General features: G+C 40.5%; 1 protein-coding gene across 1 annotated transcript; it reads right to left on the reverse strand.

Annotated features, from left to right (window-relative positions):
- Nucleotides 1-11,190: 11,190 nt before the first annotated feature.
- Ndnf (neuron derived neurotrophic factor) lies at nt 11,191-48,319 on the reverse strand. Its single transcript, XM_032906372.1, has 4 exons — nt 48,028-48,319; nt 20,370-20,558; nt 15,388-15,512; nt 11,191-13,952 (listed from the first exon to the last, which is right to left on the reverse strand). The coding sequence occupies exons 2-4, from the start codon at nt 20,555-20,557 to the stop codon at nt 12,559-12,561; spliced, it is 1,707 nt and encodes a 568-aa protein (XP_032762263.1). The 5' UTR covers nt 20,558; nt 48,028-48,319; the 3' UTR covers nt 11,191-12,558.
- Between the last annotated feature and the right edge of the window lie 3,426 nt (nt 48,320-51,745).

The following is a 51,745-nucleotide window of genomic DNA, read 5'->3' on the forward strand; positions in this document are numbered from 1 at the left end:
TGTTCAGGGGCCTGGACAGGAAGCTAGCCTGAAATGACCACCAGTCTTGCAGACCCAGACAGGATTCAGGATTCAGGATCCTGAGATTAAAGAATCCCTCCAAAGACAGAAAACCCTTTCTTGAGGCAACGTGAGCAGTCCAAGTGAGGAGCGAGCCTGAGATGACCACCAGTTGAGCATCAAGCAAGCCTGAGTGAGGGGACTGCAGATGATGCCCGAGATGACTACTGCCTGGTTCCATAATGCATGAGTGGGACATAGTACTCCTAAAACCATTCCTGAGGTGACACCAGACACTCACAGACCCAGAGTGCCACTAAGAGGAACAAGTAAGTGGTAAATAAATGAAAAAGAAAGAGAAACGGAAGGATGTGTGCACACAATGAAGAGGGACAGAACTGGACACTTGAAGGTAGTGAGGAACAATCCTATGTGAGTACCTGGTGATGTTTGAGAGCATGGAGTCCTAGCTTTTGATGCTACTGGGGTCTACATCTGAGTCTCAGGGACTTGTTACCACCAAAGGCCGGGTAGATGTGCCTAGTCAGGGTTGCCACCCAGGAACATGTTGATGTCTGAGGGCTGTGCAAAACTTTTCCCACCCATTACCTGGGCATGTGGGAAAGCTTGTCATGGGGGTGTGAGCCAGCCCAGAAGGCATGAGCATGGGAGAGAAGGCCTTGCCATTGGTCTCCTGTATGGTGGCATGAACAAGGGAGAGATACCCTCCTCCCATCACTACTGACCTGGTGCTGAGATCATGGGAGCAGGAGAGCTGGTCCTGCTCCTTGACAGCTACAGCACTCCAGAGTGGGGTGGCAAGGACATGGTGGGAAAGCTGACCTCACCACTTATCTGCCATGTGGTGACATGGGTGAGGGGAGGATGCCCCTCTTTGCTCCTTGCCACTTCAAGCAGGCCCTGAGGTTACCAAAGAGGGAGAGCTGGCCCTGCCTGTCACCTTCTTCAGAACTCAGGAAGTTCTGCACCTAGCCTGGGCAGCACAATAGAAATGGACATGAAGGTATAGGCTGAGGGGGAGACTACCCCTGAGGACATGAGCATAGGAGAGCCAGCCCTGCCTCTTTTCTGGTGTGTGGTGGCTTAGAGGAGGGAGAGATGAGAGTGGGAGAACTGGCCCTGTACCTCACAAGCTGCAACATTTGGGAGAGCAAGTCCTGCAATGGCATGGAGAGCAGACTAGAGCTGACTCTGGTGGCAGGGTTACTGGTGAGCCAACCTGGAAAGCAGGAGAGCCAGTAGGCTGACCAGCTCAAATTCCTCTCAGTCCCACATCCAGGGTTTTGAATTGACCACTTCAATATCTATCCAGTTGATGAACCACTGGAGTGCATGAAGAGACTTGTCCAATAATCTAACTCCATAACACAGGGCAACAACAGGATGTCCAAGAGGAGTCCGAGTGAGGTTCCAGTATTGATTGGGTAGCAGAAGCCAGAGGCTTCCTAACAGACCAAGGAATCATTGAAATGAACATAAACAAGCAAACAGCGTGGATAAAAGAGTGTACTGTGGAACACAGTGTGACACACGACAGCTTCCACAGACAGAACTTTTTTCTCTTTTGTTAGGGGGAAGAATATAAGGGTGGAGGTTAGGTAAAAGGAGAAGGGGAGATGAGAGGGATTGAGGTGCATGATGTGAAATTCACAAAGAACCAATACTAAGCTTTAAAGAAGACAGAAAGCAATACAAGAAAAAGGTCATGAATAGAGAACACACATAAAGACTAGAGCATGATAAGAATAACTTCTGAAAAATGAATTTGAAAGTAACAAAATTTAAAGAAAATATAAATTAAAATTTTAAGCTAAAAATGGAAAACTAGTATAAAAAAGAATCAAAATAATGGAATAATGGAGCCATAACATCTCAAATAATAAAAATAATATTAATAAAAATAGTGATAATATCTCAAAGTATGAGAAGATAAGCCATTTCAAAACTTAATTTAGTAAAACTAAGGCATTCTTAGGAGACTGGTTTCCACTCATTTTCTCTAACAAGAGTGTTTTAAAAACAGTAAAAGCACTATCAGGAATAAAATCCAACAGACATCATAGTCTTGGACCAGGAAAATACAATTCCAAGTCAAGGATATTGTGACTATCATATTCCACGTGAGATTTTATGACTGAATTTTTACCTTCTGCTTATGTAAAAAGTATTTTTTATAAACTTGTTAACAGGACTAGATGTTCTAGATGTTAGTATTAACATCTAGTACTTTATCTTACTCAAAATGAATGAAGTGCTTACATTAAATACGCTTTATGCAACTGTTCAGGTTTCTCTGAGTTTTTCTCAAGAGCACATTTGCTTACTATGTCATTGTCCCTTTACATAACCCAACTTTAGTAGGACCATAAAATGGGAAGTTTAAAGGCCTTTGCTCTATTGGTTGTTTATCAACTTGGCACAAAGTTGTCTCCATCGGATTGGCCAGTAGGCAACTCTGCCTTGTGTTTCCTTGCTTAATGATTAATGTGTTAAAGTCCAGCTCACTGGGGCAGTGTCACCTCTGGACAAGTAGTCTTGGGTAGCATAAGAAAAGCAAGCTGAACAGGCCATGACAAGCAAAAACCAAGCAGTGTTTCTATGTGGGATCTGCTTTAGTTCCTGCCTTGAGTTTTCGACCTTAATATCCCTTTGTAGTAGACCGGTAGCTGTAAGGCGAACTAAACTCTTTCCTTCCCAAGTTGCTTTGGTCATGGTGTGCAGCAATAGAAAGCAGTGTAGGCCAGCATTTCATGTACGCTCTTGACAGAGGTAGAAGTCATGAGATATATGTCATTAACATCCAAAACGTGTGAGGCTGCATTTCTACACACATCAGCTCCTCATCTGAACAGTCCAGAAACTAGCATGCAGAGGATAGCCTTTAAAGGATGTTAGAGGAAGGGAGATTCCTATCAAGCTTGGTGACCTGAGTTTGATCCTTGAGTTTACCACATGGTAGAAGGAAAGAACTAACTTCTGGCTTTGTCCTCTGGCTTCAACAGACCTAACATGGCATTATCTCCCAATGAATAAATGTAATTTTACATTTACAAAAGGAAAGACAGTATGTTAATGAGACTATCATCTCTGGTCATTTAGGATGCTAAAACAGCGGAGCCACTGAGACAACCCGAGCATCAATGAAGATAAGCATGATGTAGCAAGTCTGTGTCAGGGAGCGTGATGCAAACTTGGGAAAACAAGTAAATTCTTCAATATAGAGCCACATGAGTGAACTTTATGAAAATTTTGTTAAGTTAAAAAAAGCCAGGCTTCCCCCTCAAAAAATAATTATGTGATTGATTGTACTTATAAGATCGCTAAACTAGGAGTATTCACAAAAGGCAGAGCATAAGGAGGGACACCGGGGACTGTGGAGAAGGGACACTGAGAGACACTCGTCAGTGGTCAAGTCCAGTTAACCAAGATGGATGCAATTCTAGAGGTTTGCTACTCAAAACTGTACAAATAGTTAACAACAGTACATGGTGAGCCTCAAAAAATCACTAAGAATCTAGATCTCACATTGAGTGTTTTCCTACAGTGAAATAAAATGGAGAGAGAAAAAGCGTGGTTTTGCCCTTATTGGAATGTATTTGGGTGCAACGTAGAAGCTTTGTGGATGTTGAACGAGAAGCCAGGGGATGGCCTGCTTTTACCTCAGCATCTAAGTCACAGGCATACAGGAGATAATGGAACCAAAAGTGTCAGCTTTACATGCCAACTTGATTAGTATGAACCAGAGACACAGGATCACTGCAGGCAATAATGTAATTTAATGTTAAAGTAAAAATCGCTGAACTGGGGCCTTCAAGTAATTTTCTTAGGTTTGGCATCTGAGCACAGAAGTCTGATTTTAAGAATCATATTGTCAGGGAAGTATTCCCACCAATATGCTAAAAGACTGAAAATGAATGCACTTTCTGGAAGTAGTTTAATTCTCTGCAGAAGAAGGTTCTGTTACCAAACATAGGAGAGGTTGGTTAGAAATGTGACTGATTCAGGCCTCCACCATGTGGTCATAAAACACACATGGTGTGAATGAATGAGAATAATGGGCAGGGAAAAAGAGACTGCTTAAAAATGAAATCAAACTGGAATAGAATATGGGTCAAAATATCATGTAAAACTGGAAAATTCAGAAGAACTGTCTATTTAGTATAATTTTATATGTGCTAAAATTGCAATGCGTGTGTATGTGTTTGTGTGTGCATAGAAGGGAAAGTGTCAGATTTCAAGTTGAACTGCTAAAATAACTGTCTTTGTGGAGAAGAATTAAAGTGAAGAATCAAGTTTTCTGACACTAGTGGCATGACATAGTTTGTACATATCTACTACATACACTTCAGCAATAAAAATGGTTTCCAATTGTGGAGAGCAAGAAAGGCAGCCATGTGTCAGCATTCTGTGTTTATCGTTTCCCAGAAAAAGTAACCCATTAAACCACAGTGACGGATTCAAAAGCTGCAAAGGCTGTGCTTAAATCCTGTCTCTGGCCTTCTTCTTTTCCATGCAAGCCAGAGTTAAGCCTAGATCAAAGGCAGTGTTTGTGTGTGAGCTCCTTAAATCAAGCATGGTCAAACATGGAAGAGTGTGGGGACACAGGCACAATGAAGCAAATGAGAATGTCTCCAGCAAGCTCAGGATAGGTCATCTGAGGTAGTCTTACAGAAAAGGAAGTGGCCTAACAAACTTAGAGCTAGTGAGCTTCATGGAAGACAGTTGGATGATCATTCCCCAAGGAAGCAAATCAAAACCAATCCGTCCAGTGTTGACTTTGTAACCAGTCCTATGACCCACCCTCTTATGAGCAGCAGGCAGGGCAGAAGTGACTCAACCTCTCTGATCTCAGTTTCTTTAGCAGCAAAATATAAAAGCCAATGCAATCAACTTCAGAAGTTGGTTACATGAATCAACGATACAATCTTCAGCTCAAGATAAAGCTCTCAACACAAGGCTTGGCAGCTATGTAGTGAAAAATCCCCAAATACCTTCTATTAAAGAAAACAATGACAGAGAATAGCAATATACACACAGCAGGACAGAAATGACAACCACAGATAACTGCTTGTGTACTGAACCGGAGCATTAAAGAAACCTTTATTAATTCATATCACAGACATTCATACCATATATGAGTATCACAGCGAAGTCTAGAGACTAATAGATGGAATCAAGTACCAACCAGTTTATTGTGGTGGCATATAACACAGTATAAGATAGAAAAATTCTATACATTATAAAGAACTCAGCAACCATTTGCCAATGGTTTCTTTTCTGTTTTAGGTTGCCCACACTTATTCATCTCACTGATGTTTTGTCAATGTCCAGGCAAGCTTCAAGCATGCTAATTTATCCTTCTTTCTTTACATGACTTCTCAGTATCCTATCCTAATGAAATTCTGGTTCATGAATAAGTATCACCACTCATAATCATGTGGTTATGCACATGTTAAGAGTCAGAAAAATCTCACACATCCTGGTCCTACTGTGGCCTTAACTGTTCTCGTTATCCTGTGGCCTTGGGCACATTGTATCATTTCTTTGTTCATCCCTTTTGGTAAACAAGAATGCAACCCTGGCCTCATTTGATCATCTGATCGTTGCTATGAGTGTTTCACATGTTCAGCATTCAGGGTGAACTTTGTTTCCGATGCTTTTCCCAGAAGGAAACCATCACTCTCCTCATTTCGCAAATAAAGAAGTTTGATTCCCAGAATTTAAAAAAAAAAACACCCAAAATTTCATTTCTACCACTCTCCTTTCTCCTATTAAAAAGCACATAACTTTAGCAGAAAAAAGAAAGCTTAGCTGAATAAAGGAATATTTTCCTTTTTTTCACATGAATAAGCCATGGAGACTTTGAAAGTTGGCATGAGCATCATGAAGGACAATCACAATCTAAGAACTCTAAAAAACAGTAGTTCTGCTCTTCCAATATCGCCACAACAGAACATGAACATTCTGTATGCTTTGGTACCCAAATCTTTAGAACACAGTACACATCTGCCCACTTTAAGTTGGGCCTCCTGGAATGACTGCCCATGGGAGCTGCTAACTAACTGGCATCTGATACTGAGAGCAGCCACATATGTCCAGCACACCGCTGTACTGACCCTCCAGTGTCTATCATTAGTCACTCAGACCTGTACGACAATGAATTGTTTGTGTTGTGACTCAGTACCTTTCTTTCAGATTCCAGTCATTTCTCTGTACCCGAGCATTGAGTTTTATGTTGGTGAAAGGCTGAGGAATTCGACAACCTGTACCTTATAGCTGGGAGACAGAAATGGTAAGCTCCCGTAAGGAGATAGAAAGTTTATGCTACTAATTAAAATGCCTTATAAAACACTCGTCACAATAAAATGGCTGGGATGTTATTTTTGTATTTAAGTGAATGTATGTGTGCTTGTTTGTCCCACTTAAAGCACTTACCATATCCAGAAAATGCAGAAAGCATGAAATGTTCTAAGGCTTAGCCATTGCTGACCCACACGGAAACCAAGCATTGGACTACAGAGGTGCTATTAACTGCTTGGAGCCATCTGTGCCTATTATCATTACTGTGGGTATGGGTAAATTATAGTCTGGTTATTTTGCATTCAGACAAGTTTTAAAGTAATATATTTATTTTATGTGTATGGATGTTTTGTCTGCATGATGTCTGTGTACCACATTTGTGCCTGGTGACTGCAAAGACAGGAAAAAGGTGTTAGATATGAGACCGAAGTTACAAATGGTTGTGAATTGCCATGTAGGTGCTAGGATTTAGACTAGATACTCTAGAAGAACAGCCGGTGTTTTAGCCTCAGAGCCACTTCCCCAAACTCAGGAACAGAGAATATTCAGAGCAGACCTTCTTCTGTGCTTCTTTGGGTGTCTGACTAGCACTGTATGACTATTCCAGACAGTGTGATAAAAGCACTCCTATACTAAATCTTCCTTGACAGTCCAGGGTGCATTTTCTAGAACACCCCAATCAATCTTCTGTGTTCCAAGTACTATATGCTTGGTTCTGCTTAGTATAAATGAATTTTTTCAGAAGGAATACCTTGTTATAATAATGATTAATTATGTATACCTTGGGATTTTGTAAGGTTCACCCTGAAAACTGCTTATATTATCCGGTGCTACCATGTTTTCACAGTCGAGAGATTATACCAAGAGGCAATTATATAAAAGAACTACATATTTTGCTTATGTCCAAATCATGATAATTTGAATGGGAACTAATTTTAGGCAGTTTGTGAGAAGGTGGAGTGAGGGGGAGAAGGATAAAAGAGAGGAGCAGAAGGGTTTAGAGAGATAAAAGGAGGGAGAGAGAAAGGGGGGAAGGAAGAAGAGAAGGAGGTAGAGAGTGCAAAGCTCAAGTCCAAGTAGATCAAGGAGCTCAATATAAAACCAGATACACTGAATCTAATAGAAGAAAAAGTGGGAAGTAGCCTTGAATGAATTGGCTCAGGGAAATTTTTCCTGAACAGAAAACCAATGGCTTAGGCTCTAAAATCAACAATTGATAAATGAGACCTCATGAAACTGAAAGCATCTGTAAGGATGAGACAAAATGGCAACCTACAGATTGGGAAAAAAAGAAAAATCTCTACATCCGATAGGGGGCTAGCATCCAAAATTTATAAAGAACTCAAGAAGTTAGACACCAATAACCCAAATACCCTAATTAAAGAATGGGGTACAGGGCTAATCAGAAAATTGTCAACAGAGGAATCTGGAATGGTAGAGAAGCTCTTACAGAAATGTTCAACATCCTTATTCATCAGGAAAATGCAAATCAAAATGACGAGAGACTATGATTTGAAACTGCTGCTTAAATAGCCCAGTTTTATGCTAGGGCCAGCCTCATACAGCAGGCCCATTCCAGTTGCATTTTCAATTTGCTCTTGTTTTTCAGACTGCAATATCTGCATCCTGTCACCCTCAATCAGCCCTGATCTCCTCCAATCCCTCTGATTTACACCTTTGTGTTTACTCAAACATAATTCCCTTACCTAATCTCTTAGGGCAAAACACTGTTCTGGGAAGTTGCCTTATTATGTCTGCCCTTGGTTTAGTCTAAATACATTTCTAGCAAGTTTCAAGAGCAGCTCTTTTCCCAGAAAGTTCTCCTGAGCAGCATAGTGAGTAGTGGCTACATTCCAGTAACATCCTTGGTCTGTAATACCTCTGGATGTAATCCCTACAACTATGAAACATGGTAATGCAGAATAGTATAAACATCCTTGGATTTGACTAGGACCCAGGGCACCTTCCCACACCAAAACTGGTCCCTTCCTATCTGTATGGAGACCTGCACAGGGACAGTGAAGCAGTGTTGGTATGCCTACGACTCAGCTCTTCAATTGTGGGCCAATTCTTTTTTCAGGCAGTGCATCAACAACCTTTCTTTCTTATTTGCAAGTGAGAAGAATATTACAAAACTATCTGTGAAAGAAATATGGGCAGGCTCTGAAAGACTGTAATTCAAATCAATCACGTTTACACACACGGTGGGCACACCTAGGAAATTAAGTTTCTGTCAGTGGGATACAATTTTAACATAGGATGGTGATTTGGGTCAGAATTTCCAGGGTGAGTTGCATGTAGGACAGCATACAAAATCTTAATAAAATAGAATTGTCTTACAACTCTCACTTCTCTTCATCTCCTGGGTCTCTGAGAGAAGCAAATTGGATAAACCTGTCCTTCCTGCTCTACTCTATTGTTTGGGCTGCTCTTCTCTTTGGTACTTCCTGTTTTCAAACCAATAACAAAGGCTGAGGTAGCAGAGTACTGTATACTCTTCTGAGTCAAGCTCCCTGGGTGACCTGATGTCTCCCAGACCACCCAGAAAAACGACAAATAGATGACAGCTGACACCTTCATGGAACCCTATCAGCTTGGTCTGGGAAGAGAAGCTGAAAGCAGGATTTTATCTCTATGACCTTATTAAGGTGGGAAAGGCAGCGACCACGGTGATTTCCCAATGAGCTGGTTCAAGTTAGCCAGTGGGTTTCCTTTGTTTTGTTCTGCTGATCAGGCAGCTGGTCTGTAAAAACAAACTGGGTAAGCTGTTAGGGTATGCTTCCTAAAGTAAAGCAAACTCATGCTTAAAACCAAGTCCTGAGAAAGCAGTAAGTTGGGAATAAAGGAAGCTGTGTTCCAGTCCTAGGGAGACATCACTTTCCTCCTTGTAAAGTGGGATGTTATCACCAGGTGATCTGTTGAACTGTTGACAAGGTGTTAAGAAACATGGGTTGGTGTCCTGAGTAGACCCCCATTGTAAGGCAGATGGCAGGGTTAGTTTACCTATGCAAAGGGGTGGCAAAGTACTGAAGGGATTCTGGATTAAAGTCCACCTAATCAGCAAACTGTATGCCAAAATGTGTTTGTGTCTGATTTCACTGAGTGCACCCACCCCCAACCTCACAAAGTAAGCAATGAACACTAGGTTATCAGGTTGGTGAGATGGCTCAGTGGATCAGAGCACTGGCTGCTCTTCCAGGAGACCCAGGTTCAACGCCCCACATCCTCATGTCAGGTCACAACCGCCTGTAACTCCAGTTCTAAGGGAGCCAATGCCCCCTTCAGTCTTCTGCAGATACAAGAAACATGTATGCACAGAGAGCCTCTATACATACACAAACATATTTTTAAACTTTTAAAAGAAGAATTAACTGTACCTTGAATTCTGTAATTTGTCAGTTTAAACTGAACTCATCATTTCACTAGACTATTGAGGACATAGAAATATTAGCTACTTCAGATGTGTTTTGGGCAACAAAATCAAACATTGCATATGTCCTTTTAGTTCTAATCTTTGAATACATGTGTAAAATTGACTGAGGGTCTGGATAGATGGCTCAGTGATTAAGAGCACTGGCTCCTCTTCCAGAGAACTGAGGTTCACTTCCCAGTACCCACATGGTGGCTCACAATTGTCTGTACCTACATCCTCAGAGATTCACACTCAATTCTAGCCTGCATAGGCACCAGGCACACACTTGGTACAGAGATATGCATGCAGACAAAATATTCTGCAGGCTGATTAATCGACATACTGATTATAAATTAATTCTTAAAGTTCTGTTATGTGTTTTGGAGATGAAGAATGCATGTTTGCATACATGTTAATTAATGGACTAATAAACTTCTGATCTTAACTTTGTACATGCAAACATATTAGAAATACTCCAATCTTCAAAATTCTTTTCTTAGAATTTTGAAGTGATCACTTACAGTCATCAGTTCTTAAGACACTTAAGAAATTATTGCAGTAAAAGACTACTTTTTAAACACTAACCTATAAATGAATGTTTCGTTTCAACCAAAAATTGATGACTTGTATTTGGAAAACATTTTCAGTCTGCATAGTAATGTGCTTACCTCTTTCAACTCTAAAACCATTTGTTTGTCTTGCTTTGTTTTATTTTTCTACATTACCATGTAGCTCATTAAATAGGCCAGGCTGAACTCAAACTCACAAAACTCTGTCTGTCTCCGTTTCCTGGTACACATTTGTGTACCACCACACTTGGGCGAAACTTTCCTATGTTTTTCTCTCATTTTAAATATATTCTGTTCTTTCTCTGGCATTGCACTTGAAAGGGAAAGATCATGAGCTAAATATCTCAAAACCTTCTCTGTTCAATGTCTACACACGGCATTGGGCATCATCTCCCTCAGTAGCTATTGCTCACTCAGACGTCAGCGTAGGCCAGGTTTTGCTTTCATATTAGCATATTGTAGTTCTTTCTAAAGTGGGAATGAATGAGTCTTGGCCCTCATCTACCTGGATGCTCTTGAAATCTTAGTGCATCAATGTGTAGCAAGGCACAGTTTTCATGGATTTCCCCATGGTTGTGATCAGTAGATTTTTCATTATATGTGTTTGGTTCTCCTTAGTTTTAAAAGGCAATTTTCTCCCTTGTGTCATTAGAGGATTCTTGTATTTGTCCACAATATGAAGAAACTACCATCACACCTAGCAGAAAACTCAAAGCTTGGTTAGATCAGCTCAGCCTGGTTCCCAGATGCTGGGAGTTAGGCAGTATCCAAGATCCCAGACCTTCAGAGCAACAGTAATCTGATTCACTGCAGTCCCACTTACAAGTTCCTCAGCAAAATTAGGAAGCTGTTTTCCCCACATTTGTAGATGAATAATTTCTCTGGGTGTTCATTTGTCAGTTTCTCCATTTATTGAAGCTACTTAAATAAAGCATTGGTATATAGTCGTCAGCTTTCAAAAAATTATTTCAGATATTGTTCCTGCATCGCATGGATGCATTAATTTTGCTGAAAGTTACTGCCAAGGAGTTAGAGAGTATGGCACAACAGTCTATTTTCTCTTAAGGTAAGGTAGAGCACACATCATAGGGAGTTATAAGTAGCCCTGTCTCAGCCATAGTATTCCTATACTCCATAGCAATGACGCTGGTGAACTCTTGACAGCAAAGGCTGTGCCAGCATGCAGTGGACAGCACCATTGTGCCTGTCCCCACTGTAGCCATAGAACACAAGGGTTTAGAGTCAGGATTTTACAAATGACAATTTCTTATGATAGAAGGTATTTCACGGTGTCATTGTGTCCACACCTACCATTTCCTTAACTTTTTCAATGGGAAAGGGAATAGTGGGCAGTAACATCCTCCTAAAGTCATATTGTTTTAGGTGATTAACAATTACCAGTGTTTCTGAATCTTGTGGTTCCATGATGCCTTGGGATTTCCAAGTAAAGTCTGTAGAGGATAAAAGTGCCCTCATGCTCCTTTGGTAGAGCCTGCAGAGTAAATGTCAAGACAGGCAACATTTCCTCCTAGCTACTGAATAAGACTAAATTTTGGTGCCAACTTACAGAAAAGCAGTTTTAAGGACAGGTAAGAGATTGAATATACCACAGTACTGCTTGGAAAAATGAACAGTGTAATAATCTAATATTCTTAATTTTATGTACATGAATATATTGTATATCAAGTTTTTACATGGGATACATACTGACAGCATTTAAACGTTTTACTGAACAAATAAGAATTTACAACAATATTACTGCTTAGAGAGTGATGCGATCTTAGATTAGGTCTATACTTTAACAGAGAAAAAATTTAATAGCTTACAATAATAGAAACACCAACATTTAAAACAGACTTTATAAAATAATTTATATTTATATATTTATATATAAATTTCCCCTAACATCTATAGAGAGGAATGATTTGCATTTGTGAATGTGTGCAACGAATGGCATATTTTAAAATTTTAGGTAATAAAATAATTTAGAAGCAGTTCATGCAATGGTCAAAGTAAGGGGTGGCATCCATCAAGATACTCTCTTCCTTTGACATTAGCCAGCATTAGACAGATGGACCCTAAGTACCACAGGTGTGCGTGAATACAAGTCTCCACGTTACATTAGACAGGCATCAATGTACACATGTTGTTATCCTTTCTTTCAAGTACAACTTCTGTTTGTCATGAGAGTAGTCAGTAACAGGCAGTGTGATTCCATATCTCTCCGGGAGTTCTACTGATCTTCACTTAAGGTAACTAACAGACCTTCCTTGTTTTCACAAGTTTACTCTGATACTTCACAGAGTGTCCCCCATGTCCTACAACATAAACGTCCAGCAGGTAAGACTTGCCAGGTTGCAGATCTCTGATTGTCTCTGTCGTCACTGCTTTCTGCAGGTTTTGGCTGTGGAAATACTTGCAAAGGACCTTCTCTGACTTCTTTCTGGTGTCTGGTCCTAGGCACTGGTTTTTCTCTCTTCTCTTCTGCTCTTCACTGTAGTTTCCACCCACTTCCTTTCTGTAGATACAAAACTTTCTCCTCTCTTGGGTGCCAAGCCAAGCCACCGTGACTGAAGAGCAAGTGCGTAGCTTGTCAAAGGCTTTGATTCTTGTGTCATCAGGAAGAGAGGGGAATGCATGCTTACTGGGCCTGGTGGTGGCCAGTATTTTCAACATTGATGCTCCTTTCTTGTTGCCTTTCAGTCGAATGAGGTACTTTCCTTTGGGTTTTCCTCTTAACTGGAACTGCCGAATGCCTTCCACATTCTGTGACAGAAGCAGCTTCCCATCTCTTCTCACTTGGACTTGAACAGTGTCCATACAAGAGTGAATAAAGAGGGTGACTTTTTGGTGAGAGGAGACTGGAGCAAACCGTAGAAACTTTTTCCCCTTCCTTTTAACGACCACATCTGTGACCCTCCCATCTTTGAGCTCCACTGTCTTCTGTTTTGCCTCCTCCTTGGTCCTGGCAAAGGCACCCACAAAAGCTGTGCTCATGTTAGTGTTGGTATTGACCATGAAGACATCAAAGTAGTACTGGGTATTGGGCTTCAGGTCGGAGACTGTGAAAATATTTTTACTTCCTATGCAGATTTTTTTGATGTCAACCTTAGGCCTCCAGTAGACATGGCGCCCCACTTTGGGAGAAGGCTTTGCCAAGAAGCTGCGATCTTTACCCAAATTATCTGTTGGAAATCCGAAATGGGCAAAGTCAAAGGGGCTAAAGTCTAGGCCAGGTTTGGGCGCCACCATGAAGGCATCATCTGCACTCATCTTTGTTTCTGCTGCACAGAGGCTTTTGAAATTGTGCTCCTTGTTGATAACCACACAGTACTCTATGGGTTGTTTCAGCATAGAAGCTGTGGGGCTTTGCTTCCAGGCCAAAGTGACTGTGGTACGTCCAATGGAGGTCACATCAACTCTGGGGTCATATGGTAAGTCAGGGTATGGTTGATCAGATTCTGGAGTGGTGGTGGCATATACTTTGAAATGTGTGTCTTTCTCTGTTGAAAGAAGCTCCAACTGATACAAACCAGATGGGGAACTTGAAGACAGAAAATACTCTACATCATTGCCCTTGTAGGAGAACAGTTCTGTGCCCTCCACATCAGTCATCTGCTGCTTCTGCTGGTCAAGTGGTTCTGGGTCACCTGGGGAACAAGGGAGAAATATAGGCTGCATGTTACTGTGGATTGCCAGCCTTAGATTGTGTTCTTAAACATCATATCTTCATGTCTAAGACATGACATATTTCTAACAGAGACAATGGCACCAATGGAAGCAAGATGAACATGAAGTCACTAATTTCTCACCACAGAGTAGCTTCTTACTCCTGTGCATCCTTCCAGTCTTTGCTCTTATACATTTTTGGGGACAATTAATAGCTCAATAAAATATATTGTCGTACGTATATAAATCTACACAACTCTTTAGTTTTAGAACCCTATTTTGGCTTATGTCATAAAATAATACTATCAGTTTATCTTTTATTATTGTAAATGATGCCCACATATGAGCAAGACATTTCTTCTTTGGGACAGAATCCAGTTAGGTTTGAGGAAAAGTTAAGTCAAAGACCAAACATTTCAGAGATATGAATCAAACATGTTGGCAGATGGTCAGCATTATTTTAATTCCATGATTGTTAGTGGAACTGGATGACCTGATTAAAATATAGGGTATAAAGCCCAGGAAGGGAGTTTAAGGACCAGTGTTCAGAATTGTTTCTCAAGATAGTACAAAGGAAGTCTATTTTTTCCATTAAAAATTATTAAGCTGTTGTTAACATCAACACAATGTAGATATAAGCATACAATTTCTAGAATTTGGTAGAACACTGGGTGAACAGTGCAAATAATTGTTTTCCAGCTTACTAACATAAGTTAAAAGTGTGCAGAATGAACTTATTTCACGATTCTGGGAAGAACAGAACTACCATGTCTGTTATTCTCAGAGACCGTGTACTATAAGTCTTATTGTTTGCCCGTGGGCTCTTCCAAAATTGCTAGAGTACGATAATTCACAAGCTTCCTTCTCATGGGCACATCTGGAAGGCCTTTATCTTTCAGTTAAATTTCCCTTAGAAAGAGCTACATCTGTTTTTCACTCGATTTCTGTTATCTACTTTCCACCCTCTGTCATTGTTAGGTGACTAACTCTTTTTTTTTCCCCTACTAACTTGCTTTTCATTCTGGCCATTAAACACTGCTAAATGCCTCTCTACTTCTTTAATGTACCTTTTATTCCCTAGAGATGAAACACTCTTCACCTTCATTGAGCCTCAATGACGGCTATGGAGAGATTTTAGACCTTACAACAACTAAGCCAGAATGAACATCTGAGGCTGAACTCAAGGACCTAAGGTTTCAGATGTTACAAGTAAGTAGACAGGCCTGCAGAGAATAGACATGGAGACTGTCCAAACTGCTCACCTCCACGCCCCCATTTGCCTCTTTTCTTTCACTTGGATCAGTATCTTCTCATGGTATTTTTCCATTTCAGGCTCCAGGTTGTTACTTTCAGAAGGCTATGTGGGCTTTTGACTAACTTTAATAGCTCTGAGGCTAGGTGCATTCTGCTGCTTACCTGACCCATCTGCACTGGACTCCTCAGGCAGCTCCTGGAGGCTAAGCTTCCACTCCAAGGGCGCATCACAAGGTGTCACTGTGACTGACAGTGGGGTGTTATCTTCCTCAACCATGAAGAAATACCTATGGGAAAGTTGAGACTCTATGATAATTCTAATAACTACAATTAAGTCTTATCAGAAAAGGCACTTGGTTTTCAGTTTTATTCATTTAATACTTTTCAGAGAAAAGAAAGTCCATGAGTTTAAAGCTCAAATTCAAATAGGCAACCACACTTTATATCAAATAATACAATGAAGGTAACAAAGGAAGATTCAACCAACTGTTCAGGGTTCAAGATGAACTCTTGTCCAACTGTAGGGGCCCCCACCATGAAATAAGTCATAGCCACTAAGCCTTCTCTATGTGCCCTATAGCATTATGCTTTGACAAATGTTTGTGTTACCTTGATGGTACTCTGACATGTCACCTGCTACGTCAAAAGATCAGTTTCCAACATCATAGTCCCAAAACCATAGTACCATTGGCTTGCAAGATAACACAGCACGTGTATTTATTATTCATTTATTTATTACCAACATGTCCTGTTGAATTAAGTGTGTTAAGAATTTTAAAGCATAATTAAAAAGAAAATAAAAACATTCTGTTCTTTGTTTTTACCTTAGACATTTTTCATGTACCTCAGAAGATATTTCATGGAAAATAAAAATATCAGTAACCTATAAAAATGGTCATATTCTAACTTTAAATTGCCTTCATAACTTTACTTATCTTTCATAGGCTGTAACCTTGCAAATCAGGGAAACTGCTAGAGGTGCTGGCTAGCTCAAACGCTCTACGGTGAAGGAGGTGGATGGGCTTTATTTCCTATATGCTGTATTACTCAGCATCCCTTGAGATATTCTTCTCCACATGCCCACCCCCAACACATATGTCAGGCTGACCACAGTACCCAACTCCTACTCTACTCTCTCTGATCGCCTCTCCTGCAGCCAGTCTCTCTAGTGAGTCCGGGCATTCACATGAGTGTCCCTCTTGCCTGAGACCTGCTGTGGCCTCCTGATCAGGCTCCTGGTTTTGTAAACCTCAAACACAGCACTTCCCCTGGCTGAAAACCTTCTGAGACCTGTGTGCTGCAGAATTAGACCCACAGAGCTGATGGTATCTATCAAGTCCGCTCCTGGTCCAACTCAACTGCATGTGCCTTGCCACCATTTCACTCCGAGCTTTGTTGTCTGTGGTGCATGTATGCCATTTCCTATGTGTATGCTCTATACCTCCCCCACCTAGCAGAGCTCTTTGAGACAGAGGCCAGGATGTGCTCAAGCTCTTACTTCTGCTCTCTATCTACTCCAGCACCATTGTGAACATCCATTTCAACTCTTGCCAATGAGTGTCCCTTTCACTATATTTTAAAGTATTTATTGGCACCTAGCATATTATGTTTCATTTATTCCTTTTTAATTTTTCTGTCTCCCTCAACTAGACTGACAGCTACAAGTGGGTATTCATTTATTTCATTGGTATATACTCAGACACTGAAATAATTAAAAACTATTTGTTGAATCAACTAACCAATTGTGATTTCCACTGTTAAATCGTTTTACTTCCAGCTATTCTTTCCACTGAAAGAGGAGCAATCTCTATTCAAAGTTCTATTTCAAATTTCTAGAACCTGGTGAAGCACTGGGTGACCAGAGAAAGAACCATTCTTTTCCAACTTTTACCACTGATTGAAAATGAAGTATGTAGAATTTCTCTTTCCCAGTAGAAGAGAAAAAGTCAATCAACTCATCACTGATGACGTCAGATTTCCTTTCCTATGTCTAAGCCTTATTATTTCTCACAGGTATTCCACACCACTCCCCAAGCACAACTCAAAAACATCCTTCACACAAGAGCAGTTGTCAGGCCCTTATGCTTAAGCTAAGGTTTCCTAGAAGGAGACAAATCATTGTCATGCCCCTTGCACTGTACTTGTATAAACCACATAAGTTTTCATTTTCAGCTTCGAACCTTTTCACAGCTTCAGATTTTAGAATTGGGTCAAGCTTCCTCAGTGAGGTTTTACCTTCCTCACCAGGTTCTGCTCTTGTCTCCATCCCTTCAGCTTATTGGTGCGGTAACCACAGAGGACTCTGGTGATCTCTGAAACACTTCCCATTCCAGGGTCTTTGAGATGTGTTTTTTTTTTTTTTTTTGAAAACTCCCTCTCTGCTCTACTCATATTTAGATGCTACTTCTTCAGAAATATTTTTCCTCACTTATTCCAGAAGAGGTTTGCAAATCCTCTCTCAGGGACTATGCTCTCCACTTGTCACATTTACTGCAGTTTGTGCCTGTATGCATTTGTGTGATTATTTGATCTCACATTCCCCCCAAGGCTCACTTAGGGCTCATTTTCAATGTCACTGTAATGTGCCCTGTTCTCAGCATGCTGACACAGATTTCTGCATAGAGCAAGCACTTGCTGGACAATTTTGAATGAATGAATTCTAAGTCAATGAGCTAACTCAGGAATCTTAACAGCAATCTCATTAGTCTAGCCTGAGGACATTATATCCAGAATCTGTTTCTATCTGAATACATAGAATCTGAACAAAAATAGTTTTTCTCTTCACTATGCAGAGATAAATTTAGGGATGGCAGGTGATGAGAAGCAAGAAAAGACAGAGTGAGAAACATATTAAGCTCATGCAGTGTCTTAAAAATAATACTGGACAATCATCTAAAATGACAGCTTGATAATTTAACTGTTTACTGTGTGAAGTCTGATACACTACTTACCATGGTCACCCATACATGTGTCAGAATAGTTTTCATTTAGTTCTGACTACTTTCTGAAGAGAAGGGTTTTTTTTAATCCTTTAGCAGAGATATTAAGCTGAGCCTTTTCATATCACAGAGAAAAGGAGACATAGTATCAAATAGTGTGTGGAATTTCATGATTTGTTTCTTGGATTTCATTGGAGCAGCACAGGCTAGCAATGCTAGAAGCAAAAACAATCTGATGTGTTTGCTGTTCTCTTCCTTCAGAGAGCAGTTTCTTTCCTTAGCTACGCAATGGTGTATTAGTAACTTGATGACAGACTGTACCTTTAACAGAAAGGAGGATGTTTGCATTGCTCAGGATGACCATCGTGCATGTACAGGAGCAGGACATCTCTGAGGCAATACTTCCATCTGAAAGCTTGAAAGTTAGGGACAAGCGAGAACCTGACCCAGCCATATACCATGCATTCATCATTAAGCACACACAAAACACACGTAAAACAGAGGTACAATAAGAAGTGATAGGACATGGCTTGCCAAGTAAGGTTGTTCAGACATGTACCGCCAAGTAAGGTTGGTAGAAATGGAATGAATGGGTGTAAAGTATGGATGAGGAGGGATGAACACCACAAACCACCCACCCTTGCAATGTATATGTAAACATGAGAACAATATACATGTGGTGTCTCTTTGTACTCCTTAGGACAATCATCCGAGGTAGAACATCAACATGGCTGTGTGCACACGCCACTGTATACACCCAGTTCCGAAGTTACATTGCTTCTTGGAGCTATAACTCTGCCTAACTAGTGTAAGCAAACAGTTCTCTCAGGTGTAGATACAAAGGGCTTTTAAAATTTTTTTTTGGAAATAAAAAATTAGTAAATAGAAGAAAGGGGAAGGAATATTTATTGACAGTTTTGTAATGCCACAGAATGAAAACCTGTTTTAGAGAAAATGTTATTTTTAATACCACCCTTGGAAGTACAGCTTACTTAAGTTTTAGAAGAGCAGGGGTAAGTCATTTATTTAATTAAATGATGTGATTACATAATTTAAAGAATACTACAAAGGGAACAGAACCCAAGTATATTTGGGAAATGAAAGACATGCTTAAAGAAAAATTTTGGTATGGTCTCCTTCACTAAAATATTTCAAGGACACAAATCTAACTATGCTCAATGACAATTCAGTTACTATTCCTCCAAAGTCATGCATGGCTCTGTGTATCTTTCCTTATTCTCACAGACTGAGCCTCTGGGGGCCTGGGGCAGCCAGCTGCTCCATGTACTAAGCAAGCATTTCATCTTATGTCTTCAGTCTCATGAACACCATTTAAGGCTTCATAATTATTCACACTTCCAGCCGGTTCTTACTGTGCTGCGGTCCTTCACACAAGTTACTTTTTTACAGGTTTGAAACAATGCCCGTTTCACCTCTGAAAACAGGTCATCTGTGGTCATTCTTGATCAGAGAATGAAATAATGGGGGCATTAAATAGAAGAGGCTTAGAATACAATTCTTCCTCCATGGAGTTGAAAATACAATATAAAGATCCTTTATCTCAGTCTTTGGAAAGTGGGTTAGTGATGTGGGACAATTCTATGTTTTGGAATCCAAAGCCATCTCAGACCCCATAGGACATTTTTTTTTTAATTCAAAAGATTTACAATGAAAGGCAAAGAAATGTTAAAGCATGACAGATTGATACCTTCAAATGTACTAATTCAAGCATATCATATAGGTAGATAGAATATAGGTATACAACTTTCAAAGATGGGCATATTTAGAAACACAACAGAAGCCCAGTTGCTTACAGTGGAGTGAAAGACATGATAGTTGTCAGTTTTTCAGTATTTGAGTTTCTCAGAATTTCCTTCTATCTCCATTCTATCCATTCTATCACATTGAATTAATTTCCGTTTAATCCTACAGAGCCTTTCTTAAAATCCTTTACTCTCATAGAAATTAGAAAGCAATCATTTCACATATGAATACCAGTGTTGCCTTTTGCACCAAAAAAGCGAGCACAAGAAAGGAGACTAAGCCAGCCTTACCCAATGAACAAAAGTTGCATGACCCCTACGCCTGCCTTACTTAGAGAAACTACACAATGCAGTTCATAAGTTGCCTTTCAGAACTCCATTTGAAAGCTTGCTGTCTTCTATGCAGCCTCTTTTAAGACATTAATCACTACAAGGACAGTACCTTCTAGGTGTATCTCTAAATAGGTAACTGCTGATTTCAGCTCCATCTGGAATCACGGATGAATCGTGAAACAATGCCTTATCCCGGATCTGCATCTGGAAAAGTTCCTCATCTCGGGTGGGCAGCTTCTGGGTCCTGGAGGTGAGTGGTAACAGGAGGCACAGCAAACACCAGTAGAGCAGCTCCATCCTGGGCAACAGAAACAAGCTTTTCAATTAGTCCTGCAGGCAGATACTGGGGCTAGTAGGGAACTTTCTGACAAGTCAGAACTCTTCATTTACACAGAATCGGTGATGTAGCATGTGTCTCCTACACACACAATTTTGAAGCAATTCAACTGTGTTTCATTTAAACTATTTCATAACATTGAGAGTAGATTTACTAGAATCCCAGACATTAAACAAAATGTTTTGTAATGAAAGGACTTTTTTTAATGCATTAACTTCCCAAAGTCCTAAGAAAGAAAGTCCTCACTTCTTTGTGACAGAAGCCAATGGGATCCTTACTAAAGACATCCTGTGAGTGTCCAGAAGTTTGGAGGATCATCAAGGGTCAGTCCTTTCAAGTTTTACAAAATGTATGCCCATGACTGATCAGAGCCATTGCTCAGAAACCAAGTTACTAGTCACTGACAGAGTTGAACAAGCAATCCCAACCTAAGCTGTTGGGACTCACTGGAAAACAGAAATATTTTACACATTTTTAAAATTCTTGTTGAAAAATTGACTCAGAAATTTTTATAATATTTTACTTAACACTAGAGTTTCATAAATTGTTAAAAAATGATTAAAATGCTCAGCTCTATCATCTGTAAACAATTTGTTCAAAGCCACAAAGGAAGTGATTTTATTGATATCTAATTGTTACAACTAACAGAAGCACATTTGCATACAAATTTGCATGTTGAGATCCAGGACTTAGACATCAGCTGTAGAACAAGCTGCTCAGATCTTTAAGTCATTGGTCTTAACTTCCTGAAGGATCTTTCCAACTGAATTGTATTGTGGTGTTTATCACTGACTTCTATCAAGGCTCTGTATCAGTTAAAGGGCCTCACTCTCTACTGCCCACACATGTAAGGCTGCTGTTAAGAACATTGTCTTCTCGTTTTCTGTAGGGTGGCCTAGATAGGAAGAAGTGTTGACATGGTAAGTGAGGTTCAGTTCCTCTGGTTAACTGTACTATATTTTTCCTACAAAATTTTATAAAGAATTATTTCTCAGGAATTCAAGTATCAGAAAATATAAAGGTTTTTTCCACTTAAGTACTTCTTGTAGTGAGAAAGTTAAATATATACATTTGAAATAATTTTGTCTATTTTTGAAGTTCCATACCATCAACAACAACAAAAAAGATGTCTCAATGGTTAACGGTGCTTACTGTTCTAAAAGAGCCAAGTTCTATTCCCAGCACTCACATAGGGCAACTCATAACAACCTGTAACTCCAGTTCAAGGGAATATAATGCTTCTGGTCTTCTGAGACACCCACACATTTGTGGCATTCACTTGCAGACACACACACACACACACACACACACACACACACACACACAAACATTTAAAAATTTTTAGATATCTAAATATGGGTTTTGAAAACAGTAATCTTTATAATGAGGATATAAGTAGTTTATACGACAGTCGTCTTGCTCAAAAAGTTCTAACTTCTTCTACATGTTTTTGCCTGCTTTGTATCTACTTTGCCACTCGAAATGTCTGCCGTAATGGAGTTACTACATGCAATGCCCTGTTTGCTGCTTCATTACTATATTTAGTAAATGTTATGAAAGTTTTGCCTACACTGGGTTACTACATCAGTCAGAATCATTATATAGTATGAAGTAGGTCAATACAAATATAGTATTTGTATTGTCATACAAATGAAACCTCAATTACATTGCCAGAGAGGGATCCAATTTCAGGTAGAATTGGCTGAAGAATCTAAACTTTGCAATATCTCTCAAGAATGCTGTGGGTTTGTTTTTCATTTTTGTTTAAATTGTCTATTCTTACTTAGTTTCACTATAATTGAAGGAAAACTTGACAGAGAACTGAAAAAGCTAGCATTCAGTTTTATTCTTTAACTAGATGTATGATTTTAGGCAGTTCAACTGCTCTGGAACTCAGTTTTCTGGAGGGTTTTGATGGATGATCCCTGAACTCAGAATGGACAGAGATTCTGTTAATGAGCCCTAAATGCATCACCTGAACTAGATGACACTGGGAAAACACCAGGCTCCCTTGGGTATCTCTCCTGTAGCCAGGCAAGACTTTCAGTAGAAGGAGGTAGGACCTTTGACCCAAAATTTGTCCTTTCTACAAGATGTGTAGAGATAAAGGTGGAGCAGAGATTGAGGGAATGGCCAAACAAGGAATGGCCCAGCTTGAAGCTATCCCATGGGAGAGAGCCAAGCTCTGACACTGTTACTAATACCCTGCTATGACTGCAGACAACAATCTGGCATACCAATCTCCTGGGAAGTTTTATCTAGCTGCAGATGAACACAGATGTGGAGACCTGCAGCCAAACATTAGCTGAGCTTCAAGGAGTCTTGTGAAAGAGAAGAGGATAGAATTGAGTGAACCAGAGAGGTCAAGGATATAACAGGAAGACCTACAGAGTCAACCAATTTGAGCTCATGGAGGCTCACAGAGACTAAACCACCAACCAAAGAGCATGTAGGGGCTGGACCTAGGCCCCCTATGCATACGTAGCAGATGGGCTGCTTGGTATTCATGTGGATCCCCTAACAATTAGAGCAGTGGCTCTCTCTAACTCTGTTGCCTGCCACTGGATCCCCTTCCCCTACCTGGACTGCCTGGTTGAGCCTCAGTAGGAGAGGATGTGCCTATCCCTGCTGCAACAAGATGTTCCAGAGTCATGTGGTTCACAAGTGGGGGCCTCCTCTTTTCCACAGAGAATGGACGGGGTAACACAGGTTGGGATTTGTAAAGGCAGGACAGTGAGGAAGGGAGACAGAGGGAGCTGAGATTGACATGTAAAGTAAAAAAAATTATGGAAAAATAAAGATATTATGCAAAATTAAAGAAAAATAAATAAAGTCTCTCAAATACTAAGGTGACTGTCAAAGGGAACAGAAGGGACGTTGATGTATAAGTACAAGCTTATGTGAGATCCTGATAGAAGTCTACAAGAGTCAACTGAATGAATCCAAGTCAAACTCATGAAGCTTGTCCCTAGCAAACAGGGACATGGTGGGCTGAGATGGATAGGTGCCTTGTTCCTTCGGTCTTCCCTACTACTGCCTTCACTGAAAGGAAAACATGAATAGCATTTGGTATTTGTTAAGCACAAAATCAAATGTGGTTAGGGGCTGGAGAGATGGCTCAGCGGTTAAGAGCACCTGTTTTTCCAGAGGTCCTGAGTTCAAGTCTCAACAACCACATGGTAGCTCACAACCATCTATAATGAGTTCTGATGTCCTCTCCTGGCATGCAGGTGCACATGCAGATAGAGCACTCACAGACATAAAATAAATAAATAAATCTTTAAAAAATATATTTAAAATGTGCTTAGGAAGATTGCCTATTTTAACCAAATAAAACATATTTGGACATTTCTTTTCGTAGTACAGTTCCTAAACTTTGCCTCCCCAGAGGCAGTTGTATAAGTGTCTTGAGAATGTGAGGATCTGACTACTCCAGGGCAGCACACCTCAGTAGCCTCCCTGCCTGCCCATGAAGCTGTCAACTGTACAGTTCCACTAAGTGAACCTAGGCTGTCTGTTTAGGAAAGTCTGGGATGGAGAGAAGCCGCATTCCATGACTATTAGAAATAGCACAAATTTATAAATGGTAAATTCGCATGAAAAATTAATGATTTTGTACACGAAGTAAAGTTTTTTGTGTGAAATTTTTGATGAGTGAGGTCATGTTGGGGCTCAAAAAATTTTATATTTTAGAAGCATTTCAAAGTTTTTTGTTTGTTTGTTTGATTTGATTATGGACTTGTCAACCTAACATCCTTGGAGGATAAAGCCTTGGGATACAAAAGTGAGAGTAGTCACTGCCAGTAGTGAAGGATGAGGATTCCCTAGACTTAGTTGCCTCCTTCATCATCTGTGGAAGTCACAGGTCAGGAAGCCACCTGAAGACAATGGTATTAGAGCTGAGGCTGTACCTCTGGGGGATGCTAACCCAGGAATCTTGCACCTTCTTTAGATAGCCACATAACTGTGACAAACTAATTATTAGCTTGAATATTGAAATAGACTCCAACCAAGAGAAAACAGAGTTAACTTTATAAAGTTAAAAAATAAATTGGCACATAATAGTTATATACATTCAAGAAAAACAGGATGGTAACTTGATGCATGTATGTAACATACACTGATCAAATCAGAATAATTAACATTTTTATATTCTTAAACTTCTATTATGCACATATGTTGGGAACATTCAGACATTTTCTTCTAGTTCTTAGGATGCATTTACTGAATTATTTCAATACATATCGACTTTGCTTTGCCATCTTCAGTATTGTTTCTTCCATGTTAAAATATGGGATGATCAGTGAATTGGACAACCTAAGTCCATTCTCTAGAACACCAATGGTAGAAACTTCCACACAAAATAAATAAATAAAGAAAGAAAGAAAGAAAGAAAGTATGCTTAAAATACTGACTTTTGAACCATCGTGTGTGACATAATATAAATTCCTATGTTTTGAGGTTATATGCATTTTAAACTCTTCTCTGTAAAACCAGTCTGCCCTGATCATCATAATTGACATGACAAATATGATGGTTGTCAGAAACCAAAAACATATCTGGTAGAACTATATTAAGAAAATATGATATTTTAATAAATAAAAGCAGACGCTAGATCTAGATAAATGTTAGATAATGGACATGAAATAGTTGGGAAGGGGAAAGTTCCTGTGATGAATATTAGTCATTTTTTCAATGTTATCAGATTATAGACAGGATTTATTTTTAATAAAATACACTTTGAGAACGAGCCAAGAGTAATCAACCATTATTTTGCAAACATAATATGTAGAATTTAATTCATAATTTATACTCTGATCGAAAATGGACTTATTTAGAGATTGTTTAAATGGAAGTCTTAAAGTTTATAGTTCTTTAACCCATGTGTTCTCTCTAAAACTTTCATTCTAAGGATTAGCTACTTCAATTTAAAAAAAATAGTGTACAAAATAATAGGTTTTGATGCCAGACTCTCACTTACATGTTGTCTTACACTTTTCCATCATTCTAGGCACCCCCCCCATCTCTTCTCCCATCCTCCTGGCCCCTTCCTTCCTCAACTTATCATCCTGCTTTCATGTCGCTTGTGAGCAATTAGCCACTTTAAATAAACAACTGGAAAGGCATTCCTTTTCAGAGGAAGCCTTGCTAAGTCAGTCTCTAAGAACAGACTTCTAAAATTACAAAAGTGCCCTCTAATGGCATAACTTCTTTTGCTTCTCTGCTATCTCTCCATAGCCAGAGCTTTAAAGTTTGAATTCAGTAGCATTAACCAGGCCAGGCAAGGAGGTATATACATATAATCTCAGCTCTTGGGAGATAGAAGTAGGAGGGTCAGGACTGCAAGTTCACCCTCAGCTACATAACAGTTTATGGCTAGCCTAAGCTACAATGAGACTTTTTTACTCACAGAAACAAAAATAGCATCCCTCCCTTTCCCGAAATAAAACAACACAAGCCCCCAAGCAACAATAATTAAAAACTCACTTGTCAGAATTTCACTTTCAGAATGACTTCTTACATGGCCATCTGGAGGATAATGTGTGGATTGTGACCATGTGTAGCAAGGAATCTTGTTTTCCTTCTACCACAGCATGTGTATAGCTCAATCAGATGTAAAAAGTTGCCAGGATGGTTCCACATCTACCTCAAATATGTATGCAAACACATATGCAACCATGCACATGCATATGCTGCACTAAGAAAGTCAGTTGACATGGCTGTATGACGACTAACAATCCAGAAAAACTGCATGCTGCTATTCTAAATACCTAGTAGGGTTGCTGTCATGGTATGGACTGGAAGTTTCTGTTGTCTAGATCAGAGAGATGTTAACAATTCTCTGCCAATGCTTACATTGTCGAAATCCTTTCACCTTAACAGCATGCACCTTTAAATCCTGTGGAGAAAAGAAAGAATCTGGGTGTCTGGATGTCCCAAAGTCTTTGGGATTACAGGCTACAAACACATGAGATAATCTTATTGTTTGGAAGGACAATATATGTCAGATTAGAAGTTACAAAAAAAAAAAGGTTTCTTTTTCTTTTCCCCTCCTCTTCCACTCCCCCCCGTTCATCTTCTTCACTCCATTTCTGTCTCCATCTCTAGTTCTTTTTCTTTCTTTATCTGTGACTCCACCTCTATTTCTATCACTATCTCTATGTCCGTTCCACCTCCTTGATCTCCATCTCATCTCCATCATGTCTGTCATCCCCAGCTCTATCCAGCTCTTTCCTAGGAACTGTTGAGTGAAGATACATTGGTTCTGAAATATCACCTAAAGATTACCATGCATTCTATACTGATAATGATGGGGAGAGCCCAAGAAGAATACACAATAGGATCTATATTTAGTTGTGTGCTGTAAGCACATGCATATATTTTTCAGGTCAAAGTATGTAGAAATATATGCTGATGTAGAAGTGAAACTCAATGAGGAGTTGTCCTAAAGGATGAGTCTGTTCAATGCAAAATGTGGCATCTGCTGCTGCTGTGTGGTGAGAAGGCACACACTACAGTGAGGCTGATGTGATAATAGTTTGTTTTAGAACTTGGGTGCAGACATGCATCTACCTCATTTTCTTCACCTTTGCTGGACTCAGAAGAGTACAGGATGAAGTGAAGACAGGTTGTAAAGAAGAAGTCAATAAATAAGTAGATGCTTTATTTTCAATTATTGGGACATGTGTGTCTGTTTAATGGGTATGTGCACATAAGTACAGGTACCCTCAGAGGCCAGATTTGATAACATTACAATTATAGGCAGGTGTGAGTCACCTGATGTTAGTTCTGGGCTCCAAAGCCAACTCTCTGAAAGAGCAGTACACACTCTTACCTGCTGAGACACCTCTCCAGTCACAACCAATGAGGAAATAGGAGCTGCTTTCATTACATAAACTAAGGAATAGGGCAAATAATGGGAAACTGAAGATGCACCCTTTAGTCTGAGATGTTCAACATTAATTTGAAATTCTCCTTTTATAATTTTCATTTATTAATATTTATTCAATCATTTATTTGTGTATGTGGGTGCTGTCTATGTGTGGGGAGAGGTATGTCTTGGTGCATGTGTGATGTTGCATGAATGTGTGGAGACCAGAGAACAATGTCCAGGACTTAGTTTTCTCTTTCTAACATGTGGATCCCAGGAATCCCACTCAAACATTCCAGCTTGCCAGCAAGAACTTTTACCAACTTAGCCATCTTTCTGACCTTCAAATTTTTATCCTATGGATCCTTTAGTGTAGTGAAAATAAAGTCAAACTGATCCCTCTTTTCTATAAACTTGGAGAAATGCTAAATGGCCAGACATAAGCAAAGTAAAACCTTAAAGCACACTGTCTAAGCCCAAGTCCACAACTGATTCCACACGCAAACAAGTGAAGCTTGCAGTCTGACACCTAGAGCATCTACATACAGCCCGTGGGTGGACTGACCCACCTGCCAGTCCTGAGCAAACCATTGGCTTGTTAGGCGAACACTATTTACTATTTAACCTGTTTAAACAGTAATAAAAAGCAAATACACTGGATGAGGTTTTGCTATACAAATACATTCAACGGACTTTAACCACAAATTCTAACAGCAATCTTGAGTAGAAACCATTTTAAGCGACTAGAAGTCTTGCCTTTAGTATTTATAGACTATTGTCCTAGCACCATCACCAAAAGCAATGTGTGGAAGAAAGGGTCCCTCTGGCTAATAACTCTAAGTCACACTTCATCATGAAGGGAAGTCTGGGAAGGAACTCAAGACAGGAACCAGAAAGCAGTAACTGAAGTAGAGGCCATAGAAGAATGAACGCTCCTTACCGGCTAGCCTCTCATGGTTTACTCAGTTTGCTTTCTTCCATAACCTAGGGCATTCTACCCTGGGGTGACACTCTCCACAATGGGCTGGGCCCTACCCCGGTCAATCATTAATCAACAAAAGGTTCCCAAAGACTTGCCTACAGGTCAATCAGATGGAAACATTTTCTCAATTGAGTTCCCTTCTTCCAAGATGATTCCAGCTTGGGTTAAATTGGCTACGAACTAATCAGTAGACCTACTGCTACTTATGTTATTGTTGGGGGTAATCTGTAAGTCTGGTAAATAAAAACTATGTGGTTTGTGATTTATCCGACCAAGAATCTCTTACTAAGTGGCAGCATGATGTAAATGAAGACACGGAACTTCCTCAGGACTGCCACCAACAGCTCTCTTCAGTGGTGTTACTAGAATAAAGCGAACATGTCCAACTTCCCTCGATGGTAATCAAAGTCTGTAATATCTTTGTAGAAAACATGAACATATTTGTAAAGAACGGCATCAGGTGATGATAGCCATTCTGTGCTATAAATCATAAGATCAAATTCCTGGTGTAAACAGGCTGCACAAAGGATACAATTTTAAAACTCCCACATCAAGATTTACTTTATGTTACTTGAAATAAATTCAAAGCAACTCCCAGCCCCACAAAGGGAAGACTATCCTGAATGACTTGAAGAAGATGCATCTGGAAAAAATGAAATTTAATGTTTAATTACAGAGTAGAAATGCATGATTATAATTGAGTGAGGATAATTTAAGGAATGGTACTCCACAAAGATTTCTGTTGTTTTCCTTTCATGCAAATATTTAGTCATTTAAATTTCTATTATTAAACTAGAGGGCGTTTGTTTTTATTTACATCATCTAAGCTCAAGTGATAATATATTTAAGTGATTGACCTAGCTGTAAAGGAAAATGTGGTGTTGGTCTAAGGACTGGTCCTTGTGTCTGCACCAACCTGCAGGCAGTCAGCAAGGAGAATGCTCTGGTACCCTAGGGTACCAGAGCTTGTCTTTTGGATGCAATAGTCCCTTCAAGGCAGAAACGCAAAAAGTAATGTTTAAATTCCTAGAAGTGGTTTGATTTTGTTGTCTTTTCAAAGAAGAAAAATGTTGACTGAAGTTAGTTGATAGTTTGTAAAAATAAATAAATAAATAAAAGTAAAAATAAATAAAAAACAAAATAAAACAAAAAATATCCCCTGATTTGGTTGAATATTAAAGAAATTAATGCACTGCAGTTTTGGATTTCCATATGTAAAAAGAAAGTACTGCATAGGAGGCTCCTAGTGTGTCCTGTGGTGTGGTCTCAGCAGGTGACAACGGTGCTCCCATGCAAAGATGTCCTTGTGGAGACATCCCTGTTAACAGAATCTGCTGTCACTCCGTAGAGCCACAATTATGAAGGGCTTTAGAGTTCATTACCCCAGTGATTCCAACATCCTCAAGCACTTCCCCCAGTGACTGCCAACTTTCATTCTGAGGGGAAATTGAATTAATATAAAAAGCACTGTAAAATTAAAACCTGCCAAAGATTTAAATAAAGTCTCCATGCGATTATCATCCGCTCAGATCCTCTTGGTAAGAAGTTCGTGACAGGGCCAAAGTCAAGGGCATTCTAATTTTAAATGGCCAAGGGTACAGAGTCAGAACTGCTTGAGAGAAGAACACATTTTAAATTAAGTAACCTTGCCTTCTTACTGTTGTAAAGGCCAAAAAGAGCACAATAGCAACAAAAATGGCCCAAATAAATGCACCTTAAACAGCCATAGTCTTTGATGTGGGAAACCAGACTTAGTTTACCAAATGAAAGAAGATTTAAACTGCAGTGGATGGGTGACCACAAGATATGGCCAAGTCCAAGGACAGTGTGTAGGATAATGAAAAGTAACACTGAAACAAAGGAGAGGACGCTGTATCCTTATCAAAACGTCCTCTGGATGGGAGATAACTGGGTGAGTTCCTGCCTTCTCGGGAGCAGCAAATAATTCCTAGACTGAAGAGAACCTGTGGAGAGGGAAGAAGTATGCAGTTGCTTTTCTTGCTTGTGTTTGACAGCTATGCTGCTTTTTATTTTCCTGTCCGTTTGCAGCAGAATGAAAGTGGCTTCCTGTACAGTGTTCCCAAGCAGTCTATTCCCTGCACATCTCGTTCTCTGCAGAGATGACGTGGAGATGGGACAGAGACCATTAGCCCAAGCACATGTCAGCAGAGAAGAGAGACAGCAACACACACACTCAATTTGACTTCATACTTACTTCTGAGACATGAACTTACCAAAAATGAAATATGAACAAAAACTAATATTAAAAAGCCAAGTTGCTAATAAGGGCCTTGCCAATTGCTAACTTAGTACTCCAAACTGAGCTGGGTGATGAAGGGACTCAACAATGATAACAAAACAGCCTACAAATGCAAAAGCATTGGTATTTTCTCTCACTTGGGGACATATCATAAGGTGCATACTGTAGTCAGAGTAATAAATAGCACACAAATAGAAACAGGAAAACAATGTTGGCTGCTATTCATTGCCATGCAGAAAATTAGAATAGGCCTGTAATAAAGAACAGTGGTGACAGTTACTTCATGCTGAGTGTTTAGAGTGTTTCATGGGGAAAATGACATTTACATTGAGATTTAAACAGAAAGAGAATGCCCGAGAATCAAAGGCCAAAGGAAAGAGCATCCTGTACAGAGAAATGTCTGCAGCTAAGGTCCTGCGTGGGACTAAGCTTGGGGTATTGACAAAGACAAAGGTCACTGGTGGAACATAGAGGAAGAGGGAGACAGAGGGAGGCAAAACGCAGGTCACAAAAACTTCACCACCATATCAAAGATTTTGGATTCTATTCTGAATGTGATAAAAAGCTCTGCAAGTAGAACAAGTCCCTGGGCTAATCCGTGCTATCTGTTTATTTGTCTATCTGTCTGTCTATCATCTGTCTGTCTGTCTATCTATCTATCTATCTATCTATCTATCTATCTATCTATCTATCATCTTCCTATCTACCTACCTCTCTATATTCATCCATCTATCCATCTAACAATAACTCTGTATTGTTTAGGGAACCAATTGTAAGGGGAGGGTGACTATAGAAATTAAAAAAAAATCAATCTAGTCTCTTAAAACCATAGAGGCTCTAGTGGATGCCAGTGGCAGAGTATAGGTGACTTGGAGGGGAAGACAAAGAATAATGGAGCAGCTTTAGGATATGTTTTACAAACTAGATTACAGAGAGTACAGGGGAGGTGAAGACAGGATTATGGTGAAGAATTGAGGATATGATACTAGGGTGCAACCTAAGAAATCAGAGAGAATTTAATTAGGTAGAACTGACACATTGTCATAATAAATTACTACCTATCTAAGATGCAACTTTTAAATCTAATTCTTTTCTTAATTTTTACATCTATTTTTTTTTATTTGTGCATGCCACAGAGTGCATGTGGAGGGGTCAGAGGAAAATTTGCAGGGGTTAATTCCGTTCTTCTACTGTCCTTCCAGGCATCAAATTAGATAGTCAGCTTTGGCAGTCATCACCTTTATCCACAAGGCCATCTCTCCAAGCCTAAGTAATTCTTATGCCAAATAAAATGTGATGAGAATTCTATGTAGGAGAGGAAAAACTCAAGTATGCAGTGGTGACATGTGTGACCTAAAAAAAGTGAAAGTCTTGACTTCAATTGTCATAATGCAAAATAGGATCCAGAAATAGAAAAGGCTGATGAGACATACTGGGAATGCATGCACACACACACACACACACACATACACACACACACACATACACACACACACAAACACACACACACACACACACACAAAAACACACACACACACAAACAAACACACACACACACACACACACACACACACACACAAACACAGAAAGACAGAGAGACAGAGAGAGAGATACACAGAGAATGAATACTGGGAAAGAACACAGAGACCAGAACAAACACACACACAAAACACACACACACACACACACACACACACGATTGTACCTAATGAAATTATATTTCAAGTAGAGGGATGCAAAATACTCCTGGTGTGATAATTTATCAAATTTATCAAAAGACACAGAGAACCAAGAGCCCTTAAGCTGTATCTTAGCTTAGTGTATTACTAGTAAGTCAGAAACAAACAAGAAAAATGAACACAGATGTTATGAAGAAAACTGACTTGAAGCACATAACAGACCAGCTCTCTTCCTGACTGTGTCTCAACAGATAGCTAAAAACAATTAGGAGCCCACCTACAAATCCCTATGTCACTTAACTTGTACTTAGCAGCATTTTTATATAAGCAGTCCCAGTTTGAGGAATCACACAGAACAGGCTGTGTGGGGAGACATGGATCTATCGGGCTTTCTAGAACTAGATTTTCACTGAGGAAGCAGATGGCTGCCTCGTAAAGACTGGAAGGGATCAAATGCTATCAGGGCCCGAGACAGAAAAGGAGCAACTGGCTGCCTCATGGAATGGCAATGCACTGAGGGGGTGGACAGTCCCTAATGGGAAATCATGCTTTGTAGTAGAGCCAGGTGCTAACTAAGCTCTGCTGGATTGAGTGGCCTACCTGGCTAGCTATCTGACCACCTATGCTGAGATGGACTGGTCTTGGTGGGCCTCATGGGCTGAATACTGAATCCTCTGTACTTAGACACACACAACACTAGTCTTGTTTGTGAGTGAGAACACAATGACAGTTAGAATAATAGAAAAACTATAACAGGAAAGAAGAGTCTACAAAAACACACGGACTCTTCTCTCTTCTCATCCATAAGTAACAACCTTAAATCTTCACCTACTTTCTGTCAAATTCAGGTGATCTGTGTCACTTTCTCAAAAGACCAGAAACATTCTATTCTCCGAAAAGAAGGAGGTATTTAAATTATTCAACTTCAAAGATATCCCTGTTTGTATGACAAACCTGGTTTTGAAAATTGCTTTGGTGATTCTCCAGCTGTGTCTGCTAAACACATGGGCCGCATCTTCCATAACGCTTTGATCAAAGAAAGCTTTTATAATCCAGCTCCTAGTGGTGTAATTAAAAGCAAGCCCCACCAACAAGAAGAAGCTGCTTTAGAACAGCAAGCATGGTGGAACCACAGTGCTCAATGGGCAACTGGCCAAGCACTGCTTGGGTACAGAGGCTTCGCTAAGATCTGGCTGAGGAACCCTGAAACAGCAATGAACAATTCTTGTGAAGTGTTTGCACCTGTCAGACTCACACTGTGCTTAGAGAGACAAAGAGCAAAGAAAGAATTAGATTGGATTAATATGCCTATTCCAGAGAACAATGGACCCTGAACAGAAAATGGACCCACCAAAAGGGCTGGAGAACATAGGGATATGGTGGGTCTTCCAGGCTCTGAGGACAGAGAGGACAGCTGTGAGGAAGAACATCTCAGCAGGGGTCTTAATAAAGGCTAGAATAAAGAGGAAGCTATGCAAAGCTGGGGGTGTTGGAATTAGAAGGGACTTCAGACTCTGAGGAATATGGGCAGCACTGTTGGTCATCTCTCAGGTCTTATATTTAGGGATCTGTCCATATCTGTGTTAACTGCAACTACCAGTCAAGAAGAGTATTATGTGATAGAAATTTTCCCAGGGAGGCATTAAACTCGTTCCAGAGAGGGAGCACCAAAATCCAACTTGGTGCTCCAATGAGTTTTATTGGGGTTTCTTACAGGAATATGGGTGAGGGCTTACTTATAGGAGCTGAAATGACTCAAGGACAGCTTCATCATCCAAGCCCACCCCAGCATAAATGACAGTCAGCAAAACTGGAATCCTGGAACACACTGCACAGTCTTCAGGCAGCTCAACAGGTTAGAGTATCATTTCTAGATGCCTTGTTGTCTCAACCTATGGTAGTCTGCTTGGATGGTTTCTGCTTCTTTCAGGCATCTGACAGGGCTGAGTTGCCTTTGTTGTTTAGCTTCTCTGAGAACATTTTTTGCAACTCAGTTTCCTTCCATCTGAAAGGGACTCTTAGCCTTTATTGCTTCCTGTGGCAGGGAGGAGCCTACTGAATCTGATCAGTTTCAGGGACTTCCTGGAGCAGTTTTGAGTTACTTACCTTCTGACCTAAGGAGCTTTCCTGAATGATGGAATGTTTCAGTCTTGGAAGAAATGGTTTCATAGCTGTTACAGTAGGTAACACAGCCAGGAAAACAGGTCTTGGCTCAGGTCAGTTGAGGAATAATGGGCTGGAGCCAAAGCGGCTCCAAGGTCCATTACCATACATATTAGATGCATAGGGAACCACTCCCCACCCCCAACTCATCCCAAAGACCAGAAGGAAATGCAGATGAGACTAAGTGAAGTAAGATCAATATTTCCTGGCAAGACCATTAATATTAGAGCTATTGCAACAGTCCAAGGATGCCTTCCCACCTCTGGAGCCACACAACAAAACAGAGCTCTGTAGACTCCAGGAGTCTCGGAATGGCAGCAAGATGCTGCTCACTTGTACGGTTTGATATCTAAGCCTTCTCTGTACACGTCAGTAAAGCAGCTTGTGTTTGGTTCCTATTGTTGGTCGTCTGCCCCAGGGGCAGGGTGCTCCAGAAGTAAATAAGGCAGAATCACAGTCTTTGGAAGAATCCTGAATTTGATTCTTATTGTGCTATCCCATCTCTTTTGAATTGTAAGGCTTTTTATATGGATTTTTTTCCTCTATAAAAGTGCTCTTATGAGACGTAAGCCACAAGTTTATGAGCATAAATTTTTTTTTATTTACCTTGACATCCTTAGGTGGTTATTTTTAGTTTGCTTGCACAAAATGGTCACAGAATATTTGCCAAGTTATAATGTCTGCCTCTGAAATGCTAATATCAAAGACCAAAGCAATCTAGACTGTCTCCTATCAGAAAAATCCCAAATGTTTCTATGTGTGAGAGGAACTTAGGGATGGTGGCTTGCTAGAGCCTCTCAGCTCAATCTGAACTTCAGACCCATGCTCATTCTGATCACCCAGCAGTGGAAAATGGCATAGTGGTGACTTCTAGTTAGGCTCCAAAGTCAAACTCGAATCTCCTTCTTCTGGCAGAGCATCCCTGTGCCATTATGACTGTAGGGAAGGTGTGGCCCTGCTCTGAGCCTCAGAGTCCAGCATTAGATCACGGAGGTCCTTACTAGGCAGCTGGAGGAGTGAGATGCTGTGTTAAGGGAAGAGTGTGCCTCACTCACAATAGTCTTTGAAGCTATCAATTGAGAACATCCATGCTCTGTTAACCATCAAACCTTGCCAACCCACCTACTTCATGTGTCATTTCTCCTACCCAAATGGCCAATGCCAAAAATTGTCAATGTATTACTTTGCTCTGGCCTGTTTGTATACTCTGCACAATATTCACATGATAACCATGTTAAAAATTTGTTTTGCCAGATTGTTTTCCATTACGGTGAAGCTAAAATCCCAGTTGTATGGGGGCGTCTATTCCTCTAGCTCCTACTCACTCTGAAAAACTCATTTCTCCAACTTTCTCCCACTCTGCTTTATACTCCCAGCACAGGCTAGTCCTGGGCTACCACACTTTTAATTATTTCTCTGGAGGCACGTACCTTCTGTAAGAACATTGATAACAACAGGGAAATTCATTCACACACTTTTACTGACAACCATCTTAAATTCTGTTTGTATATATGAGATCCCCAAGTGTTCAACAGCTAATCAAGCTGATTTTGTAGGAATACATAAGTTAATGAAAATGAGAATATTGAAATGGGTTCCTTATTAAATAGAGCTATTTCACCAAGTAATAACATGAGCTGAAGAGAAAAAAAAAGGAACGTCTGCTTTTGACAATTTTAAAATTTGCCAAATGTACAACAGATTGTTATATGAACCTGAAGTAGCTTAGAAGCATATCCTTAGTATTTTGAGGTACATGTCCAGAGGGGCATGAGGAAGATGACCCAGATAAGTGCTAGAAAGATGTGTCTTTTCTCCTAAAGAACATAGAAATACTCTGGCAGTAAATAGAGCAGTATTTATATGGGGAGTGGCTATTTTTTTCCTTTGAAAATGTATTGGAATACATTCTGATCTGAGGAAAGAAGTATCATCTTCCCAAACTAACAGACGCAAATCATCTTGGTTAAGCAGGTCTGGGGTGTGTCCTCAGACTGGTCCTGTAACCTAAGGATGCTAATAACTCCTGGGCTGCAACAAACACTCAGGTATAGATGCTTTTGTCCCTCTGAATCTTTTGATTTTCATGAATTTTTATTTTGAAACTTTCAAAATATTAATCTCTATCATCTTCTCAAAGTGAGTAAAATAAAGATAATGAATGCTGTAGAGACTGAGTAAATAAATGGAAACTTTAGATAGTTAAAATTGGTGAAATTCTAAATTATTGTCTCTAGAAAAAAGGAGAGAACGTAGAAATGTGTCTTGTTACCTTTTTAAAAAAGGAATTTGAAAGTAATAATTGTTAAATATATATTTTTCTTTTACAGAAGTCCGGCCCCTTTCCCCGAACAAAGGCACATTTTGGAAAGATGAGATAATATCCTCCGAGGAGGAAGTTCCGGGCCTCCTAGTCGTTTAGAGAACCTGGTGCGAACACAGCTCTCTTTTACTTTCTCTATTTAGCTCTCTCATCTAGCTCACGTCCCGCCTCTCAGGTGAACTCCTTCCACATCTTGTTTTCCCATCCATTCAAGACCAAAATCTCCTACAGATTTAAGTCTAGGCCTGTTCTGTGTTCTTTTTCATCCTTCTCTACCTTTCCCGCAAATTTCTGTTCCTTCAAGTTTGGAGAGCTGAAAGGCTGTCAAAGCAAAGTGAAAAGAAAAGGAAAGAAAAGAAAAGAAAAGAAAAAAAAAGAAAAGTGGGATGAACATGTGGTAAAAGATCCGAGGTGCGGAAGAATTGGCCAATCCTTGAACTTGAGTGTAACTCTGAACCTCAGACTTCATTTCCTCATCTATTATGGAGACCAGGATGCCTCAGATTAAACAGGAATGTTTTTAAATTAAAGATGCTCTCGATTTACATACGTATCATGTAAATGTACCTGCTTAGACTAGCTGTACAAATGGAATCTTTTTCCACACACTGGGGACTGGGGAAGAAACCCAGGACTTTATTAACACTAGGCAAGCACTCTGCCACTGAGCATCAAACTGGATTAAATAAGAAAAGACATGTTTTTACCATATTCTTAATAAATGCACATAGGAGGAGTTTCAGAGGCGAACTGATCTATCTTTTCTGGCCTACCTGTCGTGTAAATGGCTATGTCACTATTCAATTAGACACGGTATAGAAGCAGAAGGGTCAAGATACTAGACGTGTGTGTGTGTGTGTGTGTGTGTGTGTGTGTGTGTGTGTGTGTGTGTGTGTTTGTAACCATGGATATGCTTTTTCCTCATCATCAAACATGACATAATTGTACGTAATAGAAGGTCAAAAGGGCTCAGTTTTCACAGGAGAGCTCTTCCCTGCAGCTTCATCTACATCTGTGCTTTAAAGCTTACAGCCTATGCTCTCACTCATCCGACAGAATAAAAATGATATATGTCCTTGTTTTTCCAAAGGAAAAAGTAAATTCCCCTAAGTATGTAACTTGGATTAAAAAGCTTTTATGCACTTAAAAGGTACTTTTAAGTTTAATTTGGAAAACCCTTTGCTTGAGGATTTCATATATGAAACTATTGGATTTTGTAAAATCCACCCCCTCTATCTCTCCCTTCTAGGTCTTCGTTCTCCTCCCCAGTTCTTCCCTCCCACATTCATTTGCACTTTAAATCCATTAAGTCCGTTCATGTTATCAGTTTGTGTAATGGTGTAGGGCCATTTGCTTGAATATGGGTTGCCTGTCAGGAGGTCACATCTGAAATAATCTAATTTTCCCTCCCACAGCAACTGTCAACTGCCAATAGCTCTTCATATTGGGGAGGGGCTGCACGAGTCCCCGACCACCACTGATGCTGGAATTTTGGCTAGTTTGATCTTATGGAGTTTTAGAGCATTAAGTCATACCTGATACATGTCTTAGTACATTTCTATCATGACCGGAAGACACTGTCACAAAGGTCCTCTATTATACCTGGCTCTTACATATTCTACCATTTTTTGTCTGTGATGTCCCTAATCTTTGAGGTTGGAACAAGTGATATAAATGTCCCACTAGGGTTAAGGACTTCACAGTCTCTTATTTTCTGCATTTGGACCAATTGTAAGTCTCTGTATCAAATGCCATATATTGCAAAAAGAAGCACCTGTGACAAAGGTTGAGAGCTGCACTAATTTATGGGTATAAAGGTAAATGTTTAGGATAGGGATGAATACTATGTCCATTTAGCTAGATAATGGTAGTAAGTTCTTTTAGGAGTCTATGGCCTATCCAGATACAGGTTCTTAGCATATTGAAAAGAACCTGCCTGCCCTCCATTTTCTGCTGCAAGCCTTTAATCTAGTTGGAAAAATCATTGGTTACTCCTATATTTGTGACACTATTATACCAATACATATATCTTGCTGAGGCTATTCACTATCAGAGCTTGCATGGGTCATAGCTAACTGATGACTTTTCTCCCCTAGTAGCACCTTCCAGCACTATGTAAACCTCTCTAGTAAAGATGAAGCTCCCAGGTCAATGACAGATGAATTGCTTTGTATCTCAGGACTCAAGTCTATGGTGTCTTCAACACCACAGGGTCTTACTATCAAGTACCGGATAGTAACTAAGAACAACACGATAACCTGTTTGTATTGGTTTTGGAAGTCTGCCCACTGGTTAACAACTTGAAGGGAAGGAAATTATTACACAGAGCATTGGGCTTCTTTGACAGCATAGGACATTTGGGAGAGGCATTATCCTCTCGAATAGAGTCACTTTATTTAAACTCTTGTTTAACCACAGACCTGACCTACCTTTAGTCCTATGTCTTAAGAACACTACAGTTAACAGAATAAAATATCTGCTGAACTACTAAATACAATTAATTTGCAAGAGGTTGTATTTTTGTTTTCCAGTGATAAAGTTACTATACAAAACTTAAATATTTCAATACTGTAGACTATATGTCTCAAATAAATGTCCAACTAATTTTTCTAATCCCAACATTTCTTATTAGTTTCTACTTACTTAAAACAATCATTTTATTTCTTACCTCCCCGATGAATTCTAAGGTATTTGAATTTCTTTGTCAATTATACATACATGTATATGAATGTTCATATAAGACCACACTTACATAAAGAAACGCAGAGAACAAACTCAAAAATAGCATGTCTGGCAGTACTCATGTAGACATTTACGTAAAGAAACACAGAGGACAGACTCAAAAAAAAATAGTGATCTGGCAGTACTCAATACCCAGAGACTTCCAAAGCTGGTCAGTGAGAGCAAAGAGGAGGAAGAAGAAACAAATAGAACACCTTCCAGAATCAATTTCCCAAATACTCGTGGATTAACAGCAACTGAAATTTGCTATGCCTGTCTCCACGGAGCAGCATGTATGAAGACTTATTTGCTTTGATGTTGGGTAGGGGATGTTGAAGATTATGTCAGAATGCACATGCTTGGAGGTCATTTTACTTTCAGTTGATTTCCCTTGTCTAAAAAACAGGCTAAGTTTCTAGAAAGATAGGTATGAATCAACATTTGTCTATTCACCGTGGATACCTTCTATGCTATCTGGAACCAGAAAGACTACTTTTTACTTTCAAACTAAAGATAAATTAATCATAAGCAATTAATTTTTTTCTTAAAAGTATTTAACAAATCATCCCTAAACCAAACAAAACATTTAGTAGACAGCACACCACTGTGATCTTGCAACCTAAGCTAGAAATATAATTTTTAAATGTTTTACTTTTATTTTTTTGTGCATAGGGGGGAAGGTGTTATGTACACATGTCTAACATGAAAGTTGCTAAGCTTCATCCTCTCCTTTCACTATGTAGGATCCCAGAATTAGCACCCAGGGCCTCAGATTTTATAAGAAAATAGCATCCCCGAGTCAATAAATATAAAAATGTGCAAAGTTTATCTATACAAATTAGTTATTAATTTCAACTCAAATTTTGTAAAATTTTAAAAATCAACTTTGCTAGAGAGCCAAGGAATTAGTGCTATGTTTAAAAGTTCCTGTGAGTTTGTGTGTCTTCATTGAGCTGACGCCTCAGACTTCCTATTAGCAGGAGGATGTTACAGAAATCAAGGGACATGAAAATGTTTTGTAAACAACCAATCTTATCTAGAAGACTAATAATATTAATGTGTAAAAACATTGTCATCCATGCTTAAAATTCAAAATACAGGAACAACTTTAATATCAGTTAATAACTGACAACTTTGTAGAAAACCAAATTTTCAAGGAAAAGCTCAAAATGCAACACATAGTTCATGAAAAAGTGGAAAGTGATTTCAAACTGTAATATATTCTTATAATCTATGATTTCCAATTTTGTGTTTTAATGGAGTGTGTGTGTGTGTGTGTGTGTGTATGTACGTATGTATGTATGTTTCTTGTTTATTTACTTCATTCTGGTTTTTGTTTGCTTGTTTTTGTTTTGTTTTGCCTGTTTGTCTTCTAAAGAGAGAGTTGGATAGGTACAGAGGTGGGGAGGATCTGGGAGAAAATGAGAGAAGAGAAACTGTGATCAGAATGAAGGGCATCATTAATTTAATGAGGGCATCAACCAAGCATGAGGTCATTGTATTTGTATGTGTGACCCATGAAGATGACCAAGAGATAGAATTATTAGCAAAGGAAACTACAGGAAAGATAGGTTGCTCAAAAGAGAGAGAGAGAGAGAGAGAGAGAGAGAGAGAGAGAGAGAGAGAGAGAGAAAGAAAGAAAAGAATGCACACACACATACATGCATATATGTTCAATTCTCTAAATTTCAGTGTTATATTGTCTCTTTTTCACTTGGTTTTATCCTTTCAGATCTTAGCTTATAATTTTTATTATTATAATTATGATATAATTTTATTGTTACTGTTGGGGTATTTTTACTATTATAGAAGGCCCTGAAAAATAAATTTCCTTTTAAATTAATAAAAAGCTCTTTTTCCTTTTATCTCCACCTTGGTAACAGCTGGGCAGGGACACTTTCCTCATATCACTACCTCTTAGCTCATTTGTTAAGGGAGAATCCTGCTACTGATGCTGTGAGTGTCGATAGCTACTTAAGAAGCAACTTCATTTTTCCATAAAACCCATTAAATTTTCATAACAGATTCCCACAAACTTTGAACAGTCACCAATAAAGCAAAAAAACAAAGCCAGCTGCCCATCAGGGAGCCACCCCCCTGCCCCTGATCTTTGTCACTATTGTGGCAATAAATGTCTCTTCAATTAGTTGGTCCATGAATGTCAGAATCTATCCCAACCCAAACCTTTCAATAATGAAGTCCGGCGAATGTTTACACTTGATGAAACTGACTACCACATGACATTTAGAGCTATGGGAAGCCATGTAACCACACGCTGCTACATCTCTCCCATTCAAACTATACTTAGTATACGGGCTTTAAGATGAATTTTAAAGCTAAGATGGATCTTGTATGTTTATATTGTGCAAATTACCCTGTATGGTACTATGAGATACATCCTAGTTTTGGAATAAAATCTGCAGTGTTCTGCTTAGCCATGCCTATATGTTTTGTGTGCAAATGAGGAGCAGCAGCAGCATCCCAAGATGTGTAAGTTGGTTGTGGATTGTGCTTTACCACAATATTCTATACACTGTAACTATTCATTTTCCAACAGTCTCTTGACACTTGTTGCATCTAAGCTGGAGAGACCACCAATCCTAAACAAATAGGACTTTTAAAGTTAGCACTCTTTATCAAACCTGCCTGCTGCCAGTAGATAGCAAAACACTTAAGATTCATTGCCAGTGATCTGAGTAGCACTCTTTACGTGTAACACTTTGTTCAGTTGATATTGTTATAATTTAAAAGTGCGTACGCTCCTTGATAAAACAGGACACAATAATCCTCTACAGTTTGCTTTAATTATGAGCTCAGAGATTACTGTTCCTTTTATAAAAAGAAAACTTCAGCCAGGCATGGCACAGCAGTGCATGCCCTTAATCTCAGCACTTGTGAGGCAGAATCGGATGCATCTCTGTGAGCTTGTAGAGCAGCCCAGTCTATATAGAAAATTTAGGCCAGTTAGGGCAACATAGTGAGACTTTATCTCAAAACGAAACAAAACAAAAACAAAACAAAACAAACAAAAACCTTAACAACACAAAGAAAAAAAGAAAAGAAAGGAAAGATAAAATGTTAATCGTATTGTTCCATGTTACCTTCATCTTTGTAGATAAGCCCACAAGGCCACTAATTTAGGGAAGTCACCAGAAATATTGACTTTTAGTTATGGGTAAAATGTACACTTAAATACATCTTTTTCACAGTGCCTTTAAACTGTAGTCTGTGTTTCAGACACGGCAGCTGGAAGACAGCGTTCACCCAGAGACCTCTTGGAGTAAACAGCACGATCTCCACCGCACCGCATCCCCACTGTCTGTGACAGTGGCAGTCTCTGCTGCAGTGGGGAAGCAGGTACACGTGCCTCTGCCGCACGGAATCACAGGTTTGTAATTTGGTTGTGTTTAAAAGTTTCCATGCTGCACAGTGTCGAAGAATTTTGCTTTAGTGAGTTGATTTCTAATCATGAATAATCAAATTTCGACGGCCTTCCAAACTTTACTAACCTGTTATTTTTAAAAGTCTTTTATCATTCTCAACCAACAAAAGGGCCACATATTATTTACAAAACAACAACAACAACAACAACAACAACAACAAAACCTAAAGCAGATGTTTGTTAAGTTAACTATGTTAACTATATACATTTTACTATTTTGGGGTTGTAACATGTTTCTTGCCATCAGGATGTAAAGTAAATAAATAACTTAATAAAAGAAAATAAAAATAAAGGGGATAATTGCTTCAGAATTTTTATGTGTGAGTCTAATACACTTCAGGAAAATATATAAAATGGCAAATACGTGCTATTCAAAGTTGCAGTAGGAATAAAAAATGACAAAAGCTCAAATTTATTCACCAACTACCTAAAATCTATTTCCAAAAGTTTGAAAGAATAACAAGACTTAATCCTGAACTCCCTGTGCTTTTGTTGTAGCACTGAGGACCTTTAGAGTGAAGCTTAGATGGAGCCTTGCTCCGTGAGTTCCTGGCAACAATGGCATTGTTGCAGGACCCAGGGTTCAGCTATTCTGTGGTCAGACCTGTTCCTTCAATCACAGGACGAGGACACAGACCTATGCTTCCCCTTTCTCTGCACCCATCAGATGCTCTACTCTTAATTTCTAAAGAGCAAAAGAAGCAAATGTTTTTATTTATGACATCTATGTTATATACGATATATGCTTTTGAAATCTTTCATAAGACTGAGATTTGTGGAGTTGGTCTTTGCAGTTTTTGTTATTATTATTTATTATTGTTGTTGTTATTGTTATTATTGTTATTGTTATTATTCTACAAAGAGAGCTTACAATGGACCTCTTTGCAAGTGCCAGGTGATATCTTCAATGTGTCAAGAGATATGTGAACATGCACAAACATTACAATACCGTGCTCCACACTCTGAGGTTATGGTCTATGTACTACTGTGAAATATAACAAACTGTTGTATTTCCTGAATTTAGTTTTCTTCCTAGATGAAACTCAACCAAGAGGTTTGACTCTATTCATCTTGCCATTTTATTTGTCTTGTGTTGTGTGTGTGTGTGTGTGTGTGTGTGTGTGTGTGTGTGTGTGACTTTTAATATATAGGGAAGAAATAAAAGGTATCTGGACCCAGGGTATAAAACATGGAGTATTTTTACGAGTCTTTATTTTATGAGTATGAGAGTTTTGCCCTCACATATGTGTCTTTTGCCCTTGGAGGTCAAAAGAAAACATTGGAGTCCATGGACATGGAATCACAGCCGGTTGTGAGCCACTAGGTGGGTTCTGGAAACTGAAACCAGGTCCTCTGCCAGAGCAACAAGTGTTCTTAGTCACCGAGCCACCACTCTAGCCTTGATATAGAGTGTGTTTTAGGGGAATATTTAAATACTAGCAAAGTTGTGCTTTAAAATCAGTTTTGAAGCCAATGTTTTGTGTTGTTAATTTTTAAACAACTCATCTGTGCTGTGTCTACTAACGAGGAAATGAGCCAACCGAGGATGGACAAATTATATTTTTCAGAATAATCACTCCAAAATAACGTAGGGAACATAGAAATGAATCAGTGGAGTGACTTCGTGTGCCTTCGAAGCAGCACAAGGAACTGCGCATATACCTTCTTCCTGGTGATTAGCAAGGACTGTTCTGTAACTGCTTCAGTGGGTTACAGTTCCTCCAATACGACATGACAAGAAAACGGGGGAAATGAACACTTACGAGACAGCATCAAGCATCTCATCACAGGCGAACTGAGGATGAGACACTAAAATAAAGGAATCTGTGCAACTATGTGGGATTCACATGGCATTCGTGCTTTCTGATAATTACTCAAAATCTGTTTTCATGTTAACCTGAAAAGCTTCATTCTCACCACAGTGATTGGAGGTTGGGGTATTAAGTCAACCAGTTTGAAAACAGATAGAGCATTCTGACCTCTGGTTAGGCACAATAGAACTGCTAAGGAACCAGCCCTGAGACCTTTCTTAATAGTTTGTTAGAGCTTTAAAAATACATGGTTTTCTCCACCACAAGCAGAGTCCTGCTCATAAGTCCATATGAGAAAGCCTAAAGTCAGAAAGGCCAAATTCATGATGTCAATGGAAAGTCCCTAAATTACATGAAGATGACCTGTTTTTGCTGCTTGGAATGTTACATCCTCTTGCACTATATGATAATATTATGAGTTTTTTCTAAGATTCCTAGTTTAGCACATGGATGCTAAGACCCAGGACAAATAAACTAAAAGCCAGGCACTTTTTGTTCATACAAGGAAGGTTTGCAATTACACATTTTGTGACATCTTCAGAGATAAAAGCTCTGTGTGCAAATGATTAAAGGATGCTGTCATTTCTAATGAAATAAATGCATAATAAGCCACATATAATACATAACAATTTAGTCCCATCAGAGAGTTCTAGCTTCTTTTTTTTATGATGGTTGCTAATTAAAAGAGTATTGCTGCCTGATTCTTTGACATAAAGGTTTAATGAATAAAACGTTCTGATATAAAAATTAAAATAGGGATATAAAGTTGCAAGCTGTTGGGATTCAAGTGTATGGTGAAGATTAAGAACAGTCAGGAAAGAGCTGTGCAGAAAAGAATGACTCTAAGTGAAAAAGAAGGGTTTTAAAGTTTTATCTCTCTCTCTCTCTCTCTCTCTCTCTCTCTGTGTGTGTGTCTGTCTCTCTCTGTGTGTGTGTGTGTGTGTGTGTGTGTGTGTGTGTGTGTGTGTGTGTGTGTGTGCTGGAACAGAACTGATGTCCTTTGCCCTTTGTGAGAGCATTAAAAGCTCTTAACCTCTGAGACATCACTCCAACCCTTGGAAGAAAAGTTTTTGATGGAAATTTGAAACAGTACTAATCTCTCTAACTTGGGGGGGCACATTCCCAGTTGTTCCACCATCCCCCAAATTGGAATTTAATTTCACAAGAGTCACTTTTAGAGAATGAGTGGTGGGATATTTTAATACAATCCTGAATATAGGTTTAGATTGAAAATGGGAATTGGGACCATAATTAATTATGTTGCCAAGTTTTTTAAACTCTGAAAAGTCAAAGCGATGAAAATGACATTTCGTAGGGTTGCAGCCTCTACAACTTCCAGAGTTAAAACTGGTAAACTGACAGTATCTTTTTTGACAGTTTGATTAATTCCATATGCGGAATGAGTGTGGGGAATGAATACAGTTGTGGTGTTGGCCCTTTCCGAAACCACTGTAATAAGAGACTGACATAAAACCAAGTGAGTGTAAACACAGACTTCAGCTGGGGTGATGGCCTTATTAGCACTCTTAATACTTAATAATGAATAATAATAAATACCACCGGCCCCCAGCACTCTCTGCTCAGAATGCGTACTGCTTCTTGCATCCATCCATCACTCTTTCAGGATAATAAAACAATTCAAACGCAGCATCCAATCCTCAGCAGCTGCTCTCTCGGGAGGGAGGGCTGTCTTATCTGTTTTATCTCCACTTCTGTGAGCTCCGGAGGGTTTTACTTAGTTTCAATGGGACAGGGAATGTCGTGGGGGTCCTGTTTATTGCCATTGATGACTCCCCTTCCCAGTTCTCACAGGCACTCAGAAACCCGGTGGGAGGAGATGGGGAGGAATGGAGACCCTCAAAAAAAAAAAAAACCGAAAAAAGGGGCCACAAAGCAAGTGGCGGAGGAGGGGGAGGGTGGAGAAAGAATGAGAAGGTAATGGTTTGGAGACCCCCGCAGCTCAAGGCAAATAAACAAAGCACTTTAGCGGAACTTAAAGACAAGAATTAAACAAATGACCACGCTAAGTTGCTTAAAAGAACTCCGTTTAAAAAAAAAATCAAAAGCAGAGACTTTTAAAGGTTCATTCTCCGATTCCAGGTCTTGGTTTCAGGGAGCTAACGGTCCCCAGAGCAGATAATGGACAGCGCTCTGAGGGACAAGGAGGAGGGCGGTGACCTGTGGGATTGGGGTGAGCCAGCTCCGAGCCACCCTACTGCAGCTGGAGCGACCGACTTCAAGAATTCTCACACCTCGGCCTGGGACTGGGAAGAGAGGAAGAGTGAGAATGAAGCTCGAGTGACAAAGTGAAAGAGCACTCCAAATCACAGTTGCGAAGCTCCGGGGAAGAGCGGAGCGGGTGTGAAAGCTAGTGCTTTAACTCTGGAGGCTCCCCACGCGACGAAGAGAAAGGGGGCTTGGACTAGAGAGTCCCGTCTGCCACACACTCTGGAGAGGTCACCACACAGAGTGGCCGCTGAGGCGGCGGGAGGGTGTCCTGACCTCTGTAGCTACTCTGCTAAGCTGTGGAAAGTATGAGCCGGACTTAGACCACCCAGCTTAGGGCAGTTTCTCTAAGGATACTGGTCTGCGTGGCAGAGGACAAATGAAGAGAGAGCACGGGGTCGCTAGGCTAGTCCCAGAAGATTCCTGCCACCGCCCGCCGCGCAGCCACCGTCTGCAGGGATCCCACCTTCGTGCTGCACTCCGCGAGTCCTGCACACCTCGCAGACCCACGCTACTGCCCCCAATACCTCCCGCCCCAACACACAGTCCCGCAGAACTAGCATGTATGGAGGAGGACTTCGAACCCGGGAAAAGAAGCAAGAGCCACCACCCCCAACCCCCGCCAACAGGCCAAAGTCTGTCTAGACAGGGCTAGGATAAAGACAGCGGTTTCGGGGACCCACTCCAGCCCGACGCAGCGTGTCCACCTCCCCAGCACTGGCGCTGTCTGCCCACCTAATCCATCTCTGACCCAGCCACAGACCACCCAGACAAGCCCAGTGAGAGCTGCCCACGTCCACGTTCTAGAGAACCCGTGATCGCTTCCTTTCAGTGTGAGGATGCACCTCAACCCCGACCACACACCAGCCCGTAGGTGCAAACGCAGTCGGGCCAGGTCGGCAAGGCGCACGAGGGTCGGGGAGGCGAGGATCGATTCGATCTTGCTCCTTACCTTAAAGAATTTGTTTTTTCTAGCGGGAAGAGGAAAGTTTGTTTGGTTGGTTATTTTTTTTCTCCCCGGGAGTGTGCTGTGCGGACAAAACCCAGGTCCCGGGATCCCACCAAGATGTCAAGTACCAGGATCCACCAACCGAGGGGACCTGCACGCTAGGGCAAAATGTAATGCCCAAGTGTCCCAACTTTGTGGCGAGCGCTGCAAACTTCCAAGGCGGGCAGAAGGCCGGCGACACGCGGCCGCAGAAGTTGCAGCGAAGTGGCTCAGGCGGCAGCGCCGGGCCGGGGGATCGCGGGACAGCGCAGGCAGATGCGGGCGACGGGTGGCGGGAGGATGTTGAATGGAGCTGGCACTGCCGGACAGGCTGGCTCGCTGAATGCCCGCGCGGGATGCAGAGGCAGAGCCGAGTGCACCGGCGACAGAGGCGGCGGCTGGACGCGGCTCACTAAGCTCTGCTCTCTCGCCGCTCCGGGCAAGGAGTGTGCGCTGGCTCCTAATGTCACTGCAGAGCTTGAGCCCCTGCCCCTCCCCAGCCCGCCCGCCGCTGCCCGCTGCCCTGCCTTCCTCTGCCCGCCGCTCCCCTTCGTGCCTCGCGCCCCTCTCTCCCTGCGCGCCAGCGTGCAACACACACACACACACACACACACACACACACACACACACACACACACACACACACACACACACACACACACACACGTTCCTTTGCTGCCTCTCTCTCGCATACATTCCAGTCCAGGGACCCAGAGCTCCTCACACAAGAACCAAGTGGGGCTGCGGTGGCCTGGGGTTGGGGGTGTTACAGTGTCAAAGGACACATTGCTTTCTTTAGGTCCCTGCCACCAGGGGGTGGGGAGAGGGGTGGGAGGGCGCCTTTGAGACCCCCAACAAAGCTGTACGACCAGACGCGCGCACGCGGGACCCTCTCACTGTCCAGAAGCCAAGGGAGCACAATGGAGAGGAACTCTGGACTTGGTTAGGGATGCAAAAAGGTTCAGTTGGAACGCTGGAGAATGCGACTCCTCACAGACTGCCTGCCCCAGCTTTCACTAGGGAGCTTTTGCCTCTGCAAATCCAGCCTCTGGGGCTTGAAACTCAGCAGCTGTTTTAACAATTGGGGAAAAAAATGACCCTACAGGACCAGTGAGGACTGGCAAAACTTGTAAGGCCATTAAGACTGACTAGATAATTATGGTAAGAACTTGCTTAATTAGCAACCTGGTCTGAGCCTGGGTGTGTGTAGGGCTATGGAGTGATACTTAGAAATCTCATTTTCGTGGCTGAGAATCTAGACTAGCAAGTCTCTTTTCTTTCTTGTTCTTTCTTTCTTTCTTTCTTTCTTTCTTTCTTTCTTTCTTTCTTTCTTTCTTTCTTTCTTTCTTTCCCTTCCTTTCTTTCTTTCCCTTCCTTCTTTCCTTCTTTTCTTTCTTTCTTTCTTTCTTTCTTTCTTTCTTTCTTTCTTTCTTTCTTTCTTTCTTCAGACTCTGGCTTTTAGGGTATCAAGTTCTAAGAATATACCATACAAGATTTATTAATAGCGTCAGCATTGAAAACATGAAAACACGTATCTATTTCCATTTTCACCAAAGTACAGATAAGATGAAATTCAAGCTGACTGAACCCTTACTTAGAACTGTGGACTCTGCTAAATGCCTTTGACTAGCAAGCATCTTGCAGAAGGCAGTTCAGCCCACTTTCCAAAGTTCTGCGGCCAGGGAGACTACTACTCTTGGTGGATTTGTTAAATGCTTCCATGCTGTGACATAGTTTTCATAAGAGCCACAAAGGCTTAGAAGGTACTCAGGTATAGACTTCAGTGCAGAACTCTGGAGGATTGAAGAAGTCGGGGCAAATAAGGATGAGGGAAGGGAAGAAGAAGAACATTCCACACCCAGAAGTAGTTGAAGAGGTCAGATAAGTGTCAGAGTACAGGGGGCCTGGGAACAGAGTACAGTTAGGTGCTAGGTGTGGCCGCTTTGCCAGTGCACTGAGCAAGGCCTCTCACCCCAGGCTCCAGGCTCAGCGAGACAGAACTTCTGAAGGTGACTGTTGTTTGGAAAATGATTAAAGTGGTTAAGAGGAAACAGATCATAAGGCTTGTGTCATGTGGTACACACTTAGGAAGGTCACTCTGACACCTCTTAGGAAGACAAATTGGAGTGACTTAATAGTGAGAAGTCTTCTACAAGGTGGAAATAAGAGTAGGTTTCAACCAATGAGGCTGAGAGGCTGGGGTCATTTCAGATACAGTTAGAATTTGCTGACAGGGGTTAGTAACCCCTTAAAGGAAGGTGAAGAAGAGGGTTAATTCTAAGTTTTCTGTGTGGCACAAGACAGGTGGTGGTGCCATTAGCAAGGAGAAATAAAAGGAAATAGCTATAGATATAGAGATGATAGAAATTCGCAGGTAGGTATAGATATATACATGTATATTTGTGTACATACATGGTAATGTTTTCTGCTTTATGTGTGTGGAGTAAGGGTGCTGGTAATGTCTGAATTCAGCATTGTGTTGGCAGCTGGAGAGGGAGGAAGGTTTCTGAGAGAGGTCAGGTTGGCATCAGGGATCATCAGCATTCGGGTGTTTTAAAAGTCTGAGAGGAAGAAGGAAGGCTTCAAGGGTAAGAAGACAAGGGATTGGCCCTGGACAGATCAGTATAATCCCACGAAATGTGATTTCATTTTAAAATGTTAGCTTAACAGGAAAAGTAATTCTTTTAAAGTTCATAAACTGTTAATAATTAGTGGTGTGCATGTGTGTCAGTATGTACATAAGAATAGTCCTTTTTTTCCCCTTTTCTTTTATTGAATATTTTCTTTACATTTCAAATGTTATCCCCTTTCCCAAGTTTCCCCTTCAGAAAACCCCCATCCCATCCTCCACCCCCTGCCTCCATGAGGGTGCTCCCCCACCCACCCATCCATCTACTCTCTCCCACCTCCCCGCCTTCTTCTAGTCTCTTCATGCATCAGATGGAGGTTCTGAACCAGATAAGTGACAGTAGAGTGTTGCCAAGTCTAGGGCATCTCTCAGAGAGCAAGGCAGTAGTGGGGCCCCAGCCAAATTAGCTTTGGGACTCCATCATGCCTGACAGTTACCTAGAATCAGTGACTGGCATTCTCTCCCTAGTTGATATGCTTGGTCTCCTGACCCACTGCAACTTCCCTCCCTGATCTTGGTCCTCCCTTCCATGACGAAATAATAGCCTCCTATTCAATACAGGGGCTGCCCTCTGAAACAGTCTACTGGGTTGCTCATACCTGCTGTATTCACCAGGTCCTGAGATCCTGCTCCCCAGCCCCTCCCAGCTGGTGCCCAATGGCAGATAAGTGTGGGGACCCACAATCAGGTACAGAAGTGGTGCCTGGTCATGCTTGGTAGACAAAGCACCCATACATATTAAAAAATAAATACATTTAAAAATTTTAAACGCAAAATGGAATTGACTTATGACCCAGATATACCACTCTTGAGTATGACCCAAAGGACTCTGAGTCAACATACCATAGATCTTTACTAGAGTTAAGACATGACAATAAAATGTAATATATATATATATATATACACACACACACACACATATATACACACATATATATCTCACACACACAATGGAATTTTATGCAGCCATAAAGAAAAATGAAATCATGACACGGAAAAATGGATACAACTGGAAATCGTTATGCTAAGCAAAATGAAGAGACTGGGAAAGAT

Source organism: Rattus rattus, chromosome 6 (genome assembly GCF_011064425.1).
Source record: "Rattus rattus isolate New Zealand chromosome 6, Rrattus_CSIRO_v1, whole genome shotgun sequence".
Classification (NCBI taxonomy): Eukaryota; Metazoa; Chordata; class Mammalia; order Rodentia; family Muridae; genus Rattus; species Rattus rattus.

Excerpts from the sequence above, each read along its gene's own strand:
- Ndnf (XM_032906372.1), bottom strand. The coding sequence starts at position 20,557 with ATGGAGCTGCTCTACTGGTGTTTGCTGTGCCTCCTGTTACCACTCACC. Across the intron at positions 15,513-20,369 it reads TTTAGAGATACACCTAGAAG|GTATTTCTTCATGGTTGAGG; the intron begins GTACTGTCCTTG and ends ACTTTCCCATAG. Across the intron at positions 13,953-15,387 it reads GTCCAGTGCAGATGGGTCAG|GTGACCCAGAACCACTTGAC; the intron begins GTAAGCAGCAGA and ends CTTGTTCCCCAG.